The sequence below is a fragment of the Hemitrygon akajei genome, chromosome 16, assembly GCF_048418815.1.
Source record: "Hemitrygon akajei chromosome 16, sHemAka1.3, whole genome shotgun sequence".
NCBI lineage: Eukaryota > Metazoa > Chordata > Chondrichthyes > Myliobatiformes > Dasyatidae > Hemitrygon > Hemitrygon akajei.
Window position 1 is genome coordinate 54,910,888 of NC_133139.1, and position 72,089 is coordinate 54,982,976.

Here is a 72,089-nt window from a genome sequence, read left to right on the forward strand (position 1 = left end):
GATACCGATGTGTTGCCCCGATGTGCACATCAAGGGCTGAACAGGGACAGAGAGTGGGAGAGTGTTCCTGCCTTTGGAGTGAAAGCCATATGCCAGTTTTCCACCATGGTGAAGGCAGAGGCAGGGCAAGGGTAGGATCAAGTGGTAGATCATTTGGGAGCTACTGATTGTGCTTTTGCAAAACCTGACTGCTCTGTAGACAATCCAGTTGCCAGAATTGAGTCCTGGGGAGTGGTAGATGCTTAGTGAGATGACCCATGCATTGGTACTGTTTGGTCAATGGTTGCAAAAGGGGATGTGGCCAAAGTGGACAGGTTGAAACCCTCTGTGGTATCTCAATTACTGAGAGAATGGCCAAGTTTGGAGTTGAAGAAACATATCTTATATCGGGTCATATCCCCTCTGGACCAGCCTCGGTGTTCTCAGCTGGTTCTGCCTGAGAAGTATCAGAGGATTGTGTTGAAGTCACTTCATGATGATTCTGGACATTTGGGGGTTCTACCAGCCCCAGATGAAGCCAGAGGTCGAAGAGTACTGCAAGTCATGCATTCAATGTATTTGGAGAAAGACGCTGCCTTCTTTGTCCCACTTGCAGAGTGCAGGGCCTCTTGACCTGGTGTGTATGGATTTCCTGTCCATAGAACCAGATGCCTGCAACTTGATGAATGTCTTGGTTATTACAGATCACTACACCAGGTATGCGCAAGCTTTCCCTACCAAGGATCAGAGGGCGTCCACTGTAGCCAAAGTGTTATGGGAAAAGTATTTCATTTATTATGGCTTACCCAGGCACATGCATAGCGATCAGGAATGGGATATCAACCATAGGCTCATACTTGAGTTACTGAACATGCTTGGAGTTGAGATGTTGAGGACTATGCCTTATCACCCACAGGGTGATTCCCAGCCCAAGAGATTCAATCTTGGAGGATGAGGAAATGGGGGTGTGGTATATGTTGCCTTTCGCTAACTCCCCACTAATTGAGGAAGAGGATCCCAACCTTTCTCACTCTGAGGCAGGTGGAATGGGGGGGGGGGGGCTAGCATAGATAGGCAGATTTAAAGCTGGACAGTGCAGGGGTGTTGGGCTCTAAAGTAACTGGGAATGAGCTCAGCCAAATGGCCGAGGAGTTAGAGCAGGGGTCCACAACCTTTTTTTCACCACGGACTGATTCAATATTGACAATATTCTTGTGGACTGGTCGATGGGGGAGGTGGTGGTGTTCAAGTAGGGCTGCCAACTTTCTCACTCCCAAATAAGGGACAAAAGTAGCAGTCAAATACGGGACACTTGTGTTTACCCCGAGAAAGACTACCATGACCATGAAGCCATGCACGGGCACCTGCGTGCGCATGCGTGACATGTACATACACAGCGTGCGCATGTGTGTACATGCCGATTTTTTTTCTCTACAAAAGAAAGGTGCAGCTGACTCATATCGTTTCATATCACCAAACCATATCCTTTTGTCGCGGCTCAGTAGCACATGCTTTGCAGCCCAATACCGGTCTGTGGCCCGGTGGTTGGGGACCACTGAGTTAGAGATGCCGGAAGGCACAAGTAATAACTCGGGGGAAGTTTTGCCATGTAGACCAGTAGTAGTCCAAGGACTGTCCAAAACTGAAGAGGTAGATCATGGGATAAGGATATCTCAAAGAGTCAGGAAACCCCCAGATAGGCTGGCTAATGTAGCACCAGCGGAACAGACTGTTACGACTATCCCCCAAATGGATCGGAGGTTTTGACATCACAAAATTCATTTGAAAACGGTGTTATTAATGATGGGATGACAAATTATCTTAAAGTCATGAGGACATGACTATTTTTGTGGGGGGAGAGTGTAATGCCCTGGTTCATATTTTTAACGTTATGCTGTAGATATTTCATTTAGCAGTTACCATATAACCATATAACAATCACAGCACGGAAACAGGCCATTCCGGCCCTCCTAGTCCGTGCCGAACTCTTAATCTCACCTAGTCCCACCTACCCGCACTCAGCCCATAACCCTCCACTCCTTTCCTGTCCATATACCTATCCAATTTTACCTTAAATGACACAACTGAACTGGCCTCTACTACTTCTACAGGAAGCTCATTCCACACAGCTATCACTCTCTGAGTAAAGAAATACCCCCTCATGTTTCCCTTAAACTTTTGCCCCCTAACTCTCAAATCATGTCCTCTCGTTTGAATCTCCCCTACTCTCAATGGAAACAGCCTATTCACGTCAACTCTATCTATCCCTCTCAAAATTTTAAATACCTCGATCAAATCCCCCCCAAACCTTCTACACTCCAATGAATAGAGACCTAACTTGTTCAACCTTTCTCTGTAACTTAAGTTGTGTAAGAACAGGCTGTTCTGCTTTCAGTCTGTTTGGATTATTGTTGTAGATAAGGGATGATGAGGAATGTTTGCCATCCAATTAGAATGATAGAACTGAGGGGAGGTTTTTCTGGTGAGGGACACTAAGATTGGACGTGGGGCTTTTGTTTGGCGGGAGATGAAGGGAGAAGATGCTGGAGAGAACAGGTAGTAGGGTTCGACTCAGAGCAGGACAGTGATTTGATGAAGCCAGGATTCAGGATCAATTGAGGATTGGTGAATATGGTGAAATGTTGAGCTTGTAGCGGTGTGCAACACGCAGTGCTGCAATAAACGACACGGAGTCGGTGAGCTGCAGTTGCAAAAGAGATTTATTCAAACTTCGCGGCCTCGCTTTAAAGCCTTCCTGATACTGTAGTAATACTGCGTATTCAAAGTCCCGTCCCGCGCGTGGGCTTTTCCCCTTGCTGGTGAAGCAGACTTGGCGCCCTCTTTGGGACCGGCCTCTATGCCGGCGCGCACCACTTTGTGAGCTGGTTCGAGTGCGCTGGGAAGTGGGTCACCACAAGCTCCAACATTTGACTGTTTAATTAAAATAGGCCCTTTTCTTTTTGTTTTTCTTTACTAGCCCTTAAGTTAAAATTCATAAATAAAATTCCTTTACTGTCCCATTTTGTGACACTAATTTGTAACAGGAAGGCAAATTACATAGCATCCACATAAATCGCGGTTTGGGGTGGGAGAGGTGTCTGAATCTCACAAGTTTGGTGGGATGGGAGAGTGTCTTCCCGTGACTTACGAAGTCAAGGAAACTAGGGGGTTTCATGTAAAACTCAAATTCAACAGATTGCAAAATAACACCTCCTAACCAAAAACATACAATTCTACTTTGCTCAACAATGCTATGTGCTAACTTGTAGTGAACATCTTTACTGTTAGTATCCTATGGTGTAAAGTGTTCTAGATAGATGATAGATAGATAGATACTTTATTCATCCCCATGGGGAAATTCAACTTTTTTTCCAATGTCCCATACACTTGTTGTAGCAAAACTAATAACATACAATACTTAACTCAGTAAAAAAAAATATGATATGCATCTAAATCACTATCTCAAAAAGCATTAATAATAGCTTTTAAAAAGTTCTTAAGTCCTGGCGGTTGAATTGTAAAGCCTAATGGCATTGGGGACCTCTTCATCCTGTCTGAGGAGCATTGCATCGATAGTAACCTGTCGCTGAAACTGCTTCTCTGTCTCTGGATGGTGCTATGTAGAGGATGTTCAGAGTTTTCCATAATTGACCGTAGCCTACTCAGCGCCCTTCGCTCAGCTACCGATGTTAAACTCTCCTGTACTTTGCCCACGACAGAGCCCGCCTTCCTTACCAGCTTATTAAGATGTGAGGCGTCCCTCTTCTTAATGCTTCCTCCCCAACACGCCACCACAAAGAAGAGGGCGCTCTCCACAACTGACCTATAGAACATCTTCAGCATCTCACTACAGACATTCAATGACGCCAACCTTCTAAGGAAGTACAGTCGACTCTGTGCCTTCCTGCACAAGGCATCTGTGTTGGCAGTCCAGTCTAGCTTCTCGTCTAACTCTACTCCCAGATACTTGTAGGTCTTAACCTGCTCCACACATTCTCCATTAATGATCACTGGCTCCATATGAGGCCTAGATCTCCTAAAGTCCACCACCATCTCCTTGGTCTTGGTGATATTGAGACGCAGGTAGTTTGAGTTGCACCATATCTCAAAGTCCTGTATCAGTTTCCTATACTCCTCCTCCTGTCCATTCCTGACACACCCCACTATGGCCGTGTCATCAGCGAACTTCTGCACATGGCAGGACTCCGAGTTATATTGGAAGTCTGATGTGTACAGGGTGAACAGGACCGGAGAGAGTACGGTTCCCTGCGGCGCTCCTGTGCTGCTGACCACCGTGTCAGACCTACAGTCTCCCAACCGCACATACTGAGGTCTATCTGTCAAGTAGTCCACTATCCAATCCACCATGTGAGAGTCTACTCCCATCTCCGTTAGTTTATGCCTTATGATCTTGGGCTGGATGGTGTTAAAGGCACTAGAGAAGTCAAGGAATGTAATCCTCACAGCACAACTGGCCCCATCTAGGTGAGAGAGTGATTTGTGCAGCAAATACATGATAGCATCCTCCACTCCCACTTTCTCCTTATACGCAAACTGAAGAGGATCCTGGGCGTGCCTGGTTTGTGGCCTCAGATTCTGTATTATCAGCCGCTCCATGGTCTTCATCACGTGCGACGTGAAGGCAACAGGTCTGAAGTCATTCAACTCCTTTGGTTGTGGTTTCTTCGGTACCGGGACAATACAGGATGTTTTCCACTATCTGGGTACTCTTCTCTGCTCCAGGCTCATGTTGAAAATGCGCTGTAGTGGTTCTCCCAGCTCAGTCGCACAGGCCCTCAGTAATCGTGGGGAAACTCCATCCGGTCCAGCCGCCTTGCTGGTACAGATCTTCCTCAGTTGACCTTCCACCTGTGCAGCCGTAATCCTGGGCATGGGCAAGGTCTCCTGTGAGTGGCTATTTTCCTGTGAGGGAAGTAAGCCTGGTGTGGATTTCTGCGGTGAGGATGAGATTGAGCTGTCGAACCTGTTGAAGAAGTTGTTCAGCTGGTTCGCTTTCTCCACATCTCCACTTATGTTCGCCCCCCGCTTTGCACCGCATCCGGTGATGATCTTCATCCCATCCCACACCTCCTTCATGCTTTTTTTCTGCAGCATTTGTTCTAGCTTCCTCCTATACTGCTCCTTTGCCCCCCTTATCTGTACTCTGAGTTCCTTCTGAACTCTTTTAAGCTCCAACCGATCACCATCTTTAAAGGCCCTCTTCTTCTGGTTTAGGAGGCCTTTGATGTGACTAGTGATCCAGGGCTTATTATTGGGATAGCAGCGAACAGTTCTAACAGGGACAACGGCATCCACACAAAAGTTAATATAGTCCGTTGTGCATTCAGTGACCTCCTCAATGCCCCCACAGAGCCCCCCTTGCAGTACATCCCAGTTAGTAGTACCGAACCAGTACTATCTATACTCAGTATATTCTATATTCAGTAGAACCAGTTATATCTATGAGCCCTCAAAAGATGAGAATTTACATGGAGTTTCCTTTCAAATAATTCTGTATCTATATGAGCATTACAAGAGCAAATTGCCATTTTCCTGAAAAAATGCTAGTTGATAATTTGTTGCAAACAACTTTACATTGTGTATTCTATGGTCCTGAGAAGTTTTCCTGCATTGGCACCTTGAGCCTATGAAGTTAACTGCACTTAAAAAACTCGAATTCTACAGAATGCAAAGTAACGCTTCAGACTAAGAAGCATACCATATAACCATATAACAATTACAGCACAGAAACAGGCCATCTTGGCCCTTCTAGTTCATGCCGAACACTTACAATCAGCTAGTCCCACTGGCCCGCACTCAGTCCATAACCCTCCAATCCTATCCTGTCCATATACCTATCCAATTTTACTTTAAATGACAATACTGAACTTGCCTCAACCACTTCTGCTGGAAGCTCGTTCCACACAGCTACCACTCTCTGAGTAAAGAAATTCCCCTCATGTTACCCTTAAACTTTTGCCCCCTAACTCTCTACTCATGTCTTCTTGTTTGAATCTCCCCTACTCTCAATGGAAAAAGCCTATCCACGTCAACTCTATCTATCCCCCTCATAATTTTAAATACCTCTACCAAGTCCCTCCTCAACCTTCTACACTCCAAAGAATAAAGACCTAACTTGTTCAACCTTTCCCTGTAACTTAGGTGCTGAAACCCAGGTAACATTCTAGTAAGTCTTCTCTGTACTCTCTCTATTTTGTTGATATCTTTCCTATAATTTAGTGACCAGAACTGTACGCAATACTCCAAATTTGGCCTTACCAATGCCTTGTACAATTTTAACATTACATCCCAACTCCTATACTCAATGCTCTGATTTATAAAGGCCAGCATACCAAAAGCTTTCTTCACCACCTTATCCACATGAGATTCCACCTTCGGGGAACTATGCACCATTATTCCTAGATCACTCTGTTCTACTGCATTATTCAATGCCCTACCATTTACCATGTATGTCCTTTATGGATTATTCTTACCAAAATGTAGCACCTCACATTTATCAGCATTAAACTCCATCTGCCATTGTTCAGCCCACTCTTCTAACTGGCCTAGATCTCTCTGCAAGCTTTGAAAACCTACTTCATTATCCACAACACCACCTATCTTAGTATCATCTGCATACTTACTAATCCAATTTACCACCCCATCATCCAGATCATTAATGTATATGACAAACAACATTGGACCCAGTACAGATCACTGAGGCACACCACTAGTCACCGGCCTCCAACCTGACAAACAGTTATTCACCACTACTCTCTGGCATCTCCCATCCAGCTACTGTTGAATCCATTTTACTACTTCAATATTAATACCTAACTATTCCTTCCTAACCTTCTTAACTAACCTTCCGTGTGGAACCTTGTCAAAGGCCTTACTGAAGTCCATATAGACAACATCCGCTGCTTTACCCTCAACAACTTTCCTCATAACCTCTTCAAAACATTCAATAAGATTTGTCAAACATGACCTTCCACACACAAATCCATTTTGACTGTTCCTAATCAGACCCTACCTATCCAGATAATTATATATACCATCTCTAAGAATACTTTCCATTAATTTACCCACCACTGACATCAAACTGACAGGCCTATAATTGCTAGGTTTACTCTTAGAACCCTTTTTTAAACAACGGAACCACATGAGCAATACGCCAATCCACCGGCACCATCCCCATTTCTAATGACATTTGAAATATTTCTGTCAGAGCCCCTGCTATTTCTACACTAACTTCCCTCAAGGTCCTAGGGAAAATCCTGTCAGGACACAGAGATTTATCCACTTTTATATTCCTTAAAAGCGCCAGTACTTCCTCTTCTTTAATCGCCATAGTTTCCATAACTTCCCTACTTGTTTCCCTTACCATACTCAATTCAATATCCTTCTCCTTAGTGAATACCGAAGAAAAGAAATTGTTCAAAATCTCCCCCATCTCTTTCGGCTCCACACATAGTTGTCCACTTTGATTCTCTAAGGGGCCAATTTTATCCCTCCCTATCCTTTTGCTATTAACATAAGTGTAGAACCCCTTCAGATTTATTTTCACCTTACTTGCCAAAGCAATCTCGTATCTTCTTTTGGCTTTTCTAATTTCTTTCTTAAGATTCTTTTTACATTCTTTATATTCCTCGAGCACCTCATTTACTCCATGCTGCCTATATTTATTGTAGATATCTCTCTTTTTTCTAACCAAATTTCCAATATCCCTTGAAAACCATGGCTCTCTCAAACTTTTAACCTTTCCTTTCAACCTAACAGGAACATAAAGATTCTGTACCCTCAAAATTTCACCTTTAAATGACCTCCATTTCTCTATTACATCCTTCCTATAAAACAAATTGTCCCAATCCATTCCTTCTAAATCTTTTCACATCTCCTCAAAGATTGAGATAAATATTTTGTATTTTGCTCAAGAATGCTATATGGTAACTTGTGTAAACATTTTTATTGTTAGTAACCTATGCTGTAAAGTGGTTTTGAATCTGTTATATCTAAGAGCTATCAAAAATAAGAAGTTACATACAGTTTCCTCAAAAATTGCTCTGAATGTATATACTCAGAACCAAATATATATATGAACCTTCAAAAAGATGAGAAGTTACATAGAGTTTTATTTCAAATTGTTCTGAATCTATATGAGCATTACAAGAGCAAAGTGCATACATCGCCACTTTCCTGTAAAATGGTAGTTAGTAAACTTTTGAAAAAAACTTCATTATGCAGTCTCTGGTCCTGAGCAGTATTCTTACATTGGTAGTATCGTACTACTTGAGGCTGAGAATTTAAGTGCACTTGTATAACTCAAATTCCACAGAATGGAAAGAAACGCTTCAAAACAAAAATGCTCAAAAATGCTTTCTGCTAACTTTTTGTAAACATCTTTACTGTTAGAATCCAATGGGGCAAAATGGTTCAGAGCCTTGAAAATATATCATAAAAGATGAGAAGTTACAAAGTGGTTTATTTCAAATTGTGTTGAATCTATATCAGCGTTACAAGAGCAAAGTGCATACATTGCCACTTTCCTGAAAAAATGCTAGGCGCTAAGTTGTTGAGAACATATTTACTTAATATATGCTATGGTCCTGAGCAGTAATCTTGCACTGGCAGTACCGTGCTAACTCGAGACTGAGAAGTTAAGTGCACTTTGTTACGAACTCCGTAACTGAGTCACTTACCAGCAAAGATAGATATGTCTGCTGAAGTCTGATGGTACTATTTTTAAACGTTATTATTTATAAAGGGGCACAAAAGTAAGGTTAATACAAACATTCAGCTAATATAAGTCGTCACTACTCAATCTACAGCACAGGTATAGTAATAATCAGAAATAAGCTCTATCGTTGTCTAGGGGATAATACTGAGTCCAATTGAAATATAAAGAGTCACTCAGAAGTCTGCAGGCTTTTCCCTTTTGGGAACCGCTGGGGTTTCACATTGTGGAGAGAGAGAGATGGTTGAGAAAAGATAAACACTTGCCCGTTGTCTTTACAGAGCAAATCCTTGGAATCAGGGGAGCAGGCTTCCCCGTTGTTAGTTAAAAGCAGTCTTCCAAGGTTCTAGCCACAGATTCAAAATTCGGAATCTAACGCACGTGGCTTCCTTCAAAATGGCTTCCCGCTCCCACGGGAATCGGTATCGTGCTTCCTTGGTGTCTCCTTGGTGCGTCTGAGGGTTGTCCCCCCCTCAGACCCTCCTTTATACTTCTTCACGGGATCGCAGGTGTCAATCAGGTTGCAGGTGATGCGATCTCTCTCTCAACCAGCCCACTTTGCCCGAGGGCTTTTCACGTGGTCTCCATGAGACATTAGTCAATATCGCCTTTTTTTTTCATCCCTATGGAAACGCGAACTTCCGCACGTCTCTCTCTTGGGTCATTGACCCCCCCCCCCTTCACTAGGGCTCTTGCGATTCTCACAAGGGAGGGGGCTGGGATCATAACACCTCCCCTCTTAAACGTTTTTTTTACCAGCGGTTAAAAACAGGTTGGTACAGGATTTTTTCTTTTTTTTTCTGGACTCTAACATACTACACAAGCTTTTCTCTTCACAGAGTACTACCGTTATACATTCCAGTCAGTATCTAAACAGGTAACAATTACAGTGCCCCTTTCTTCAATATCTTAACATCACGTACCGTACTCAAGTCAGGTAGCATCAAACTTCAGTTCAATAACCACCTATTTATTTATTTTCTTCAGCAACAAAACGTAAAGAGGTGTGATCTTAGCTTAGGTGCATCTACAAAAGTTTATGCGAATACTAATCGTTTCAGTCGTTTTCACTTCACCGGCAGGTCTCCAAAGTGGCTGCCTTTATCATTCACAGGCCTTGGCGCAACCCCGTACAACCGGCTTTTCTGTTTAAAAATGGCATCCCCATTAACCGTTGCCTCTTTTCCGGTGAGTCCCCCCGTGGGGAACTTGAGTAATTTGGTGAGGTACTCTCCCACCTTTCTTTTCCATAAGGGTTATTCTCTTAACTCCGTGTCCCAAACCTAGACCATCGTGGGAATTTCCACCCAATTCTTTAATGTTACACAAGTAGCTAACCCTTTTGTCCAGACCATGCAGGCTGATGGGTTTCAGTTCGAACCTTTCCCTCCGGCCGCATTTAAATTTCGGCTTCCTCACAGCGCTTTCTTGAATAACAATAGCGTGTGGTGCACCTTTACATTCCAAATCAACCTGTAATCGATGCGCCGGCACCAATCTACACTTTAAATTTTCTTCCTTCGATTTGGGAATTACAGATTTTCCGTCTCCCTCCACAACAACAGTTATCTCCCCATTCGTAAACTCCACCTTAACTCTGAACACCCCCTTCAGCACAACCATCTGGGAACTCACACTTCCCAAGGTTAACCCTTTTTTTTCCGAACCAAGTCTATCTGCTCCAAAAGGACGACCGTCTCGTTCAGCTGAGTCAAATACTTCAGCTTTTTTCTGAGCTCCGTGACTAGGTTCAGCACCACGTGCATCCCCATCTTGGACACACTCAAACGGGACATTGGCCTCTTCCAGGCTTTCAACACCCGTACCTTTTTCAAATTCTAACGTCCCCTGATCCTTCCAGTTACTCTCTAGGCAGCCCCCCGTTGGGGAAGGCGCAACCCTGCGAGCTGAAACAACCTCCTCGGCCATTTCAGCTGACTTCTCCACAGCAAGGATACCCTTCCTCTCTAAGACTGCCCTCATTTCACTCTCGGGACCATCGGGAACACCTTTAGAACTCTCAACTTCTCCAAACAATTCTGCCAAACCAGACAGATCAACCATGTCCAACTCTGGACCTTTTAACAGCTTTATCCGTTTCTCATCTTTATTTCCTACCTCTAGGACCTTTCTCTTCACTAAGGGGAGGGCTATCTCCACGCCCTTACCCCCTTTCACTTTACTACTTTCTGTTTTACCACCCTCGGAACCCTCGTGGTATAGGGTCGGTAAAAACGTCTTGGCCAAATCACTACTGGCCCGATTTAAACTGCTCTGGTTCTCAGCTGCTTTTCTCGACAGGCTGCGAGTGGCCGCGCATGCGCGATAGCTTTGGGACTCTAGGGGCGGGGGGACCGTACTCGCCGGTCGGCGGGTCGGCATCATGGCTGCCCAAATCCTACCTCCGGCTAAATTGTCCCCCTCCCCTCTCTCTACCCCTTGAGCTCTTCGCTCTTGCCTTCGCCTGTCCAGCTCCAATTCATGGATCCTTTGTTTCTCTGTCTCTGCTCGTTCCTTTTCTCTCTCAGCCACTTCTAGCTCTTTTGACTTAATTTCATGTTCCCACCGTAATCTCTCTATCTCTAACTGATCCGTCGTACTAGCGGGTACTTTTTCAGGGATGTTTTCCAACTCCTCTGCTTCAAACACATTCTCCCCAATGTAATACTGAGTTATGGCCCTTCGCACCTCCCGCTTTTTCATGGACGACTTCACCTCTGCGAGGTTTAACCCCTTCCCCAAATTTAACAAGTCTGATTTGGTGGCCATCCCTAGCGCCTCCATAGTCGGGTTTTTCATAAATTCACCCACGTCCATCTTTGCTGGTTTCCCGTCTGGCTACCTGCGTACCAGATCCCAATTTTTTTTTTGACTTACAATCCCGATTGACTGGCCCTTCCAATTTGGTGTCAAATCACGAGACGAGGCCCCAATTGTTACGAACTCCATAACTGAGTCACTTACCAGCAAAGATAGATATGTCTGCTGAAGTCTGATGGTACTATTTTTAAACGTTTTTATTTATAAAGGGGCACAAAAGTAAGGTTAATACAAACATTCAGCTAATATAAGTCGTCACTACTCAATCTACAGCACAGGTATAGTAATAATCAGAAATAAGCTCTATCGTTGTCTAGGGGATAATACTGAGTCCAATTGAAATATAAAGAGTCACTCAGAAGTCTGCAGGCTTTTCCCTCTTGGGAACCGCTGGGGTTTCACGTTGTGGAGAGAGAGAGATGGTTGAGAAAGGATAAACACTTGCCCGTTGTCTTTACGGAGCAAATCCTTGGAATCAGGGGAGCGGGCTTCCCCGTTGTTAGTTAAAAGCGGTCTTCCGTTGGTTCCAGCCACAGATTCAAAATTCGGAATCTAACGCACGTGGCTTCCTTCAAAATGGCTTCCCGCTCCCACGGGAATCGGTATCGTGCTTCCTTGGTGTCTCCTTGGTGCGTCTGAGGGTTGTCCCCCCTCAGACCCTCCTTTATACTTCTTCACGGGATCGCAGGTGTCAATAAGGTTGCAGGTGATGCGATCTCTCTCTCAACCAGCCCACTTTGCCCGAGGGCTTTTCACGTGGTCTCCATGAGACATTAGTCAATATCGCCTTTTTTTTTCATCCCTATGGAAATGCGAACTTCCGCACGTCTCTCTCTTGGGTAATTGACCCTCCCCCTTCACTAGGGCTCTTGCGATTCTCACAAGGGAGGGGGCTGGGATCATAACAACTTGTAGAACTCAAAATCCACAGATTGCAAAATAACAGTTCCTAAACCAAATTCTATTTGCTCAACAATGCCATGTGCGAGCTTGTAATAAAAATCTTTACTGTTAGTATCTTACGATGTAAAATGGTTTAGAATCAATTATATCTATGAGCTTTCAGAAGATGCGAAGTTACATAGAGTTTTATTACAAATTGCTCTGGCTCTATAATCGTGTTCCAAGTGCAAAGTGCGTACATTGCCACATTCCTAAAAAAGTGCTAGGTTGAAAACAACCTTACATTATGTACTCTATGGTCCTGAGCATTGGCAGCACCGTGCAACTTGAGCCTGAGAAGTTAATGCACCTTTATAACACAAATTCCACGGATCGCAAAGTAATGCTTCCAAACCAGCTGTTCAAAAGAACTTTTCATTATGTATTCTATGGTCCAGAGCAATATTCTTACATAGGCAGCACCATGCTACTTTAGGCTGCACTTACTTGTATTCCTCAGACAGCAATGTAATGCTTCCAAACCAAAAAAAAAAACACTTCCATATGCCAAGTGCTAACCTGTGGTGAACATCTTTACTGTTAGTATCCTATAGGATAAAATGGTTTAGAATCAGTTATATCTCTGAGACTTCAAAAGATTAGAAGTTACATGGAGTTTTATTTCAAATTGTTCTGAATCTACATGAGCGTTACCAAATCAATATGCATACGCTGAGACTTTTCTGAAAAATGCTTGATGCTAAGATTTTGAAAACAACTGCACTCTATGTTTTTGAGCACAATTCATAAATTAGCGTCACAGCGCTACTTGAGGCTGAAAAATTAATGTCACAACCATGGATTCAGCAGCGCAGCAGATACAGCAATTGGATTCGTGAATATGCATGTGTCAGCTAATTATTATTCCATTCTATTTAACTCCATTCATTCCGTCGTAGTATTTGTCGAGACTACACTTCGCTGCCTACTTGCGTTCTGCCTGCCTGAGAAATTGGACTGAAGAGTCAACTGACTGAAGACTAGTGGTATTTGTTTTATTCTTAGTTGTTCTTTTCAGCTGCAGTGTAGGCTTCGTTTACCATTTGAGAGTTTTACCTAATAGCCCTGTTTGGCCTAGCGTTGATTGTTTTCTTTTCCCTTTAACACTGTTCGCATTAAACTCTGTGAACTATCGACTTGCTTCAGTGTCTCTCACTCCACAATTGGACCATATCCGAACCTGGTGACTGCAAGTCTCGACTACACACACACAGGGGGGGGGGGGGTGAGAGAGGGTGGGGTGGGGGAGGGGAGATTCCTTCTATAGGTTTCAAGTTTCATTTTTAAAAAAGTTTTCCAAGGACTTTTTTTTATGTTCCCGAAGTTTTTATTTTTCTGATTGTTTCCAAGGCTTATTCAATGTGTTTAGGATTTTTCAATGTCCTCTCCATCTGGAGGACTCCCAAGACTCCCTCTTAGCCCTGCCTGAGGTTTCTTGATGTCAGTCTGTTATAGTTCCCAGGTCCCTCAGACTGTTGGGGTTCCTAGGTCTCCCAGGATTCCCCAGTCTCTCATTTTGTTGGGATTCTCATGTCTCTCAGTCTCTCTGGATCATGAATCTCCCTCCCCCTCGAGGTCCCCACATCTCTTGAGTCATCCCTGGATCTCGAGTTTTCAGGTTTTTCTGGGCCATCAGGTGCCAGCTATAGACAGCAGGGGTGGGGTGGGGGGAGAGTCATGTAGTGACCTCTTCAGGCCTGCGAAGGGCATCAGAGAGCATTGGGCTCTAAAGTTTAATTGTTACTTAACCACAGTTATTAATGGTTTAGGAGTTCCTTGTGTTTTTCCCGAGCGAGGGGAGCCCTGTCACAACCATGGATTTGGCAGTGCAGCAGATACAGCAATTGCGTTCATGAATATGCATGTGTCAGCTAATAATTATTTCATTGTAGTAGTATTTAATATTCATTCTGTCATAGTAGTTTTCAGGACTTAAACACAGCTATGCTTCGCTGCCTGCTTGCATTCCACCTTGCCTGAGAAATTGGACTGTCGAGTCAACTGACTCTCAAGACTAGTGGGGTTCGTTTTATTCTTAGTTGTGCTTTCCAGCTGTAGTGTAGGCTTTGTTTATTATTTGAGAGTTTAGCTAACGGCTCTGCTTGGCTTAGCATTATTGTTTTATGTTCTTTCCCTGTTTATCACTGTTCGCATTTGTTACGTACCCCGTAACTGGGTGTCTTACCAGCAAATATAGAAGTATCTGTTGGAGTCTGGTAGTACTATTTTCAACAGTGTTTATTAGTAAAATATACAAATCAATATCAATGCAAATATACAGATAATACACGTTAGCAATACTAAACCTAAAGGTGTGGGTATAATAATAATTAATAATAAACAAGCTCTATCGTTATCTAGGGGATAATGAATTGTCACATGGAAATATAAAGTTCAATTCAGTTCATGCAGACTGAGGTAGTTGTTGGTCGATGTGTTGTAATTGTTGGAGAGAGAGAGAGGGCGATCAAATCATGACAGCTATTGTCTTTCAAACCTTCCTTTACGATCTTGATCCGTCGATGTTGTTATGGCTGTGGCCATTCAAGCATGACCCCTCTGTCCTTTAGCTAGACCGTTCTTCCGTGGTGGACTCGTCACCCAGGCAAGGGTGGACACACACACAAGCCCCCACCGGCCTTGCTATAACCACTGTGAGTGAAATTGACCGATCCTTCGCTCGGTCTCCGATGCCCCACACTTTCTCGTGGGTTTCTGATGCTCACTAGTGTGTCTCCTGGTGTGTCTGAGGGGTGTCACCCCAGACCTCACTTTTATCCCCACTCACGGGGTCTCAGGTGTCAATCAGGTTTGAATGACTTAACCCATCAAACCAGCCCACTCTGGCTGTCCACTGAGGAATTTTAATGAGCAGGATGGTACCACGTAAACAGCTCTCTCCGCAGCCATAAGTCTTTCGGGAGTCATAACATAACTCTCTCTCAGGCTGTTATCAGTAACAGATGTCCTGGCCTGTTTTCTTTTGTCTCTCTTACTCTCGTTAGCAGCATCGAAATAGTAACAGTTTGCGATTCTCCAAAAGGGGGGGGGGCATGGGCAACTCTGCACCCTTCTGCCCATCAGAGTTGTTCATCCTTCGCATTAAAGTCTGTGAACTATCGACCTGTTTCAGTGTCTCTCACTCTGCACTTGGGCCATATCAGCATAGGAGACAGTTAACTGCAGTTGTATTACTCAATTTCCACATTTCCAAACCAAAAAAAACATACAATTCTATTTTGCTCAACAATGCCATCTGCTAACTTGTAGGAACATCTTTACTGTTAGTATCCTATGGTGCAAGGTGCTCTGAATCAGCATTACAAGAACCAAGTGCTTACATTGTCACTTAAGGTCCTGGGCACTGACATCATAATGCTACTTGAGTCTGAGAAGTTAAAGAGCACTTGTAAAGCTCAAATTCCAGAGACTGTAAAGTAACATTTCCAAACCAAAAAAATACAGTTCTATTTTGCTCAGCAAAGCCATGTGCTAACTTATAGTCAACATCATTCTTGTTAGTACCCTGTAATGTAAAGTGGTTTAGAACAAGCTATATCTATGAGCCATGAAAAGATGCGAAGTTACATCAAGTCTTATTTAAAACTGTTCTGAATCTATATGAGCATTACAATTGCCACTTTCTTGAAAAATACACAAGATTAAGTTTTTGAAAACAAATTTACTCTGTTTTCTATGATCCTGAGCACTGTTCATGCATTGACATCACAGTGCTACTTGAAGCTGAAATGTTAAGTACACTTGTAGAACTCAATTTCCACAGAATGCAAAGTAACTCTTCCAGACTAAAAAGGAAATAGAATTCTATTTTGCTCAACAATACCATGGATTAGAACCAGTTATATCTATGATCCTTGAAAAGATCAGAAGTTTCATGGAGTTTCATTTCAAATTCTTCTGAATCTATATGAGCACTACAAGAGCAAAGTGTGTACTCAAATTCCACAGAATTGAAAGTAACACTTAAAAAGCAAAAACCATAGATTTCTATTTTCTGTGTAGCCTCCGTGCCCCCAGTTGACTTCTGTTCGCCTAGGGTAAACCGCCGTCGCCCCACCAGTAGTGCAACACTTCTGTGCAAATATGGTGTAATGCCCTCCCCAGTACACGCTCACAAGACAAATATCAGACAATACCCAAAAGCGAGTAAATAATTGCAACTTTATAGTGATTTCTTAGTGATGGGTTAGTAGAAACAGATAACCTAAAGGCGCCAAAGTAATAATCAGTTTGTGCACATATTTTAATCCATTGGAGCTCACGCTTCCGGTTCCCTTCCACAACGACCTTCCAAGCCTTCGGCCACCGTCCGAACAGCCGACGTTCAGTATCGGTTGCTCTGGAACCGCTGCATGCTCCACATACGTCCATCTTCCTCACTTTTCTCCCGAAAAAGACCACAAACTCCCGCTCAGTTTACACAGACAAGATAGTATAACAATTGTCCATTGGTTAATTGTCCTCTTATCAATACCCATAACCCAAACATATGAGACACAGGATCCCATTACAGTATTACAGAGAAGCCAGTTCATTATAAAATACAGAGAAGCCATTTTTTTCAGCCTGAACAGTTAACACCACTGTTACTGGTACTGAGAACCCTACATCTGCAACGATGCCATGTGCGATCTTGTAGTAAACATCTTTACTGTTAATATCCTATGGTGTAAAATGGTTCAGAACCAGTTACATCAATGAACCTTCAAAAGAGCCCATGGAATTACGGGAAAGTTACATACATGGATAGAGCATTAGTTGATTGGCAGGAAACAGAGAGTGGGAATATAGGGATCCCATTCTGGCTGACTGCCGGTTACCAGTGGTGTTCCACAGGGGTCCGTGTTGGGGCCGCTTCTTTTCACGTTGTATATCAACGATTTGGATTATGGAATAGATGGCTTTGTGGCTAAGTTTGCTGATGATACAAAGATAGGTGGAGGGGCCGGTAGTGCTGAGGAAACAGAGAGACTTGGATAGATTTGTGGAATGGGCAAAGAAGTGGCAAATGAATTACAATGTCGGAAAGTGTACGGTCATGCACTTTGGTAGAAGAAATAAACAGGCAGACTATTATTTAAATGGGGAGAGAATTCAAAGTTCTGAGATGCAACGGGACTTGGGAGTCCTCGTCCTTGGGAGCCCTTAAGGTTAACCTCCAGGTTGAGTCGGTGGTGAAGAAGGCGAATACAATGTTGGCATTCATTTCTAGAGGAATAGAGTATAGGAGCAGGGATGTGATGTTGAGGCTCTATAAGGCACTGGTAAGACCTCACTTGGAACATTGTGTGCAGTTTTGGGCTCCTTATTTAAGAAAGGATGTGCTGACATTGGAGAGGGTTCAGAGAAGATTTACTAGAATGATTCCAGGAATGAAAGGGTTAACATATGAGGAATGTTTGACTGCTCTTGGACTGTACTCCTTGAAGTTTAGAAGAATGAGGAGGGACCTCATAAAAACATTTCGAAGGTTGAAAGGCATGGACAGAGTGGATGTGGCAAAGTTGCTTCCCATGGTGGGGGAGTCTAATATGAGAGGACATGACTTGAAGATTGCAGGACGCCCATTCAGAACAGAGATACGAAAAGATGAGAAGTTGTATTCTGTTCTACTGCAAATCTTTCTGAATCTATATGCGTGTTAGAACAAAGTGCATACATTGCCACTTTCCTGAATAATGCTAGGCGCTAAGGTGTTGAAGGGAATTTTACTAAATACATTCTATCATCCTGAGCACGATTCATGCATTAGAATCACAGTGCTACTTGAGGCTGAGAAGTTAACTTCTCACAGAATGGAAATTAATAACGCTTAAAAACCAAAAACATACAATTCTATTTTCCTCGACAATGTCATTTGCTAACTTGTAGTAAACATCATGCATTACTGTTAGTATCCTATGGGGTAAAGTGGTTTAGAATCAGTTATATCTATGAGACTTCAAAAGATTAGAAGTTACATCAAGCTTTATTTCAAATTGTTTTGAATCTACATGAACGTTACAAGAGCAAAGTGCATACACTAAGACTTTTCTGAAAAATGCTTGAGATTAAGTTTTTGAAAACAACTTTGTTCTGTGTTCCTGAGCACTATTCATGCATTAGTGTCACAGTGCTACTTGAGTCTGAAGAGATAAGTTCACTTGTAAAACTCAAACTCCAGAGAATGGAAAGTAATGCTTCCAGACCAAAAAAGCACACAATCTTATTACTGTAAACATTTTAATTGTTACTATCCTGTGGTGTTAAGTGGTTTGAAACCACTTATATCTATGAGTCATCGGAAAGTAGGAAGTCATATACAGTTTTCTCAAAAATTGCTCTGAATGTATATTAGAGTTATAAGAGCAAATTGCATATACTCCCTCTTTCCTGAAAAACTCTAAGTGGTCAGTTGTTGAAAAGTTACTTCATTACTTCATGTATTCTATGTTCCTGAGCACTGTTCATGCACTGGCATTACAGCTGAAAAGTTATGTGCACTTGTGAAGTTCAAATTCTGCAGAATGCAAAGTAACATTTCCAAACCAAAAAATTTCATTTTGCTCAACAAAGCCATGTCCCATGTACTAACTTGTAGTAAGCATCTTTGCTGTTAGTATCCTCTGTGGTAAAGTGGTTTACAATCAGTTATATCGATGAGCCTTCAACAGTTGAGAAGTCACATCGAGTTTTATTTCAAATTGTTCTGAATCTATGAGTGTTACAAGAGTAAAGTGCATACATTGCCACTTTTCTGAAAAATGCTAGACACCAAGTTGTTGAAAATAACTTTACTACATGTATTCTATGGTCCTGGGCATGACTTATGCATTAACATCACAGCTCTACTTGAGGCTGAAAAGTAATATACACTAATATAACTCTAATTCCACAGAATGGAAAGTAACGCCTCAAAAACAAAAAACATACAATTCCGTTTTTCTCAGCAATACCATGTATTAACTTGTAGTCAACATCTGTTAGTATCCTATGGTGCAAAGTGGTTTAAAACCAGTTAAACCTAAGATCCCTCAAAAAATAAGAAGTTATATACATTTTTCTCAAAAATACTTGGAATGTATATTGGCAATGTAAGAGTAAAGTGCCAATTTGCCACTTTTCTGAAAAATGCTCAAAGCTAAGTTGTTGAAAACAACTGTAAAGGGGATTTCTTCTTTTTCTTTGTTACTGTATATGTAATCAAAATGGCTTCTTTGTTTTGTTAAAAGTAGGAATGCTTCTTTGTTGTGAGAGAGTGCTGGAAGCTTGTTTGGGTTAAAATTTACTGATAACAAGAATTTATTCCTTTGTAAGCCAATTGGGATTAATGTTGTTCTTTCTTCTGAGTCTGTAAGCTATTGTTGGCGGGCTTTTGGGCAGATCGGCACGAGGGGTTGAGAGAGAGAGGACGCGATGCTGTAAACTGGGCGAGGAACGGACCCCAAGCAGGGGTCCAAGGCCAGGAGGTACCCCGAGGAGAGGAGATGTGCTTGGTTGACCACTTCGGATGGTCCTAAGCTGCGAGTCAAGGAGTTCGGAGGAGATCGAATGGTGGCCAGAAGACTTCAGTAATTGAGCTCCAACGGTTGTGCATGAAGTGGTTTGGACTTTGATAAGTTTGGCGCCTTTTCTTTATTTTTTTTCCTTCATATATACTGTATCATTATTAATCACTTAGTTATAGTAACCTTTATAAATTGTACTCATTTAATCACATATGGTGTACTGTCTGTTTTTGGGCGAGGCGGGGACATCACACAACATCCACACCAGCTGATTACCCAGTTTGGCGGGGCCGAAGGTTGCTCCCCCTAGACGAGAATGAGCTGAGCTAGCCTGAGGCGACCCAGGGGGTTACATTGGGGGGCTCGTCCGGGATTGATTTCTGCAGAAGCTGTGTGATCGCCCTCTTTAAATTATGTCTGCGATGAAGAGCTGGTGTGCCTTTGTGGGTGTGCGATTGCTGGTTATCACTGCATGTGTGTTGGGTGGGGTGGCTGCTGTTGGTAGCCCGGAGGTCATTGTTCGAGTTCAGACTAGTGCTGACGAAATGGTGGTGGGACCATGGGTTGTCCGTACTGTTTGGAGAGTGAGGAGTTACAGGTTGGGATGTTTCAGCAGTGGTAGGCTCCGCCCGGTTGTTGGAATAATGTCCAGCCCTAAAGGGGTGGAGGCGTGGGTGGAGCGGACCTCTCAGTTGTTGGGTGAGTGGCAGTGCTTGACTGAGGGAAAGCGACAGGAATTGGTTGGAAGTTTGAGTAGGCGGGCTGGTGGCGATGTTAGAACTGTCGGATACAATTACCTCGGGGTGACAGATGTCAGTTATGTGAAAGTGTGGGAAAATGCGTGTGGTTCGACTGGAAGTCAAATGCCGCAGCTGGGGGGCTTATCATATCCGTGGCAGGAGATTGGTGGGAAGTTTTTAGGGTATCCCTTTTGGCTAGGGGGGCAGATAAATTGCTTGCGGTACCAAGGAGATCTGTCAAGGGGATCAGCTCCTCCCTCAGTTGTTCAGTTGATCCGAGAGGTGTCGGGAAACTTAGAGGAGGCCCAGTGGGGGGACGGCTTGGGGTCTCTGGGGGAGCACGTTCCCAGCAATGTACCAAGGAACTCCTGAAAGGAACAGACCCTATTCCAGAAGGCTTAGAGGGACCATGCGCACAGGTGTTGTTACGGATGGATGGAAGTCAAGTTAAAGCCATCCTCGGCACCGGGGCGCCGGTTAAGTTGCTGTACAGTTTGTTTTATAACTGTTATTGGAAGCACTTACCCTTGACGACATTGAGGGCACTGGAGATTTGGGGTACCAGTGCCGGTGATTATCCAGACGACAGTTGTTGGTCAGTGAAAATGGAGTTCTTAGAGGCAAATGTGGAGGTGACTGAGGTTCGTGAATCGTTAATGCTGATGTGTCTGGACACTGTTGAGACAGGCAGCGTTTCGGTTCTGGAGAGAACCAATATCCTGCTGGTGTGCTTGGGGGCCTGCCCGGAGGAGGTGGGTGAGAGCTGTTTGGAGGCATTGTCGATGCACCCAGAGTTTCGAGCTGCTTGTGCAGACGTGTGTAGCAGCATTGGGCCGATACCGAATTCAAACAAGAGCCGGTGGTGGTACGGCCTGGGGGAAGTATCTGAGGGTGAGACCCTCTTAGTGGACACTGCGAAATACCACGAGGGAGGGGAGTTGACCGCTGAAGACACCTTGGTGAGAGAGAGGTTGCGGCAACTGGCCCCTGAAGCCATGGAAGACGTAGGCAGTGTGTGTGTAGATTATATTCCGCTGAAGAGGCGCACTGTTAGTGACCAGAATATGGCCCTGAGGGCCGAAGAGGCGATGGCCTATCTGAATGGTGTGAAGTGGTTTAAGGTGCTGGATCTGAGGAGTGGATGTTGCCAGATCCCGATGAGTGGGGCCGACAAGGAGAAGACGGCCGTTATAAGTTCCCTAGGAGTCTTCAGGTCTGAAAAGATGCCACAGGGCATATCCGGAGCCCTTGCAACCTTGCATGTGGAAGACCATGGGGGATGTGGGGGCGTTTGGAGTTTTGGCGTATGTGGATGATCTCTTGGTATTTGGATTTGCCTCAGGAGAATATGAAGTGAGGTCGTTGCAGGAGCGGCTGAGAACTACAGTGTTAAAGCGTTTTCTGGACACGTGCCAGGGCTGGCGAAGGTCGCAGCTCATGAGTGACTGTCTCTACGGAATCAAGTTTGAAATGAAGACGGAGAGACTGGAGAAAGTTGATCTGGAAGAAGTCATGAGGAAGAAAAAGCTGGAGAGAAGTGCAGTGAATACTGAACTGGAGGCTGACCAATCTTTAACTGCTGCTTTTCAGGTCGGGGTGGAAGAAGCTGTTGGAGTAACTGCGTCCCAGATTGAGATGGCCGGGATGTGTGAGTCAGAACTGCTGAGCCTGTGGCGAGAGTTGCAGGGGCCAGAGAAGAAGCTGATATCTCAATTGCAGGAGGCTGAAGAGACTGCAGGAGCAGTACAGGCCACGTGTTTCCGTTTGGAAATGATCAAACAGCAGCTACCGATCGCAAAAATGAGGAAGAATACAGATTCGATGGATGATGTGCTGGATGTGTGGTACATGCTGCCTTTTGCTGACTTTCCCTCGACTGAGGAAGAGACCTTTGGCCCTTCTCCTGCTGAGTCAGGTGTAGTGGGCAGGGTTAGCTGTATGCAGTGGGGGGCATGAGTGAGAGGTTGAGAGAGGAGTTGGTAGCGGGCCCGAGGTATCCCCAGTTGTGTCTGAGCCTGAAGGGTTTAGGTGAGGGGGTACGGAGGTCTCAGAAGGGTTAGGGAACTCCCAGATAGTTGGCCTATGTAGCGCCTGAGGAACAGGGTGTGAGGTTTACTGTGTTTACATGGAGATGTCACTGTTTGTGCTTGGGTTAGGGTGTGTTGGCAGGAAAGGTGGCAAGTTATTTAATAGTCATGAGGACATGACTTTTATTTGGTGGGGGGAGAGTGTAAAGGGGATTTCTTTTTCTTTGTTACTGTGCATGTAATCAAAATGGCTTCTTTGTTTTGTTAAAAGTAGGAATGCTTCTTTGTTGCGAGAAAGTGCTGGAAGCTTGCTTGGGTTAAAATTTACTGATAACGAGAATTGTATTCCTTTGTAAACCAATTGGGATTAATGTTGTTCTTTCTTCTGAGTCTGTAAGCTATTGTTGGCGGGCTTTTGGGCAGATCGGCGCGAGGGGGTGAGAGAGAGAGGACACGATGCTGTAAACTGGACGAGGAATGGACCCCAAGCAGGGGGCCAAGGCCAGGAGGTACCCCGAGGAGAGGAGATGAAGCTAGATGTGCTTGGTTGACCACTTCGGATGGTCCTAAGCTGCGAGTCGAGGAGTTCGGAGGGGATCGAATAGTGGCCAGAAGACTTCGGTAATTGAGCTCCAACGGTTGTGCACGAAGTGGTTTGGACTTTGATAAGTTTGGCGCCTTTATTTTTTTTGCTTCATATATACTGTATCGTTATTAACCACTTAGTTATAGTAACCTTTATAAATTGTACTCATTTAATCGCATATGGTGTACTGTATGTTTTTGGGTGAGGCGGGGACATCACACAGCATCCACACCAGCTGATTACCCAGTTTGGCGGGGCCGAAGGTTGCTCCCCCTAGACGAGAACGAGCTGAGCGAGCATGAGGTGACCCAGGGGGTTACACAACTTTTCTCTATGTACCCTATGGTCCTGAGTACTATTCATTCATCAGCATCAGAGTGTTACTTGAATCTGAGAAGTTAAGTGCAGTTGTAAAACTCACATTCTGAAAATGCAAAGTAACACTTCCAGACCAAAAAACACACAATGCTATTTTGCTCAAGAATGCATGGGGTATCTTGCTGTAAACATTTTTATTGTTAGTATCCTATGGTGTAAAGTGGTTTAGAGCCAGTTATATCTGAGCCGTAAAAAAATAAGAAGTTAGATACAGTTTTCTCAAAAATTGCTCTGAATGCATATTAGCATTATGAGTGCAAAGTGTATTTTCTGCCACTTTGCTGAAAAATGCTAGGCAGTTAATTTTTAAGTTGCTTCATTACTTCATGTATTCTATGTTCCTGAGCACTATCCATGCACTGGCATTGCAGTGCTACTTGATGCTGAAAGGTTACGTGGACTGGTAAAGCTCAAGTTCAACAGAATGCAAATTTACTCTCTCAAACTAAAATAAATATAATTTGAATTTGCTCAACAGTGCCATGTAGTAACGTCTTGTAAACATCTTTATTGTTAGTATCCTATGGTGTAAAGTGGTTTAGAAGCAGTTATATCTATGAGCCACCCTAAGATGAGAGCTGCATATAGTTTTCTTACAACTTCTTCGCAATCTGTCTGAGCATTACCAAGAGCCAAGTGCATACATTGCCATTTCTCTGAAAATGCTCGATGCTACGTTGTTCAAAACAACTTTCCATTATGTATTCTATGCTCCTGTTCAGTATTCTTAGATTGGCAGCATCTTGCTACTTGAGGCTGAGAAGTTAAGTGTACTTGTATAAGTCAAATTCCACAGTTTGCAAAGTAACGCTTCCAAACCAATGAACATACAATTCTATTTGCTCAACAATGCTATCTGCTAGTTTGAAGTAAACATCTTTGCTGTTAGTATCCTATGGTGTAAAATGGTTTATAATCAGTTCAATGTATAAACATTCAGAAGATGAGAATTTGCACAGAACTTTATTACAAATAGCTCTGAATAGTGTTACAAGAGCAAATTGTGCACATTGCAACTTTCCTAAAAAATGCTCAAGGTTAAGTTGTTGAATTATGTATTCTATGTGCCCGAGCACTGGCAGCACCATGGTACTTGAGCCTGAGAAGTTAATTGATGTTAAACTCAAATTGCAAAATAATACTTCCAAACAAAAAAAAAGTTCTATTTTGCTGAACAATGCCATGTGCTAACTTGTATTCAACAACTTTATTACATGTATTCTATCATCGTGAGGACAATTCATGCATTAGCATCATAGCGCTACTTGGGGTTGAAATGTTAACTGCACGTCTATAACTCAAATTCCACAGAATGGAAAGCAAAGCTTCAAAACCAAAAGACATAGTATTCTATTTTCCTGAACTATGCCATGTGCTAACTTGTAGTAAGTATCTTTCCTGTTACACCTGGCACTTATCCTTGCAAGCGGAATAAGTGCTACACTTGCCCCTACACCTCTTCCCTCACTACTATTCAGGGCCCCAGAGATGACACTTCATCGGAGATCTGGCACTGACTGGAACACCACCTCACTGAGCTCCATGCACCAGAACAAGCCGTATCTCAGTGGCTACCCATTTTAATTCCACTTCCCATTCCCATTCTGATATGTCAGTCCATGGCCTCCTCTACTGTCACAATGAGGCCACGCTCAGGTTGGAGGAAAAACACCTTATCTTCTTTCTGGGTAGCCTCCAACCTGATGGCATGAACATCAATTTCTGGAACTTTCGGTAATGCCCCCCACCTCCTCTTCAGCATTCCCCATTCGCATTTCCCTTTCTCACCTTGTTTCCTTATCTGCCCATCACCTCCCTCTGGAACTCCTCCCCCTCTTCTTTCTCCCATGGCCTTCTGTCCTCTCCCATCAGATTCCCCCTTCTCCAGTCCTGTATCTCTTTTACCAATCAGCTTCCGAGCCCATTACTTCATCCCCCCCTCAGTTTCACTTATCACTTCATGTTTCTTCCTCCCCTCCCTTCTTACTCTGACTCCTCATCTTTTTTCCCAGTCCTGTAGGGTCTTGGCCCGAAACATTGACTGTACTTGTTTACGTAGATGCTGCTTGGCCTGCCGAGTTCCTCCAGCACTTCGTGTGGGTTGCTTGGATTTCCAGCATTTGCAGATTTTCTCTTGCTTGACATCTACTACCACTGTTTGTCTTCTCCTGCTAAGTGAATGTTGAATCCAATTTACTGCCTCATCCTGAATGCCAAGTGACTGGAAGTTTTGAACCAGCCACCTGTGTAGGAGTTTGTTAAAGGCCTCTTTAAAGTCCATGTAGACAATGCCCACTGCGGCAGATCCAGGGCGACACACAAAATGCTGGAGGATCTCAACAGATCAGATAGCATTTATTGAGCGGAATAAACAATTGGTGTTTTGAGCTGAGACCCTTCATCAGAACTGGAAAGGAAGGGGGAAGAAGCCAGTATAAGAAGGCGGGGAGAGGTGAAACCAGGTGAGGGGAAGCTAAGTTGTTGGGGGAGAAATGTATTCAAGCTTTACCAATGTTACCTAAATTATTTACATTGATATATGTGTAAGCTACACATGACAAACACAATACTAATCAATACTTAAGTTACCCATCTGCCTACAAAGAGGTTTGAGCATCTTGTTCAGAACACTTTCTTTTCAACATCTTCATGGTTTCCTTGGCAGATCCTACTCCCAATTTACAGCCAACAACAGTCTTTTGAGATGACATCTCCTGAAGTAAAAAGCACTTCTTGACGAAGTCCGTGTTTCATTACATAGTTTAAGGAAAATGTTTTCATTTAATTGTATTAAGATAGATAAAGGTTAATAGACAATAGACAATAGGCAATAGACAATAGGTGCAGAAGAAGACCATTCGGCCCTTCGAGCCTGCACCGCCATTTTGAGATCATGGCTGATCAATTCCTATCAATACCCGGTTCCTGCCTTGTCCCCATATCCCTTGATTCCCCTATCCATAAGATACCTATCTAGCTCCTTCTTGAAAGCATCCAGAGAATTGGCCTCCACTACCTTCTGAGGCAGTGCATTCCAGACCCCCACAACTCTCTGGGAGAAGAAGTTTTTCCTTAACTCTGTCCTAAATGACCTACCCCTTATTCTCAAACCATGCCCTCTGGTACTGGACTCTCCCAGCATCTGGAACATATTTCCTACCTCTATCTTGTCCAATCCCTTAATAATCTTATATGTTTCAATCAGATCCCCTCTCAATCTCCTTAATTCCAGCGTGTACAAGCCCAGTCTCTCTAACCTCTCTGCGTAAGACAGTCCAGACATCCCAGGAATTAACCTCGTGTATCTATGCTGCACTTCCTCTACAGCCAGGATGTCCTTCCTTAACCCTGGAGACCAAAACTGTACACAATACTCCAGGTGTGGTCTCACCAGGGCTCTGTACAAATGCAAGAGGATTTCCTTGCTCTTGTACTCAATTCCCTTTGTAATAAAGGCCAACATTCCATTAGCCTTCTTCACTGCCTGCTGCACTTGCTCATTCACCTTCAGTGACTGATGAACAAGGACTCCGAGATCTCTTTGTATTTCTCCCTTACCCAACTCTACACCGTTCAGATAATAATCTGCCTTCCTGTTCTTACTCCCAAAGTGGATAACCTCACACTTATTCACATTAAACGCCATCTGCCAAGTATCTGCTCACTCACCCAGCCTATCCAAGTCACCCTGAATTCTCCTAACATCCTCATCACATGTCACACTGCCACCCAGCTTAGTATCATCAGCAAATTTGCTGATGTTATTTTCTATGCCTTCATCCAAATTGTTAACGTAAATGGTAAACAGCCGTGGTCCCAATACCGAGCCCTGTGGCACCCCACTAGTCATCACCTGCCATTCCGAGAAACACCCATTCACCGCTACCCTTTGCTTTCTATCTGCCAACCAGTTTTCTATCCATGTCAATGCCTTCCCCCCGATGCCCTGAGCTTTGATTTTATCCACCAATCTTCTATGTGGGACCTTATCAAATGCCTTCTGAAAATCGAGGTACACTACATCCACTGGATCTCCCTGGTTACTTCCTGGTTACATCCTCGAAAAACTCCAACAGATTAGTCAAGCATGATTTACCCTTGGTAAATCCATGCTGGCTCGGCCCAATCCTATCACTGCTAACTAGATATGCCACTATTTCATCCTTAATAATGAACTCTAGCATCTTTTCCACCACCGATGTCAGGCTGATAGGTCGATAGTTCTCTGTTTTCTCCCTCACTCCTTTCTTAAAAAGTGGGATAACATTAGCCATTCTCCAATCCTCAGGAACTGATCCTGAATCTAAGGAACATTGGAAAATGATTACCAATGCATCCGCAATTTCCAGGGTCACCTCCTTTAGTACCCTAGGGTGCAGACCATCTGGACCTGGAGATTTGTCAGCCTTCAGTCCCATCAGTCTTCTCATCACCGTTTCCTTCTGAATGTCAATCTGTTTCATTTCCTCTGTTACCCTATGCCCTTGGCCCATCCATACATCTGGGAGATTGCTTGTGTCTTCCTTAGTGAAAACAGATCTAAAGTACTCATTAAATTCTTCTGCCATTTCTCTGTTTCCCCTAACAATTTCACCCAATTCATTCTTCAAGGGTCCAACATTGTTCTTAACTATCTTCTTTCTCTTCACATACCTAAAAAAGCTTTTGCTATCTTCTTTTATATTCCTGGCTAGCTTGCGTTCGTACCTCATTTTTTCTCCCTGTATTGTCTTTTTAGTTAAGTTCTGTTGTTCCTTAAAAACTTCCCAATCATCTGTCCTCCTACTCACCTTAGCTCTGTCATATTTCCTTTTTTTAAAATTGAAAACAGACAGTATGTTTGTGAACTTGATTAAAATTCATAGGAAATCAAGGTCAAACTGATATGCATCCACTTGCTATTCTCTCAGACACCTCAACTGGATTTCCAGTGCCCATAATTTTTTGTATAATTGATCCACAATGTTGTGAAGACCATGAATGAGCAGTGTGCTCCACGATCCCACATTGCAGGAGCTTTCCCAGTTTTCTTTAGCTCTTTGTGCAATGAAGAAGTGTAAAATAGGGTGATTACAATTTCAAAATCTTTTGAAGGTTGTTAAAAGGTATAGTGAAAATTGATTCCCTATATTAACATAATAAATTAAAATGCAAAATGAGAAAAAAATTATGTGGAAATATTTAAGCAGTAGATGATATTTACTTATTAGACACTTATAACTGGTTAATTTTGGTGTCCTTTTTAAAACCAGGGAGGAAGTTATGAATCTGAACTCATATGTAATTAAAGAGTGTGATGATCTTCAAGCCATGGTAAGCAAATATGAAAGGTATTTTGCAGAGCTACTAACAAATAACTAGAGATGATGTTGATGGAAAGCATCAGTTCTCATTGTACTTTTTGTCCATTCAATGCAAATATCTGTGTTAATTCAGGCTATTTCTGTTACTCCTATTCATTGCCTGCAGCATTTTTGAAAGATCTGATTCCATTGTCCATTTGTCCCTCTGTCCCTCCTGGCGCATATCCCTACAAGCGACAGAAATGCTACATCTGCCAATACACTTCCTCCCTCACCTCCATTCAGGGTCTCAAACAGTCTTTCAAATGTGACAACATTTCACCTGTGAATTTGTTGGGGTCATCTTTTGTAGTTGGCACTCCCAATGCAGCCTACTCTACATCGATGAGACTTGACGTAAATTGGGGGACCACTTTGTTGAGCACCTTCTGCTAGAAACGGTATTTCCCAGTGGCCAACCATTTTAATTGCTGTCCCCATTTCCATTCTGACATGTTGGACCATGGCCTCCTCACTTTGCCATGAGGAAACCACTCTCGGTGGAGAAGCAGCACTTCATATTCTGTCTAGGTAGCCTCCAAACATTGATTTCTCATTCTGGTAATTTGTTTCCCTCTCCCTTCTCTCTTCACCTGTTCCCTACTCTGGCCTCTTAACTCGTCTCCTCACCTGCTTATCACCACCACTCTTGCCCCTCCTCCTTCCCTTTCTCTCATGGTCTGTTCTCCTCTCCTCTCCAATCAGATTCCTTCTTCTCCAGCCCTTTAACATTCCCACTCACGTGGCTTCCCCTTCCAGCTAGTCCTCCTTCCTCCTCTCTCCATCTTTTTATTCTGGCATCTTCCCCCTTTCTTTTCGGTCTTAGGGTCTCAGCCTGAAATGTTGACTATTTATTCCTTTCTGTAGATAATTGATGGCTGGGATAGACATAGTGGGCTTAAGGGCCTGTTTTGTGCAGTTGGAAATTATGACAATGGGATTGATTTGTCCTTAGTTAATAACCAATTTGTATTTTTCCCATTTAGTGCAGGTTTGCCAGTTTTATTATGCACATAAAAGAGTAAACCTTGGACATAGCAAAGATATCCCCATCCATGGTTTTAACAATAAGGCAGTGTTAGAGAGCTAAAAGAAGTTGTAACAATGATGTGGAGTTAGGGAGTGAAATCACTACTTGGGTATTGTTAACCGGATATTGAGAGCATTGTGAACTGTGATAATTGCTCTGTTGTTCCAGTTGTTTCTTGCATTATATAATTCAATTCAATGAGAGAAGCAAGGCGATATAATCTAGAAATGCAGCACTGCCATTCAGGGTCTTCGTTTGCCACATTAGGGGATAATTGGCCTTTGAAGTATCTGTCGCCTCAGGTTCTCAGAGTGCGAGATCAAGAGAAATTTAAGCTTACAATCATTGACAATACCTCAAGAAGAAGAGAAAGATTTTGTTCTCATGCCTTGTGAGAGATGTGAATGAGCACATCCTCTTCCAGAAGAACTGTATCTCATCCATGCTAAAGATTGGTAGGGGACAGACCACTTTCACTGATTTGTTTTAGCTCTTTGAGAACTATCTGCACATGCTGGTGTTCTCTGCAAGAGCCATGGCTGGCCTTCCATGCTTAAGCTGTTCTATGTCTTGCCATAGTCTATTATTTATTTATTTGCATTTTTAGAGCTTGTCTTCTTTTGCACAAGACTGATTGTTCGTCAGTGTTTGTTTTGTGTACTTCATTGATTTTCGTTGTATTTATTTGTTATACTGTGACTGCCTCAAGAGAATGAATCTTACGGTTGTATATGATGACTTTAATAATAAATTTATCTTGAACTTTTAACCTTGAACTTCTTGAACTTTGATAGTGATCTCACTTATTCTTGAATCGTTATCAAACTCCAGAATGCTAATGTATTCAGATTTCCAATGTTTGCGGGTCCAGTCCTGCTGGTGGCCTGTCCTGGTTATGGAGGTGTGTGTGTGTGTGTGTGTGTGTGTGTGTGTGTGTGTGTGTGTGTGTGTGTGTGTGTGTGTGTGTGTGTGTGTGTGTGTGTGTGTGTGTGTGTGTGTGTGTGTGTGTGTGTGAGAGAGAGAGAGAGAGAGAGAGAGAGAGAGTGGATGGGAGTAAGGAATAAGGGATTGTTTTGCTGCTGTTCTGCTGAACGTTATGGGTATGCCATGTTGGCACCCTAACATGTGATGACCTTGCAGGCTAGTCCCAGCACATCGTTAAGTTTTGGTGTTTGTTAGTGAAAATGCGGATTCACTTTATGTTTCGCTATACATGTCATAAATAAATGAATATCAATCTGCACCAATGATTCTGGTCATCTAACCTTTTTTCTATTCTCTCATTTCTGCCCTTCATAAGATAAAAAAGTACAACACAGAAACAGGCCCTTCAGCCCATCTAGTCCATGCCAAACCATTCAAACAGCCCAGTCCCATTAGCCTGCACCAGGAGCATAGCCCTCCATACCCCTTCCATCCAAGTATCACAGAACATAGAACGTAGAATAGTACAGCACATTACAGGCCCTTCAACCCACAATGTTGTGCCCACCCTCAAACCCTGCCTCCCATATAACCCCCCACCTTAAATTCCTCCATATACCTGTCTAGTAGTCTCTTAAACTTCACTAGTGTATCTGCCTCCACCACTGACTCAGGCAGTGCATTCCACGCACCAACCACTCTCTGAGTAAAAAACCTTTCTCTAATATCCCCCTTGAACTTCCCTCCCCTTACCTTAAAGCCATGTCCTCTTGTACTGAGCAGTGGTGCCCTGGGGAAGAGGCACTGGCTATCCACTCTATCTATTCCTCTTAATATCTTGTACACCTTTATCATGTCTCCTCTCATCCTCCTTCTCTCCAAAGAGTAAAGCCCTAGCTCCCTTAATCTCTGATCATAATCCATACTCTCTAAGCCAGGCAGCATCCTGGTAAATCTCCTCTGTACCCTTCCCAATGCTTCCACATCCTTCCTAAGGTGAGGTGACCAGAACTAGACACAGTACTCCAATTGTGGCCTAACCAGAGTTTTATAGAGCTTCATCATTACATCGTGACTCTTAAACTCTATCCCTCGACTTACAAAAGCTAACACCCCATAATCTTTCTTAACTACCCTATCTACCTGTGAGGCAACTTTCAGGGATCTGTGGACATGTACCCCCAGATCCCTCTGCTCCTCCACACTACCAAGTATCCTGCCATTTACTTTGTACTCTGCCTTGGAGTTTGTCCTTCCAAAGTGTACCACCTCACACTTCGCTGGGTTGAACACCATCTGCCACTTCTCAGCCCACTTCTGCATCCTATCAATGTCTCTCTGCAATCTTTGACAATCCTCTACACTATCTACAACACCACCAATCTCTGTGTCGTCTGTAAACTTGCCAACCCATCCTTCTACCCTCACATCCAGATCATTCATAAAAATCACGAAAAGTAGAGGTCCCAGAACAGATCCTTGTGGGACACCACTAGTCACAACCGTCCAATCTGAATGTACTCCCTCCACCACGACCCTCTGCCTTTCTGCAGTCAAGCCAATTCTGAATCCACCTGGTCAAACTTCCCTGGATCCCATGCCTTCTGACTTTCTGAATAAGCCTACCATGTGGAACCTTGTCAAATGCCTTACTAAAATCCATGTAGATCACATCCACTGCACTACCCTAATCTATATGCCTGGTCACCTCTTCAAAGAACTCTATCAGGCTTGTTAGACATGATCTGTCCTTCACAAAGCCATGCTGACTGTCCCTGATCAGACCATTCTCTAAATGCCCATAGATCCTATCTCTAAGAATCTTTTCCAACAGCTTTCCCACCACAGACGTAAGGCTCACTGGTCTATAATTACGCGGACTATCCCTACTACCTTTTTTGAACAAGGGGACAACACTCGCCTCCCTCTAATCCTCCGGTACCATTCCTGTGGACAACGAGGACATAAAGATCCTCGTGGAGCAGCCCCAGGGACTTAGCCATCCTAATGTATTTTAACAACTCCGACACCTCCTCTCCCTTAATATCAACATGCTCCAGAACGTCAACCTCACTCATATTGTCCTCACCTTCATCAAGTTCCCTCTTATTGGTGAATACCAAAGAGAAGTATTCATTGAGGACCTCGCTCACTTCCACAGCCTCCAGGCACATCTTTCCACCTTTATCTCTAATCGGTCCTACCTTCACTCCTGTCATCCTTTTGTTCTTCACATAATTGAAGAATGCCTTGGGGTTTTCCTTTACCCTACTCGCCAAGGCCTTCTCATGCCCCCTTCTTGCTCTTCTCAGCCCCTTCTTAAGCTCCTTTCTTGATACCCTATATTCCTCAATAGACCCATCTGATCCTTGCTTCCTAAACCTCATGTATGCTGCCTTCTTCCACCTGACTAGATTTTCCACCTCACTTGTCACCCATGGTTCATTCACCCTACCATTCTTTATCTTCCTCACCGGGACAAATTTATCCCTAACATCCTGCAAGAGATCCTTAAACATCAACTACATGTCCATAGTACATTTCCCTGCAAAAACATCATCCCAATTCACACCCACAGGTTCTCGCCTTATAGCCTCATAATTTGCCCTTCACCAATTAAAAATTTTCCTGTCCTCTCTGATTCTATCCTTTTCTATGATAATGCTAAAGGCCAGGGAGTGGTGATCACTGTCCCCCAGGTGCTCACTCACTGAGAGATCTGTGACCTGACCCAGTTCTTTACCTAATACTAGATCTAGTATGGCATTCCCCCAATTGGCCTGTCAACATACTGTGACAGGAATCCGTCCTGGTCACAGTTAACAAACTCTTCCCGAGCTAAACCCTTGGAACTAATCAGGTGCCAATCAATATTAGGGAAGTTAAAGTCACCCATGATAACAACCCTGTTATTTTTGCACCTTTCCAAAATCTGCCTCCCTATCTGCTCCTCGGTATCTCTGCTGCTACCAGGGGGCCTATAGAATACCCCTAATAGAGTAACTTCTCCCTTCCTGTTCCTGACTTCCACCCATACTGACTCAAAAGCGGATCCTGCTACATTACCCACCCTTTCTGTAGCTGTAATAGTATCCCTGACCAGTAATGCCACCCCTCTTCCCCTTTCTCCACCATCTCTATCCCTTTTAAAGCATTGAAATCCAGGAATGTTGAGAATCCATTCCTGCCCTGGTGCCAGCCAAGTCTCTGTTATGGCCACTACATCATAATTCCATGTATGTATCCAAGCTCTCAGTTCATCACCTTTGTTCCTAATGTTTCTTGCATTGAAGTACACCCACTTTAGCCCTTCTACCTTACTACCTTTACACCCTTTATTCTGCTTCTCTTTCCTCAAAGCCTCTCTATATGTTAGATCTAGCTTTACTCCATGCACTTCTTTCACTGCTCTATCGCTCCGGGTCCCATCCCCATTGCAAATTAGTTTAATCGATTCAAACTTCTCAAGTGTTGAAATTGACCTTGCATGCACTTCTTGCATTGGCAGCTCGTTCTACAGTCTCACCGCCCTTAAGCATTTCACCTTTCACCCTTAACCCATGACCTCTAGTTGTAGTCCCACCCAATCTCAGTGGAAAAAGCCTGCTTGCACTTACCCTCCCTATACCACTCATAATTTTGTAAAGCTCTATCAAATCTCCTCTGAATCTTCTACTTTCCAAGGAGTATAGTCCTAACCTATTCAATCTTTCCTTGTAACTCAGGTGCTGTAGTCCCAGTGACATCTTTGTAAAGTTTCGCTGTTCTCTTTCAACTTCATTTATATCATTCCTGTGGGTAGGTGACTAAAACCACACACAGTACTCCAAATTAGGCCTCACTAATGTCGTATACACCTTCAACTTAACATTTCATCTACTGTACTCAATACTTTGATTTATGTGGCCAATGAGCCAAGAGCTTTCTTTATATTCCTATCTAACCTGTGCCACCACTTTCAATGAATTATGTACCTGTATTTCTAGATTACTTTGTTCTACCACACTCTTCAGTGCCCTACCATTCACTGTGTAAGACCTACTCTGGTTTGTCCTACCGAAGTGCAACACCTTATGTCTGCATTAAATTCCATCTGCCATTTTTCAGCCTATTTTTCCATCTGATCTAAATCCCACTGCAAGCTCTGATAGTCCTACTTTGCTGTCCAGTACACCTCCAAACTTAGTGCCATTCATAAATTTGCTGATCCAGTTAACCACATTATCATCCAGAGAATTGATATAGATGACAAACACGAACAGACCCTGTACTGATCCTTGTGGCACTCCACTAGTCACAGGCCTCTAATCAGAGAGGCAACCATCTACTAGCATTCTCTTACATCTCCAACAAAGCCAATGTCCAATTCAATTTACTACCTTATCTTGAATGTCAAGCAAATGAACCTTCATGACCAACCTCCCATGCAGGACCTTGTCAAATGTCCATGTAGATAACATGCTCAAAATGGCGCCGCAGATAGCGGCCTCGGTGCCGAGCTCTCTGGCTTTTTGTGTGTTTTGGTGTCTTTTTATTGTTTTTGTTCAAGCGGATCCAGTCATATTCAGCAGGGATGAGCTCCTGAACACCAGGCAGATCATTAACAACTACCTTCCAACTTTCCACTCTGACCCGAATATTTTTTCTGAGATCTTGGTCGGCGGAGCAGCGGTTCTGTATGGATTATGGAAGAGTCGTAAACGAGGGAAGTGAGCCGGTGTGCTTGTTAAACTGAGACTGCGGGGATTCCGCTCCGCGCTCTCAGCGATACACCTCGCTAGCGTTCGCTCTCTTCCTAATAAGATGGACGAGCTGCTGCTTCTGACCAGAACCAGCAGAGACTTTGCGAATTCTGCAGCTAACTTTGTTTCACTGAAACGTGGCTCGGTGATTCCATTCCGGGCGGAGGATTGCACGTCCCCGGCTACCAGCTGCTGCGAGCGGACCGCGTCACGGAGTTATCGGGGAAATCAAGGGGTGGTGGAATCTGTTTTTACATCCATGAAGGCTGGTGCACTGACGTTAAGGTTCTTCACAGACACTGCGACCCGAACCTGGAGTTTCTCGTTCTGAACTGTAAGCCTTTCTATTCTCCGCGAGAGTTTTCCTCACTTATCCTTGTCGGTGTTTATGTTCCACCTCAGGCCAACGTGAGCGAGGCCGTTCGGCGGCTGGCTGATCATATTATGCGTTTAGAACGGGAACACACAGATTCGCTGTTGATCATCCTAGGAGATTTCAACAGAGCTAAACTGAGTTACGAACTCCCGAAATACAGACGACATGTTAACTGCCCCACCAGGGACAGTAACACTCTGGACCACTGTTATACTATCCAAAAGGTAATGTTACTGAAAGTAATCTCTCGAGGTTTGGTAGCACACTCATAAAATCCGTTGCAGACCACTGTATATCATATGGGGAGTAAAATAATAAGGTTTGCATTAATTTATCACATGGCAGTTCTCAGCAAAATTCAACTCTACACTCTATTGAGCTGAATGCATTTCTTTCTATTCTATGCATTCAGAGTTAAGGATGTGTACATAACTACTCAGGGTGGGTTGGAACTATATAGCTTTTGCCTGCATGGTACTTAGAGCCATTGAATACTCGAATTTAAGCTGAATTCAGGAACCTAAAGCATACAATTTACAGTGGAACAGCCAATATCTTTCTTTAGTTCTGTAAACGCTAATGTCCCATTGTGTACAATAGGTGATGTTACTGATAGTAACTTATCGAACATTTGTAGCACACATAAAATTGGTTGCAGACTACTCTAAATGATATGGTAAGTAACATTAGAATGTTTACATCTAGTTACCACATAGTAGTTTTGAGCAAAATTCAACTCTACACTCTATTGAGATGAATGCATTACTTTCTATTCTATGCATTCTGAGTTAAGGATGTGTACATAACTACTGAGGGTTAGTTGTAACAATATAGATATTGCACGCATACTACTCAGAGCCAAGCAATACTCAAATGCAAGGGGAATTCAGGAACCTACCTCTTAGCATTTAGAGTGGAACCGTCAATGACTTGGTTTAGTTCTGTAAACGCTAATATTCAACTGTGTACAAAAGGTAATGTTACTGAAAGTAACCTCTCGAACATTGGTAGCACACTCATAAAATTGGTTGCAGACTACTCTGCATCATATGGTAAGTAACATTAGAATGTTTACATCTAGTTACCACATAGTAGTTTTCAGCAAAATTCAACTCTACAGTCTATTGAGCTGAAAACATTACTTTCTATTCCATGGATTTTCAGTTAAGGATGTGTACTTAACTACTCAGGGTGAGTTGGAACTGTATTGATATTGCTTGTATACTACTGAAAGCCATGGAATCCTCGAATGGAAGCTGAATTTAGGAACCTACCTGATAACATTTAGAGTGGAACAGCCAATATCTTTCTTTAGTTTTGTAAACGCTAATGTCCCATTCTGTACAAAAGGTAATGTTACTGAAAGTAACTTCTCGAAGATTGGTAGCACACTGATAAAACTGGTTGCAGACAACTCTGAATCATATGGTAAGTAAAATAATAATGTTTACATCAAGTTATCACATAGCAGTTCTCAGCAAACTTCAACTCTACACTCTATTGTGCTGAATGCATTTCTTTCTATTCTATGCATTCTGAGATAAGGATGTGTACATAACTACTCAGGGTAAGGTGGAACTGTACAGATATTGCTTGTATACTACTGAAAGCCATGGAATCTTCGAATGGAAGCTGAATTCAGGAACCTACCTGATAACATTTAGAGTGGAACAGCCAATATCTTTCTTTAGTTTTGTAAACGCTAATGTCCCATTGTGTACAAAAGGTAATGTTACTGAAAGTAATTTCTCAAAGTTTGGTAGCACACTCATAACATTGGTTGCAGACTACTCCAAATCATATAGTAAGTAAAATAATAAGGTTTACATCAAGTTAGCACATAGTAGATTTCAGCAAAATTCAACACTATACTGCATTGAGAGGAATGTATTACTTTCTATTCTATGCATTCTGAGTTAAGGATGTGTACATAACTACTCAGGGTGAGTTGGAACTATATAGATATTGCCTGTATAGTATTCAGAGCCAAGGAATACTCGAATTTAAGCTGAATTCAGGAACCTACAACATAAAAGTTAGAGTTGGACAGCCAATATCTTTCTTTAGTTTTGTAAACGCTAATGTCCCATTGTGTACAAAAGGTGATGTTACTGATAGTAACTTCTCGAACATTGGTAGCACACTCATAAAATTGGTTGCAGACTATTCTATGTAATGTGGTAAGTATCATAATAATGTTTACATCTAGTTACCACATAGCAGTTTTGAGCAAAATTCAACTCTACACTCTATTGAGATGAATGCATTACTTTCTATTCTATGCATTCTGAGTTAAGGATGTGTACATAACTACTGAGGGTTAGTTGTAACAATATAGATATTGCACGCATACTACTCAGAGCCATGCAATACTCAAATGCAAGGGGAATTCAGGAACCTACCTCTTAGCATTTAGAGTGGAACCGTCAATGACTTGGTTTAGTTCTGTAAATGCTAATATTCAACTGTGTACAAAAGGTAATGTTACTGAAAGTAACTTCTCGAACATTGGTAGCACACTCATATAATTGGTTGCAAACTACTCTAAATGATATGCTAAGTAACATTAGAATGTTTACATCTAGTTACCACATAGTAGTTTTCAGCAAAATTCAACTCTAATCTCCATTGAGCTGAAAACATTACTTTCTATTCCATGGATTTGGAGTTAAGGATGTGTACATAACTACTCAGGGTGAGTTGGAACTGTTTAGATATTGCTTGTACAGTACTCAGAGCCATGGAATACACAAATGCAAGCTGAATTCAGGAACCTACCTCATAGCATTTAGAGTGGAACCGTCAATGTCTTGGTTTAGCTATGGAAGTGCTATTATTCTATAATGTACCATAGGTGATACTACTGAAAGAAACTTCTGTCACTTTAGTAGCACACTCAAAAAATTGGTTGTCGGCATCTCTAAATCATATGCAAACATAGAATTAAATGGTTTGCATCAATTTAGCACATAGTAGTTTTCAGCAAAATTCAGCACTACAGTGCTTTGAGCTGAATGCATTACTTTCTATACTATCCGTTTTGAGTGAAGGATGTCTATATAACTACTCAGGGTGAGGTGGAACTGTACAGATATTGCTTGTATACTACTGAAAGCCATGGAATCCTCGAATGGAAGCTGAATTCAGGAACCTACCTGATAACATTTAGAGCGGAACAGCCAATATCTTTCTTTAGTTTTGTAAACGCTAATGTCCCATTGTGTACAAAAGGTGATGTTACTAATAGTAACTTCTCGAAGATTGGTAGCACACTGATAAAACTGGTTGCAGACAACTCTGAATCATATGGTAAGTAAAATAATAATGTTTACATCAAGTTATGACATAGCAGTTTTCAACAAAATTCAACTCTACACTCTGTTGAGCTGAATGCATTTCTTTCTATTCTATGCATTCTGAGATAAGAATATGTACATAACTACTCGGGTTTAGTTCTAACACTATAGATATTGCATGTATACTACACAGAGCAATGAAATACTCAAATGCAAGCTGAATTCAGGAACCTACCTGATATCATTGTGGAGAAAGCGAACCAGCTGAACAACTTCTTCAACAGGTTCGACAGCACAATCTCATCCTCACCGCAGAAATCCACACCAGGCTTACTTCCCTCACAGGAAAATAGCCACTCACAGGAGACCTTGCCCACGCCCAGGATTACGGCTGAACAGGTGGAAGGTCAACTGAGGAAGATCTGTACCAGCAAGGCGGATGGACCGGATGGAGTTTCCCCACGAGTACTGAGGGCCTGTGCGGCTGACAGAGAAGAGTACCCAGACAGTGGAAAACATCCTGCATTGTCCCGGTTCCGAAGAAACCACAACCAAAGGAGTTGAATGACTTCAGACCTGTTGCCTTGACATCGCACGTGATGAAGACCATGGAGCGGCTGATAATACAGAATCTGAGGCCACAAACCAGGCACGCCCAGGATCCTCTTCAGTTTGCGTATAAGGAGAAGGTGGGAGTTGAGGATGCTATCACGTATTTGCTGCACAAATCACTCTCTCACCTAGATGGGGTCAGTTGTGCTGTGAGGATTACATTCCTTGACTTCTCTAGTGCCTTTAACACCATCCAGCCCAAGATCGTAAGGCACAAACTAACGGAGATGGGAGTTGACTCTCACATGGTGGATTGGATAGTGGACTACTTGACAGATAGACCTCAGTATGTGCGGTTGGGAGACTGTAGGTCTGACACGGTGGTCAGCAGCACAGGAGCGCCGCAGGGAACCGTACTCTCTCCGGTCCTGTTCACCCTGTACACATCAGACTTCCAATATAACTCGGAGTCCTGCCATGTGCAGAAGTTCGCTGATGACACGGCCATAGTGGGGTGTGTCAGGAATGGACAGGAGGAGGAGTATAGGAAACTGATACAGGACTTTGTGATATGGTGCAACTCAAACTACCTGCGTCTCAATATCACCAAGACCAAGGAGATGGTGGTGGACTTTAGGAGATCTAGGCCTCATATGGAGCCAGTGATCATTAATGGAGAATGTGTGGAGCAGGTTAAGACCTACAAGTATCTGGGAGTAGAGTTAGACGAGAAGCTAGACTGGACTGCCAACACAGATGCCTTGTGCAGGAAGGCACAGAGTCGACTGTACTTCCTTAGAAGGTTGGCGTCATTGAATGTCTGTAGTGAGATGCTGAAGATGTTCTATAGGTCAGTTGTGGAGAGCGCCCTCTTCTTTGTGGTGGCGTGTTGGGGAGGAAGCATTAAGAAGAGGGACGCCTCACGTCTTAATAAGCTGGTAAGGAAGGCGGGCTCTGTCGTGGGCAAAGTACTGGAGAGTTTAACATCGGTAGCTGAGCGAAGGGCGCTGAGTAGGCTACGGTCAATTATGGAAAACTCTGAACATCCTCTACATAGCACCATCCAGCGACAGAGAAGCAGTTTCAGCGACAGGTTACTATCGATGCAATGCTCCTCAGACAGGATGAAGAGGTCAATACACCCCAATGCCATTAGGTTTTACAATTCAACCGCCAGGACTTAAGAACTTTTTAAAAGCTATTATTAATGCTTTTTGAGATAGTGATTTAGATGCATATCATATTTTCTACTGAGTTAAGTATTGTATGTAATTAGTTTTGATACAACAAGTGTATGGGACATTGGAAAAAAAAGTTGAATTTCCCCATGGGGATTAAAAAAGTATCTATCTATCTATCTATCTATCTATCTATCTATCTATCTATCTATCTATCTATCTATCTATCTATCTATCATTTAGAGTGGATCCGATAATGACTTGGCTTAGTTCTGTAAACGCTAATGTTCAATTCTGTACAAAAGGTAATTTTACTGAAAGTAATTTCTCGAGGTTTGGTAGCACACTCATAAACTCGGTTGCAGAGCACTGTAAATCATATGGGGAGTAAAATAATAAGTTTTGCAATAATTTATCACATAGCAGTTCTCAGCAAAATTCAACTCTACACTCTATTGAGCTGAATGCATTTCTTTCTATTCTATGCATTCTAAGTTAAGGATGTGTACATAACTACTCAGGGTGAGTTGGAACTATATAGATATTGCCTGTATAGCATTCAGAGCCAAGAAATACTCGAATTTAAGCTGAATTCAGGAACCTACAGCATAAAAGTTAGAGTGGAACAGCCAATATCTTTCTTTAGTTCTGTAAACGCTAATGTCCTATTGTGTACAAAAGGTGATGTTACTGATAGTAACTTCTCGAACATCGGTAGCACACTCATAAAATTGGTTGCAGACTACTCTATGTCATGTGGTAAGTATCAGAATAATGTTTACATCTAGTTACCACATAGTAGTTTTGAGCAAAATTCAACTCTACACTCTATTGAGATGAATGCATTACTTTCTATTCTATGCATTCTGAGTTAAGGATGTGTACATAACTACTGAGGGTTAGTTGTAACAATATAGATATTGCACGCATACTACTCAGAGCCATGCAATACTCAAATGCAAGGGGAATTCAGGAACCTACCTCTTAGCATTTAGAGTGGAACCGTCAATGACTTGGTTTAGTTCTGTAAATGCTAATATTCAACTGTGTACAAAAGGTAATGTTACTGAAAGTAACTTCTCGAACATTGGTAGCACACTCATATAATTGGTTGCAAACTACTCTAAATGATATGCTAAGTAACATTAGAATGTTTACATCTAGTTACCACATAGTAGTTTTCAGCAAAATTCAACTCTAATCTCCATTGAGCTGAAAACATTACTTTCTATTCCATGGATTTGGAGTTAAGGATGTGTACATAACTACTCAGGGTGAGTTGGAACTGTTTAGATATTGCTTGTACAGTACTCAGAGCCATGGAATACACAAATGCAAGCTGAATTCAGGAACCTACCTCATAGCATTTAGAGTGGAACCGTCAATGTCTTGGTTTAGCTATGGAAGTGCTATTATTCTATAATGTACCATAGGTGATACTACTGAAAGAAACTTCTGTCACTTTAGTAGCACACTCAAAAAATTGGTTGTCGGCATCTCTAAATCATATGCAAACATAGAATTAAATGGTTTGCATCAATTTAGCACATAGTAGTTTTCAGCAAAATTCAGCACTACAGTGCTTTGAGCTGAATGCATTACTTTCTATACTATCCGTTTTGAGTGAAGGATGTCTATATAACTACTCAGGGTGAGGTGGAACTGTACAGATATTGCTTGTATACTACTGAAAGCCATGGAATCCTCGAATGGAAGCTGAATTCAGGAACCTACCTGATAACATTTAGAGCGGAACAGCCAATATCTTTCTTTAGTTTTGTAAACGCTAATGTCCCATTGTGTACAAAAGGTGATGTTACTAATAGTAACTTCTCGAAGATTGGTAGCACACTGATAAAACTGGTTGCAGACAACTCTGAATCATATGGTAAGTAAAATAATAATGTTTACATCAAGTTATGACATAGCAGTTTTCAACAAAATTCAACTCTACACTCTGTTGAGCTGAATGCATTTCTTTCTATTCTATGCATTCTGAGATAAGAATATGTACATAACTACTCGGGTTTAGTTCTAACACTATAGATATTGCATGTATACTACACAGAGCAATGAAATACTCAAATGCAAGCTGAATTCAGGAACCTACCTGATATCATTGTGGAGAAAGCGAACCAGCTGAACAACTTCTTCAACAGGTTCGACAGCACAATCTCATCCTCACCGCAGAAATCCACACCAGGCTTACTTCCCTCACAGGAAAATAGCCACTCACAGGAGACCTTGCCCACGCCCAGGATTACGGCTGAACAGGTGGAAGGTCAACTGAGGAAGATCTGTACCAGCAAGGCGGATGGACCGGATGGAGTTTCCCCACGAGTACTGAGGGCCTGTGCGGCTGACAGAGAAGAGTACCCAGACAGTGGAAAACATCCTGCATTGTCCCGGTTCCGAAGAAACCACAACCAAAGGAGTTGAATGACTTCAGACCTGTTGCCTTGACATCGCACGTGATGAAGACCATGGAGCGGCTGATAATACAGAATCTGAGGCCACAAACCAGGCACGCCCAGGATCCTCTTCAGTTTGCGTATAAGGAGAAGGTGGGAGTTGAGGATGCTATCACGTATTTGCTGCACAAATCACTCTCTCACCTAGATGGGGTCAGTTGTGCTGTGAGGATTACATTCCTTGACTTCTCTAGTGCCTTTAACACCATCCAGCCCAAGATCGTAAGGCACAAACTAACGGAGATGGGAGTTGACTCTCACATGGTGGATTGGATAGTGGACTACTTGACAGATAGACCTCAGTATGTGCGGTTGGGAGACTGTAGGTCTGACACGGTGGTCAGCAGCACAGGAGCGCCGCAGGGAACCGTACTCTCTCCGGTCCTGTTCACCCTGTACACATCAGACTTCCAATATAACTCGGAGTCCTGCCATGTGCAGAAGTTCGCTGATGACACGGCCATAGTGGGGTGTGTCAGGAATGGACAGGAGGAGGAGTATAGGAAACTGATACAGGACTTTGTGATATGGTGCAACTCAAACTACCTGCGTCTCAATATCACCAAGACCAAGGAGATGGTGGTGGACTTTAGGAGATCTAGGCCTCATATGGAGCCAGTGATCATTAATGGAGAATGTGTGGAGCAGGTTAAGACCTACAAGTATCTGGGAGTAGAGTTAGACGAGAAGCTAGACTGGACTGCCAACACAGATGCCTTGTGCAGGAAGGCACAGAGTCGACTGTACTTCCTTAGAAGGTTGGCGTCATTGAATGTCTGTAGTGAGATGCTGAAGATGTTCTATAGGTCAGTTGTGGAGAGCGCCCTCTTCTTTGTGGTGGCGTGTTGGGGAGGAAGCATTAAGAAGAGGGACGCCTCACGTCTTAATAAGCTGGTAAGGAAGGCGGGCTCTGTCGTGGGCAAAGTACTGGAGAGTTTAACATCGGTAGCTGAGCGAAGGGCGCTGAGTAGGCTACGGTCAATTATGGAAAACTCTGAACATCCTCTACATAGCACCATCCAGCGACAGAGAAGCAGTTTCAGCGACAGGTTACTATCGATGCAATGCTCCTCAGACAGGATGAAGAGGTCAATACACCCCAATGCCATTAGGTTTTACAATTCAACCGCCAGGACTTAAGAACTTTTTAAAAGCTATTATTAATGCTTTTTGAGATAGTGATTTAGATGCATATCATATTTTCTACTGAGTTAAGTATTGTATGTAATTAGTTTTGATACAACAAGTGTATGGGACATTGGAAAAAAAAGTTGAATTTCCCCATGGGGATTAAAAAAGTATCTATCTATCTATCTATCTATCTATCTATCTATCTATCTATCTATCTATCTATCTATCTATCATTTAGAGTGGATCCGATAATGACTTGGCTTAGTTCTGTAAACGCTAATTTTCAATTCTGTACAAAAGGTAATTTTACTGAAAGTAATTTCTCGAGGTTTGGTAGCACACTCATAAACTCGGTTGCAGAGCACTGTAAATCATATGGGGAGTAAAATAATAAGTTTTGCAATAATTTATCACATAGCAGTTCTCAGCAAAATTCAACTCTACACTCTATTGAGCTGAATGCATTTCTTTCTATTCTATGCATTCTAAGTTAAGGATGTGTACATAACTACTCAGGGTGAGTTGGAACTATATAGATATTGCCTGTATAGCATTCAGAGCCAAGAAATACTCGAATTTAAGCTGAATTCAGGAACCTACAGCATAAAAGTTAGAGTGGAACAGCCAATATCTTTCTTTAGTTCTGTAAACGCTAATGTCCTATTGTGTACAAAAGGTGATGTTACTGATAGTAACTTCTCGAACATCGGTAGCACACTCATAAAATTGGTTGCAGACTACTCTATGTCATGTGGTAAGTATCAGAATAATGTTTACATCTAGTTACCACATAGTAGTTTTGAGCAAAATTCAACTCTACACTCTATTGAGATGAATGCATTACTTTCTATTCTATGCATTCTGAGTTAAGGATGTGTACATAACTACTGAGGGTTAGTTGTAACAATATAGATATTGCACGCATACTACTCAGAGCCATGCAATACTCAAATGCAAGGGGAATTCAGGAACCTACCTCTTAGCATTTAGAGTGGAACCGTCAATGACTTGGTTTAGTTCTGTAAATGCTAATATTCAACTGTGTACAAAAGGTAATGTTACTGAAAGTAACTTCTCGAACATTGGTAGCACACTCATATAATTGGTTGCAAACTACTCTAAATGATATGCTAAGTAACATTAGAATGTTTACATCTAGTTACCACATAGTAGTTTTCAGCAAAATTCAACTCTAATCTCCATTGAGCTGAAAACATTACTTTCTATTCCATGGATTTGGAGTTAAGGATGTGTACATAACTACTCAGGGTGAGTTGGAACTGTTTAGATATTGCTTGTACAGTACTCAGAGCCATGGAATACACAAATGCAAGCTGAATTCAGGAACCTACCTCATAGCATTTAGAGTGGAACCGTCAATGTCTTGGTTTAGCTATGGAAGTGCTATTATTCTATAATGTACCATAGGTGATACTACTGAAAGAAACTTCTGTCACTTTAGTAGCACACTCAAAAAATTGGTTGTCGGCATCTCTAAATCATATGCAAACATAGAATTAAATGGTTTGCATCAATTTAGCACATAGTAGTTTTCAGCAAAATTCAGCACTACAGTGCTTTGAGCTGAATGCATTACTTTCTATACTATCCGTTTTGAGTGAAGGATGTCTATATAACTACTCAGGGTGAGGTGGAACTGTTACAGATATTGCTTGTATACTACTGAAAGCCATGGAATCCTCGAATGGAAGCTGAATTCAGGAACCTACCTGATAACATTTAGAGCGGAACAGCCAATATCTTTCTTTAGTTTTGTAAACGCTAATGTCCCATTGTGTACAAAAGGTGATGTTACTAATAGTAACTTCTCGAAGATTGGTAGCACACTGATAAAACTGGTTGCAGACAACTCTGAATCATATGGTAAGTAAAATAATAATGTTTACATCAAGTTATCACATAGCAGTTTTCAACAAAATTCAACTCTACACTCTGTTGAGCTGATTGCATTTCTTTCTATTCTATGCATTCTGAGATAAGAATATGTACATAACTACTCGGGTTTAGTTCTAACATTATAGATATTGCATGTATACTACACAGAGCAATGAAATACTCAAATGCAAGCTGAATTCAGGAACCTACCTGATATCATTTAGAGTGGATCCGTCAATGACTTGGTTTAGTTTTTGTAAACGCTAATGTTCAATTCTGTACAAAAGGTATTTTTACTGAAAGTAATTTCTCGAGGTTTGGTAGCACACTCATAAACTCGGTTGCAGAGCAATGTAAATCATATGGGGAGTAACATAATAAGTTTTGCAATAATTTATCACATAGCAGTTCTCAGCAAAATTCAACTCTACACTCTATTGTGCTGAATGCATTTCTTTCAATTCTATGCATTCTGAGTTAAGGATGTGTACATAACTCCTGAGGGTTAGTTGTAACAATATAGATATTGCACTCATACTACTCAGAGCCATGCAATACTCAAATGCAAGGGGAATTCAGGAACCTACCTCTTAGCATTTAGAGTGGAACCGTCAATGACTTGGTTTAGTTCTGTAAATGCTAATATTCAACTGTGTACAAAAGGTAATGTTACTGAAAGTAACTTCTCGAACATTGGTAGCACACTCATAAAATTGGTTGCAAACTACTCTAAATGATATGCTAAGTAACATTAGAATGTTTACATCTAGTTACCACATAGTAGTTTTCAGCAAAATTCAACTCTAATCTCCATTGAGCTGAAAACATTACTTTCTATTCCATGGATTTGGAGTTAAGGATGTGTACATAACTACTCAGGGTGAGTTGGAACTGTTTAGATATTGCTTGTACAGTACTCAGAGCCATCCAAGCCATACTCAAATGCAAGCTGTATTCAGGAACCTACCTCATAGCATTTAGAGTGGAACCGTCAATGTCTTGGTTTAGCTATGGAAGTGCTATTATTCTATAATGTACCATAGGTGATACTACTGAAAGAAACTTCTGTCACTTTAGTAGCACACTCAAAAAATTGGTTGTCGGCATCTCTAAATCATATGCAAACATAGAATTAAATGGTTTGCATCAATTTAGCACATAGTAGTTTTCAGCAAAATTCAGCACTACAGTGCTTTGAGCTGAATGCATTACTTTCTATACTATCCGTTTTGAGTGAAGGATGTCTATATAACTACTCAGGGTGAGGTGGAACTGTACAGATATTGCTTGTATACTACTGAAAGCCATGGAATCCTCGAATGGAAGCTGAATTCAGGAACCTACCTGATAACATTTAGAGCGGAACAGCCAATATCTTTCTTTAGTTTTGTAAACGCTAATGTCCCATTGTGTACAAAAGGTGATGTTACTAATAGTAACTTCTCGAAGATTGGTAGCACACTGATAAAACTGGTTGCAGACAACTCTGAATCATATGGTAAGTAAAATAATAATGTTTACATCAAGTTATGACATAGCAGTTTTCAACAAAATTCAACTCTACACTCTGTTGAGCTGAATGCATTTCTTTCTATTCTATGCATTCTGAGATAAGAATATGTACATAACTACTCGGGTTTAGTTCTAACACTATAGATATTGCATGTATACTACACAGAGCAATGAAATACTCAAATGCAAGCTGAATTCAGGAACCTACCTGATATCATTGTGGAGAAAGCGAACCAGCTGAACAACTTCTTCAACAGGTTCGACAGCACAATCTCATCCTCACCGCAGAAATCCACACCAGGCTTACTTCCCTCACAGGAAAATAGCCACTCACAGGAGACCTTGCCCACGCCCAGGATTACGGCTGAACAGGTGGAAGGTCAACTGAGGAAGATCTGTACCAGCAAGGCGGATGGACCGGATGGAGTTTCCCCACGAGTACTGAGGGCCTGTGCGGCTGACAGAGAAGAGTACCCAGACAGTGGAAAACATCCTGCATTGTCCCGGTTCCGAAGAAACCACAACCAAAGGAGTTGAATGACTTCAGACCTGTTGCCTTGACATCGCACGTGATGAAGACCATGGAGCGGCTGATAATACAGAATCTGAGGCCACAAACCAGGCACGCCCAGGATCCTCTTCAGTTTGCGTATAAGGAGAAGGTGGGAGTTGAGGATGCTATCACGTATTTGCTGCACAAATCACTCTCTCACCTAGATGGGGTCAGTTGTTCTGTGAGGATTACATTCCTTGACTTCTCTAGTGCCTTTAACACCATTCAGCCCAAGATCGTAAGGCACAAACTAACGGAGATGGGAGTTGACTCTCACATGGTGGATTGGATAGTGGACTACTTGACAGATAGACCTCAGTATGTGCGGTTGGGAGACTGTAGGTCTGACACGGTGGTCAGCAGCACAGGAGCGCCGCAGGGAACCGTACTCTCTCCGGTCCTGTTCACCCTGTACACATCAGACTTCCAATATAACTCGGAGTCCTGCCATGTGCAGAAGTTCGCTGATGACACGGCCATAGTGGGGTGTGTCAGGAATGGACAGGAGGAGGAGTATAGGAAACTGATACAGGACTTTGTGATATGGTGCAACTCAAACTACCTGCGTCTCAATATCACCAAGACCAAGGAGATGGTGGTGGACTTTAGGAGATCTAGGCCTCATATGGAGCCAGTGATCATTAATGGAGAATGTGTGGAGCAGGTTAAGACCTACAAGTATCTGGGAGTAGAGTTAGACGAGAAGCTAGACTGGACTGCCAACACAGATGCCTTGTGCAGGAAGGCACAGAGTCGACTGTACTTCCTTAGAAGGTTGGCGTCATTGAATGTCTGTAGTGAGATGCTGAAGATGTTCTATAGGTCAGTTGTGGAGAGCGCCCTCTTCTTTGTGGTGGCGTGTTGGGGAGGAAGCATTAAGAAGAGGGACGCCTCACGTCTTAATAAGCTGGTAAGGAAGGCGGGCTCTGTCGTGGGCAAAGTACTGGAGAGTTTAACATCGGTAGCTGAGCGAAGGGCGCTGAGTAGGCTACGGTCAATTATGGAAAACTCTGAACATCCTCTACATAGCACCATCCAGCGACAGAGAAGCAGTTTCAGCGACAGGTTACTATCGATGCAATGCTCCTCAGACAGGATGAAGAGGTCAATACACCCCAATGCCATTAGGTTTTACAATTCAACCGCCAGGACTTAAGAACTTTTTAAAAGCTATTATTAATGCTTTTTGAGATAGTGATTTAGATGCATATCATATTTTCTACTGAGTTAAGTATTGTATGTAATTAGTTTTGATACAACAAGTGTATGGGACATTGGAAAAAAAAGTTGAATTTCCCCATGGGGATTAAAAAAGTATCTATCTATCTATCTATCTATCTATCTATCTATCTATCTATCTATCTATCTATCTATCTATCTATCTATCTATCTATCTATCATTTAGAGTGGATCCGATAATGACTTGGCTTAGTTCTGTAAACGCTAATGTTCAATTCTGTACAAAAGGTAATTTTACTGAAAGTAATTTCTCGAGGTTTGGTAGCACACTCATAAACTCGGTTGCAGAGCACTGTAAATCATATGGGGAGTAAAATAATAAGTTTTGCAATAATTTATCACATAGCAGTTCTCAGCAAAATTCAACTCTACACTCTATTGAGCTGAATGCATTTCTTTCTATTCTATGCATTCTAAGTTAAGGATGTGTACATAACTACTCAGGGTGAGTTGGAACTATATAGATATTGCCTGTATAGCATTCAGAGCCAAGAAATACTCGAATTTAAGCTGAATTCAGGAACCTACAGCATAAAAGTTAGAGTGGAACAGCCAATATCTTTCTTTAGTTCTGTAAACGCTAATGTCCTATTGTGTACAAAAGGTGATGTTACTGATAGTAACTTCTCGAACATCGGTAGCACACTCATAAAATTGGTTGCAGACTACTCTATGTCATGTGGTAAGTATCAGAATAATGTTTACATCTAGTTACCACATAGTAGTTTTGAGCAAAATTCAACTCTACACTCTATTGAGATGAATGCATTACTTTCTATTCTATGCATTCTGAGTTAAGGATGTGTACATAACTACTGAGGGTTAGTTGTAACAATATAGATATTGCACGCATACTACTCAGAGCCATGCAATACTCAAATGCAAGGGGAATTCAGGAACCTACCTCTTAGCATTTAGAGTGGAACCGTCAATGACTTGGTTTAGTTCTGTAAATGCTAATATTCAACTGTGTACAAAAGGTAATGTTACTGAAAGTAACTTCTCGAACATTGGTAGCACACTCATATAATTGGTTGCAAACTACTCTAAATGATATGCTAAGTAACATTAGAATGTTTACATCTAGTTACCACATAGTAGTTTTCAGCAAAATTCAACTCTAATCTCCATTGAGCTGAAAACATTACTTTCTATTCCATGGATTTGGAGTTAAGGATGTGTACATAACTACTCAGGGTGAGTTGGAACTGTTTAGATATTGCTTGTACAGTACTCAGAGCCATGGAATACACAAATGCAAGCTGAATTCAGGAACCTACCTCATAGCATTTAGAGTGGAACCGTCAATGTCTTGGTTTAGCTATGGAAGTGCTATTATTCTATAATGTACCATAGGTGATACTACTGAAAGAAACTTCTGTCACTTTAGTAGCACACTCAAAAAATTGGTTGTCGGCATCTCTAAATCATATGCAAACATAGAATTAAATGGTTTGCATCAATTTAGCACATAGTAGTTTTCAGCAAAATTCAGCACTACAGTGCTTTGAGCTGAATGCATTACTTTCTATACTATCCGTTTTGAGTGAAGGATGTCTATATAACTACTCAGGGTGAGGTGGAACTGTTACAGATATTGCTTGTATACTACTGAAAGCCATGGAATCCTCGAATGGAAGCTGAATTCAGGAACCTACCTGATAACATTTAGAGTGGAACAGCCAATATCTTTCTTTAGTTTTGTAAACGCTAATGTCCCATTGTGTACAAAAGGTGATGTTACTAATAGTAACTTCTCGAAGATTGGTAGCACACTGATAAAACTGGTTGCAGACAACTCTGAATCATATGGTAAGTAAAATAATAATGTTTACATCAAGTTATCACATAGCAGTTTTCAACAAAATTCAACTCTACACTCTGTTGAGCTGATTGCATTTCTTTCTATTCTATGCATTCTGAGATAAGAATATGTACATAACTACTCGGGTTTAGTTCTAACATTATAGATATTGCATGTATACTACACAGAGCAATGAAATACTCAAATGCAAGCTGAATTCAGGAACCTACCTGATATCATTTAGAGTGGATCCGTCAATGACTTGGTTTAGTTTTTGTAAACGCTAATGTTCAATTCTGTACAAAAGGTATTTTTACTGAAAGTAATTTCTCGAGGTTTGGTAGCACACTCATAAACTCGGTTGCAGAGCAATGTAAATCATATGGGGAGTAACATAATAAGTTTTGCAATAATTTATCACATAGCAGTTCTCAGCAAAATTCAACTCTACACTCTATTGTGCTGAATGCATTTCTTTCAATTCTATGCATTCTGAGTTAAGGATGTGTACATAACTCCTGAGGGTTAGTTGGAACTGTTTAGATATTGCTTGTACAGTACTCAGAGCCATCCAAGCCATACTCAAATGCAAGCTGAATTCAGGAACCTACCTCATAGCATTTAGAGTGGAACCGTCAATGTCTTGGTTTAGCTATGGAAGTGCTATTATTCTATTATGTACCAAAGGTGATACTACTGAAAGAAACTTCTGTCACTTTAGTAGCACACTCAAAAAATTGGTTGTCGGCATCTCTAAATCATATGCAAACATAGAATTAAATGGTTTGCATCAATTTAGCACATAGTAGTTTTCAGCAAAATTCAGCACTACAGTGCTTTGAGCTGAATGCATTACTTTCTATACTATCCGTTTTGAGTGAAGGATGTCTATATAACTACTCAGGGTGAGGTGGAACTGTACAGATATTGCTTGTATACTACTGAAAGCCATGGAATCCTCGAATGGAAGCTGAATTCAGGAACCTACCTGATAACATTTAGAGTGGAACAGCCAATATCTTTCTTTAGTTTTGTAAACGCTAATGTCCCATTGTGTACAAAAGGTGATGTTACTGATAGTAACTTCTCGAAGATTGGTAGCACACTGATAAAACTGGTTGCAGACAACTCTGAATCATATGGTAAGTAAAATAATAATGTTTACATCAAGTTATGACATAGCAGTTTTCAACAAAATTCAACTCTACACTCTGTTGAGCTGATTGCATTTCTTTCTATTCTATGCATTCTGAGATAAGAATATGTACATAACTACTCGGGTTTAGTTCTAACATTATAGATATTGCATGTATACTACACAGAGCAATGAAATACTCAAATGCAAGCTGAATTCAGGAACCTACCTGATATCATTGTGGAGAAAGCGAACCAGCTGAACAACTTCTTCAACAGGTTCGACAGCACAATCTCATCCTCACCGCAGAAATCCACACCAGGCTTACTTCCCTCACAGGAAAATAGCCACTCACAGGAGACCTTGCCCACGCCCAGGATTACGGCTGAACAGGTGGAAGGTCAACTGAGGAAGATCTGTACCAGCAAGGCGGATGGACCGGATGGAGTTTCCCCACGAGTACTGAGGGCCTGTGCGACTGACAGAGAAGAGTACCCAGACAGTGGAAAACATCCTGCATTGTCCCGGTTCCGAAGAAACCACAACCAAAGGAGTTGAATGACTTCAGACCTGTTGCCTTGACATCGCACGTGATGAAGACCATGGAGCGGCTGATAATACAGAATCTGAGGCCACAAACCAGGCACGCCCAGGATCCTCTTCAGTTTGCGTATAAGGAGAAAGTGGGAGTGGAGGATGCTATCACGTATTTGCTGCACAAATCACTGTCTCACCTAGATGGGGTCAGTTGTGCTGTGAGGATTACATTCCTTGACTTCTCTAGTGCCTTTAACACCATCCAGCCCAAGATCTTAAGGCACAAACTAACGGAGATGGGAGTTGACTCTCACATGGTGGATTGGATAGTGGACTACTTGACAGATAGACAGTATGTGCGGTTGGGAGACTGTAGGTCTGACACGGTGGTCAGCAGCACAGGAGCGCCGCAGGGAACCGTACTCTCTCCGGTCCTGTTCACCCTGTACACATCAGACTTCCAATATAACTCGGAGTCCTGCCATGTGCAGAAGTTCGCTGATGACACGGCCATAGTGGGGTGTGTCAGGAATGGACAGGAGGAGGAGTATAGGAAACTGATACAGGACTTTGTGATATGGTGCAACTCAAACTACCTGCGTCTCAATATCACCAAGACCAAGGAGATGGTGGTGGACTTTAGGAGATCTAGGCCTCATATGGAGCCAGTGATCATTAATGGAGAATGTGTGGAGCAGGTTAAGACCTACAAGTATCTGGGAGTAGAGTTAGACGAGAAGCTAGACTGGACTGCCAACACAGATGCCTTGTGCAGGAAGGCACAGAGTCGACTGTACTTCCTTAGAAGGTTGGCGTCATTGAATGTCTGTAGTGAGATGCTGAAGATGTTCTATAGGTCAGTTGTGGAGAGCGCCCTCTTCTTTGTGGTGGCGTGTTGGGGAGGAAGCATTAAGAAGAGGGACGCCTCACGTCTTAATAAGCTGGTAAGGAAGGCGGGCTCTGTCGTGGGCAAAGTACTGGAGAGTTTAACATCGGTAGCTGAGCGAAGGGCGCTGAGTAGGCTACGGTCAATTATGGAAAACTCTGAACATCCTCTACATAGCACCATCCAGCGACAGAGAAGCAGTTTCAGCGACAGGTTACTATCGATGCAATGCTCCTCAGACAGGATGAAGAGGTCAATACACCCAAATGCCATTAGGTTTTACAATTCAACCGCCAGGACTTAAGAACTTTTTAAAAGCTATTATTAATGCTTTTTGAGATAGTGATTTAGATGCATATCATATTTTCTACTGAGTTAAGTATTGTATGTAATTAGTTTTGATACAACAAGTGTATGGGACATTGGAAAAAAAAGTTGAATTTCCCCATGGGGATGAATAAAGTATCTATCTATCTATCTATCTATCTATCTATCTATCTATCTATCTATCTATCTATCTATCTATCTATCATTTAGAGTGGATCCGATAATGACTTGGCTTAGTTCTGTAAACGCTAATGTCCCATTGTGTACAAAAGGTGATGTTACTAATAGTAACTTCTCGAAGATTGGTAGCACACTGATAAAACTGGTTGCAGACAACTCTGAATCATATGGTAAGTAAAATAATAATGTTTACATCAAGTTATCACATAGCAGTTTTCAACAAAATTCAACTCTACACTCTGTTGAGCTGATTGCATTTCTTTCTATTCTATGCATTCTGAGATAAGAATATGTACATAACTACTCGGGTTTAGTTCTAACATTATAGATATTGCATGTATACTACACAGAGCAATGAAATACTCAAATGCAAGCTGAATTCAGGAACCTACCTGATATCATTTAGAGTGGATCCGTCAATGACTTGGTTTAGTTTTTGTAAACGCTAATGTTCAATTCTGTACAAAAGGTATTTTTACTGAAAGTAATTTCTCGAGGTTTGGTAGCACACTCATAAACTCGGTTGCAGAGCAATGTAAATCATATGGGGAGTAACATAATAAGTTTTGCAATAATTTATCACATAGCAGTTCTCAGCAAAATTCAACTCTACACTCTATTGTGCTGAATGCATTTCTTTCAATTCTATGCATTCTGAGTTAAGGATGTGTACATAACTCCTGAGGGTTAGTTGTAACAATATAGATATTGCACTCATACTACTCAGAGCCATGCAATACTCAAATGCAAGGGGAATTCAGGAACCTACCTCTTAGCATTCAGAGTGGAACCGTCAATGACTTGGTTTAGTTCTGTAAATGCTAATATTCAACTGTGTACAAAAGGTAATGTTACTGAAAGTAACTTCTCGAACATTGGTAGCACACTCATAAAATTGGTTGCAAACTACTCTAAATGATATGCTAAGTAACATTAGAATGTTTACATCTAGTTACCACATAGTAGTTTTCAGCAAAATTCAACTCTAATCTCCATTGAGCTGAAAACATTACTTTCTATTCCATGGATTTGGAGTTAAGGATGTGTACATAACTACTCAGGGTGAGTTGGAACTGTTTAGATATTGCTTGTACAGTACTCAGAGCCATCCAAGCCATACTCAAATGCAAGCTGAATTCAGGAACCTACCTCATAGCATTTAGAGTGGAACCGTCAATGTCTTGGTTTAGCTATGGAAGTGCTATTATTCTATTATGTACCAAAGGTGATACTACTGAAAGAAACTTCTGTCACTTTAGTAGCACACTCAAAAAATTGGTTGTCGGCATCTCTAAATCATATGCAAACATAGAATTAAATGGTTTGCATCAATTTAGCACATAGTAGTTTTCAGCAAAATTCAGCACTACAGTGCTTTGAGCTGAATGCATTACTTTCTATACTATCCGTTTTGAGTGAAGGATGTCTATATAACTACTCAGGGTGAGGTGGAACTGTACAGATATTGCTTGTATACTACTGAAAGCCATGGAATCCTCGAATGGAAGCTGAATTCAGGAACCTACCTGATAACATTTAGAGTGGAACAGCCAATATCTTTCTTTAGTTTTGTAAACGCTAATGTCCCATTGTGTACAAAAGGTGATGTTACTGATAGTAACTTCTCGAAGATTGGTAGCACACTGATAAAACTGGTTGCAGACAACTCTGAATCATATGGTAAGTAAAATAATAATGTTTACATCAAGTTATGACATAGCAGTTTTCAACAAAATTCAACTCTACACTCTGTTGAGCTGATTGCATTTCTTTCTATTCTATGCATTCTGAGATAAGAATATGTACATAACTACTCGGGTTTAGTTCTAACATTATAGATATTGCATGTATACTACACAGAGCAATGAAATACTCAAATGCAAGCTGAATTCAGGAACCTACCTGATATCATTGTGGAGAAAGCGAACCAGCTGAACAACTTCTTCAACAGGTTCGACAGCACAATCTCATCCTCACCGCAGAAATCCACACCAGGCTTACTTCCCTCACAGGAAAATAGCCACTCACAGGAGACCTTGCCCACGCCCAGGATTACGGCTGAACAGGTGGAAGGTCAACTGAGGAAGATCTGTACCAGCAAGGCGGATGGACCGGATGGAGTTTCCCCACGAGTACTGAGGGCCTGTGCGACTGACAGAGAAGAGTACCCAGACAGTGGAAAACATCCTGCATTGTCCCGGTTCCGAAGAAACCACAACCAAAGGAGTTGAATGACTTCAGACCTGTTGCCTTGACATCGCACGTGATGAAGACCATGGAGCGGCTGATAATACAGAATCTGAGGCCACAAACCAGGCACGCCCAGGATCCTCTTCAGTTTGCGTATAAGGAGAAAGTGGGAGTGGAGGATGCTATCACGTATTTGCTGCACAAATCACTGTCTCACCTAGATGGGGTCAGTTGTGCTGTGAGGATTACATTCCTTGACTTCTCTAGTGCCTTTAACACCATCCAGCCCAAGATCTTAAGGCACAAACTAACGGAGATGGGAGTTGACTCTCACATGGTGGATTGGATAGTGGACTACTTGACAGATAGACAGTATGTGCGGTTGGGAGACTGTAGGTCTGACACGGTGGTCAGCAGCACAGGAGCGCCGCAGGGAACCGTACTCTCTCCGGTCCTGTTCACCCTGTACACATCAGACTTCCAATATAACTCGGAGTCCTGCCATGTGCAGAAGTTCGCTGATGACACGGCCATAGTGGGGTGTGTCAGGAATGGACAGGAGGAGGAGTATAGGAAACTGATACAGGACTTTGTGATATGGTGCAACTCAAACTACCTGCGTCTCAATATCACCAAGACCAAGGAGATGGTGGTGGACTTTAGGAGATCTAGGCCTCATATGGAGCCAGTGATCATTAATGGAGAATGTGTGGAGCAGGTTAAGACCTACAAGTATCTGGGAGTAGAGTTAGACGAGAAGCTAGACTGGACTGCCAACACAGATGCCTTGTGCAGGAAGGCACAGAGTCGACTGTACTTCCTTAGAAGGTTGGCGTCATTGAATGTCTGTAGTGAGATGCTGAAGATGTTCTATAGGTCAGTTGTGGAGAGCGCCCTCTTCTTTGTGGTGGCGTGTTGGGGAGGAAGCATTAAGAAGAGGGACGCCTCACGTCTTAATAAGCTGGTAAGGAAGGCGGGCTCTGTCGTGGGCAAAGTACTGGAGAGTTTAACATCGGTAGCTGAGCGAAGGGCGCTGAGTAGGCTACGGTCAATTATGGAAAACTCTGAACATCCTCTACATAGCACCATCCAGCGACAGAGAAGCAGTTTCAGCGACAGGTTACTATCGATGCAATGCTCCTCAGACAGGATGAAGAGGTCAATACACCCAAATGCCATTAGGTTTTACAATTCAACCGCCAGGACTTAAGAACTTTTTAAAAGCTATTATTAATGCTTTTTGAGATAGTGATTTAGATGCATATCATATTTTCTACTGAGTTAAGTATTGTATGTAATTAGTTTTGATACAACAAGTGTATGGGACATTGGAAAAAAAAGTTGAATTTCCCCATGGGGATGAATAAAGTATCTATCTATCTATCTATCTATCTATCTATCTATCTATCTATCTATCTATCTATCTATCTATCTATCTATCATTTAGAGTGGATCCGATAATGACTTGGCTTAGTTCTGTAAACGCTAATGTCCCATTGTGTACAAAAGGTGATGTTACTAATAGTAACTTCTCGAAGATTGGTAGCACACTGATAAAACTGGTTGCAGACAACTCTGAATCATATGGTAAGTAAAATAATAATGTTTACATCAAGTTATCACATAGCAGTTTTCAACAAAATTCAACTCTACACTCTGTTGAGCTGATTGCATTTCTTTCTATTCTATGCATTCTGAGATAAGAATATGTACATAACTACTCGGGTTTAGTTCTAACATTATAGATATTGCATGTATACTACACAGAGCAATGAAATACTCAAATGCAAGCTGAATTCAGGAACCTACCTGATATCATTTAGAGTGGATCCGTCAATGACTTGGTTTAGTTTTTGTAAACGCTAATGTTCAATTCTGTACAAAAGGTATTTTTACTGAAAGTAATTTCTCGAGGTTTGGTAGCACACTCATAAACTCGGTTGCAGAGCAATGTAAATCATATGGGGAGTAACATAATAAGTTTTGCAATAATTTATCACATAGCAGTTCTCAGCAAAATTCAACTCTACACTCTATTGTGCTGAATGCATTTCTTTCAATTCTATGCATTCTGAGTTAAGGATGTGTACATAACTCCTGAGGGTTAGTTGTAACAATATAGATATTGCACTCATACTACTCAGAGCCATGCAATACTCAAATGCAAGGGGAATTCAGGAACCTACCTCTTAGCATTCAGAGTGGAACCGTCAATGACTTGGTTTAGTTCTGTAAATGCTAATATTCAACTGTGTACAAAAGGTAATGTTACTGAAAGTAACTTCTCGAACATTGGTAGCACACTCATAAAATTGGTTGCAAACTACTCTAAATGATATGCTAAGTAACATTAGAATGTTTACATCTAGTTACCACATAGTAGTTTTCAGCAAAATTCAACTCTAATCTCCATTGAGCTGAAAACATTACTTTCTATTCCATGGATTTGGAGTTAAGGATGTGTACATAACTACTCAGGGTGAGTTGGAACTGTTTAGATATTGCTTGTACAGTACTCAGAGCCATCCAAGCCATACTCAAATGCAAGCTGAATTCAGGAACCTACCTCATAGCATTTAGAGTGGAACCGTCAATGTCTTGGTTTAGCTATGGAAGTGCTATTATTCTATTATGTACCAAAGGTGATACTACTGAAAGAAACTTCTGTCACTTTAGTAGCACACTCAAAAAATTGGTTGTCGGCATCTCTAAATCATATGCAAACATAGAATTAAATGGTTTGCATCAATTTAGCACATAGTAGTTTTCAGCAAAATTCAGCACTACAGTGCTTTGAGCTGAATGCATTACTTTCTATACTATCCGTTTTGAGTGAAGGATGTCTATATAACTACTCAGGGTGAGGTGGAACTGTACAGATATTGCTTGTATACTACTGAAAGCCATGGAATCCTCGAATGGAAGCTGAATTCAGGAACCTACCTGATAACATTTAGAGTGGAACAGCCAATATCTTTCTTTAGTTTTGTAAACGCTAATGTCCCATTGTGTACAAAAGGTGATGTTACTGATAGTAACTTCTCGAAGATTGGTAGCACACTGATAAAACTGGTTGCAGACAACTCTGAATCATATGGTAAGTAAAATAATAATGTTTACATCAAGTTATGACATAGCAGTTTTCAACAAAATTCAACTCTACACTCTGTTGAGCTGATTGCATTTCTTTCTATTCTATGCATTCTGAGATAAGAATATGTACATAACTACTCGGGTTTAGTTCTAACATTATAGATATTGCATGTATACTACACAGAGCAATGAAATACTCAAATGCAAGCTGAATTCAGGAACCTACCTGATATCATTGTGGAGAAAGCGAACCAGCTGAACAACTTCTTCAACAGGTTCGACAGCACAATCTCATCCTCACCGCAGAAATCCACACCAGGCTTACTTCCCTCACAGGAAAATAGCCACTCACAGGAGACCTTGCCCACGCCCAGGATTACGGCTGAACAGGTGGAAGGTCAACTGAGGAAGATCTGTACCAGCAAGGCGGATGGACCGGATGGAGTTTCCCCACGAGTACTGAGGGCCTGTGCGACTGACAGAGAAGAGTACCCAGACAGTGGAAAACATCCTGCATTGTCCCGGTTCCGAAGAAACCACAACCAAAGGAGTTGAATGACTTCAGACCTGTTGCCTTGACATCGCACGTGATGAAGACCATGGAGCGGCTGATAATACAGAATCTGAGGCCACAAACCAGGCACGCCCAGGATCCTCTTCAGTTTGCGTATAAGGAGAAAGTGGGAGTGGAGGATGCTATCACGTATTTGCTGCACAAATCACTCTCTCACCTAGATGGGGTCAGTTGTGCTGTGAGGATTACATTCCTTGACTTCTCTAGTGCCTTTAACACCATCCAGCCCAAGATCTTAAGGCACAAACTAACGGAGATGGGAGTTGACTCTCACATGGTGGATTGGATAGTGGACTACTTGACAGATAGACAGTATGTGCGGTTGGGAGACTGTAGGTCTGACACGGTGGTCAGCAGCACAGGAGCGCCGCAGGGAACCGTACTCTCTCCGGTCCTGTTCACCCTGTACACATCAGACTTCCAATATAACTCGGAGTCCTGCCATGTGCAGAAGTTCGCTGATGACACGGCCATAGTGGGGTGTGTCAGGAATGGACAGGAGGAGGAGTATAGGAAACTGATACAGGACTTTGTGATATGGTGCAACTCAAACTACCTGCGTCTCAATATCACCAAGACCAAGGAGATGGTGGTGGACTTTAGGAGATCTAGGCCTCATATGGAGCCAGTGATCATTAATGGAGAATGTGTGGAGCAGGTTAAGACCTACAAGTATCTGGGAGTAGAGTTAGACGAGAAGCTAGACTGGACTGCCAACACAGATGCCTTGTGCAGGAAGGCACAGAGTCGACTGTACTTCCTTAGAAGGTTGGCGTCATTGAATGTCTGTAGTGAGATGCTGAAGATGTTCTATAGGTCAGTTGTGGAGAGCGCCCTCTTCTTTGTGGTGGCGTGTTGGGGAGGAAGCATTAAGAAGAGGGACGCCTCACGTCTTAATAAGCTGGTAAGGAAGGCGGGCTCTGTCGTGGGCAAAGTACTGGAGAGTTTAACATCGGTAGCTGAGCGAAGGGCGCTGAGTAGGCTACGGTCAATTATGGAAAACTCTGAACATCCTCTACATAGCACCATCCAGCGACAGAGAAGCAGTTTCAGCGACAGGTTACTATCGATGCAATGCTCCTCAGACAGGATGAAGAGGTCAATACACCCAAATGCCATTAGGTTTTACAATTCAACCGCCAGGACTTAAGAACTTTTTAAAAGCTATTATTAATGCTTTTTGAGATAGTGATTTAGATGCATATCATATTTTCTACTGAGTTAAGTATTGTATGTAATTAGTTTTGATACAACAAGTGTATGGGACATTGGAAAAAAAAGTTGAATTTCCCCATGGGGATGAATAAAGTATCTATCTATCTATCTATCTATCTATCTATCTATCTATCTATCTATCTATCTATCTATCTATCTATCTATCTATCTATCTATCTATCATTTAGAGTGGATCCGATAATGACTTGGCTTAGTTCTGTAAACGCTAATGTCCCATTGTGTACAAAAGGTGATGTTACTAATAGTAACTTCTCGAAGATTGGTAGCACACTGATAAAACTGGTTGCAGACAACTCTGAATCATATGGTAAGTAAAATAATAATGTTTACATCAAGTTATCACATAGCAGTTTTCAACAAAATTCAACTCTACACTCTGTTGAGCTGATTGCATTTCTTTCTATTCTATGCATTCTGAGATAAGAATATGTACATAACTACTCGGGTTTAGTTCTAACATTATAGATATTGCATGTATACTACACAGAGCAATGAAATACTCAAATGCAAGCTGAATTCAGGAACCTACCTGATATCATTTAGAGTGGATCCGTCAATGACTTGGTTTAGTTTTTGTAAACGCTAATGTTCAATTCTGTACAAAAGGTATTTTTACTGAAAGTAATTTCTCGAGGTTTGGTAGCACACTCATAAACTCGGTTGCAGAGCAATGTAAATCATATGGGGAGTAACATAATAAGTTTTGCAATAATTTATCACATAGCAGTTCTCAGCAAAATTCAACTCTACACTCTATTGTGCTGAATGCATTTCTTTCTATTCTATGCATTCTGAGTTAAGGATGTGTACATAACTACTGAGGGTTAGTTGTAACAATATAGATATTGCACTCATACTACTCAGAGCCATGCAATACTCAAATGCAAGGGGAATTCAGGAACCTACCTCTTAGCATTTAGAGTGGAACCGTCAATGACTTGGTTTAGTTCTGTAAATGCTAATATTCAACTGTGTACAAAAGGTAATGTTACTGAAAGTAACTTCTCGAACATTGGTAGCACACTCATAAAATTGGTTGCAAACTACTCTAAATGATATGCTAAGTAACATTAGAATGTTTACATCTAGTTACCACATAGTAGTTTTCAGCAAAATTCAACTCTAATCTCCATTGAGCTGAAAACATTACTTTCTATTCCATGGATTTGGAGTTAAGGATGTGTACATAACTACTCAGGGTGAGTTGGAACTGTTTAGATATTGCTTGTACAGTACTCAGAGCCATCCAAGCCATACTCAAATGCAAGCTGAATTCAGGAACCTACCTCATAGCATTTAGAGTGGAACCGTCAATTTAGAGTGGAACCGTCAACCGCTAATTGGTTTAGCTATGGAAGTGCTATTATTCTATTATGTACCAAAGGTGATACTACTGAAAGAAACTTCTGTCACTTTAGTAGCACACTCAAAAAATTGGTTGTCGGCATCTCTAAATCGTATGCAAACATAGAATTAAATGGTTTGCATCAATTTAGCACATAGTAGTTTTCAGCAAAATTCAGCACTACAGTGCTTTGAGCTGAATGCATTACTTTCTATACTATCCGTTTTGAGTGAAGGATGTCTATATAACTACTCAGGGTGAGGTGGAACTGTACAGATATTGCTTGTATACTACTGAAAGCCATGGAATCCTCGAATGGAAGCTGAATTCAGGAACCTACCTGATAACATTTAGAGCGGAACAGCCAATATCTTTCTTTAGTTTTGTAAACGCTAATGTCCCATTGTGTACAAAAGGTGATGTTACTAATAGTAACTTCTCGAAGATTGGTAGCACACTGATAAAACTGGTTGCAGACAACTCTGAATCATATGGTAAGTAAAATAATAATGTTTACATCAAGTTATCACATAGCAGTTTTCAACAAAATTCAACTCTACACTCTGTTGAGCTGAATGCATTTCTTTCTATTCTATGCATTCTGAGATAAGAATATGTACATAACTACTCGGGTTTAGTTCTAACACTATAGATATTGCATGTATACTACACAGAGCAATGAAATACTCAAATGCAAGCTGAATTCAGGAACCTACCTGATATCATTGTGGAGAAAGCGAACCAGCTGAACAACTTCTTCAACAGGTTCGACAGCACAATCTCATCCTCACCGCAGAAATCCACACCAGGCTTACTTCCCTCACAGGAAAATAGCCACTCACAGGAGACCTTGCCCACGCCCAGGATTACGGCTGAACAGGTGGAAGGTCAACTGAGGAAGATCTGTACCAGCAAGGCGGATGGACCGGATGGAGTTTCCCCACGAGTACTGAGGGCCTGTGCGGCTGACAGAGAAGAGTACCCAGACAGTGGAAAACATCCTGCATTGTCCCGGTTCCGAAGAAACCACAACCAAAGGAGTTGAATGACTTCAGACCTGTTGCCTTGACATCGCACGTGATGAAGACCATGGAGCGGCTGATAATACAGAATCTGAGGCCACAAACCAGGCACGCCCAGGATCCTCTTCAGTTTGCGTATAAGGAGAAGGTGGGAGTGGAGGATGCTATCACGTATTTGCTGCACAAATCACTCTCTCACCTAGATGGGGTCAGTTGTGCTGTGAGGATTACATTCCTTGACTTCTCTAGTGCCTTTAACACCATCCAGCCCAAGATCGTAAGGCACAAACTAACGGAGATGGGAGTTGACTCTCACATGGTGGATTGGATAGTGGACTACTTGACAGATAGACCTCAGTATGTGCGGTTGGGAGACTGTAGGTCTGACACGGTGGTCAGCAGCACAGGAGCGCCGCAGGGAACCGTACTCTCTCCGGTCCTGTTCACCCTGTACACATCAGACTTCCAATATAACTCGGAGTCCTGCCATGTGCAGAAGTTCGCTGATGACACGGCCATAGTGGGGTGTGTCAGGAATGGACAGGAGGAGGAGTATAGGAAACTGATACAGGACTTTGTGATATGGTGCAACTCAAACTACCTGCGTCTCAATATCACCAAGACCAAGGAGATGGTGGTGGACTTTAGGAGATCTAGGCCTCATATGGAGCCAGTGATCATTAATGGAGAATGTGTGGAGCAGGTTAAGACCTACAAGTATATGGGAGTAGAGTTAGACGAGAAGCAAGACTGGACTGCCAACACAGATGCCTTGTGCAGGAAGGCACAGAGTCGACTGTACTTCCTTAGAAGGTTGGCGTCATTGAATGTCTGTAGTGAGATGCTGAAGATGTTCTATAGGTCAGTTGTGGAGAGCGCCCTCTTCTTTGTGGTGGCGTGTTGGGGAGGAAGCATTAAGAAGAGGGACGCCTCACGTCTTAATAAGCTGGTAAGGAAGGCGGGCTCTGTCGTGGGCAAAGTACTGGAGAGTTTAACATCGGTAGCTGAGCGAAGGGCGCTGAGTAGGCTACGGTCAATTATGGAAAACTCTGAACATCCTCTACATAGCACCATCCAGCGACAGAGAAGCAGTTTCAGCGACAGGTTACTATCGATGCAATGCTCCTCAGACAGGATGAAGAGGTCAATACACCCCAATGCCATTAGGTTTTACAATTCAACCGCCAGGACTTAAGAACTTTTTAAAAGCTATTATTAATGCTTTTTGAGATAGTGATTTAGATGCATATCATATTTTCTACTGAGTTAAGTATTGTATGTAATTAGTTTTGATACAACAAGTGTATGGGACATTGGAAAAAAAAGTTGAATTTCCCCATGGGGATTAAAAAAGTATCTATCTATCTATCTATCTATCTATCTATCTATCTATCTATCTATCTATCTATCTATCTATCTATCTATCTATCTATCTATCTATCTATCTATCTATCTATCATTTAGAGTGGATCCGATAATGACTTGGCTTAGTTCTGTAAACGCTAATGTTCAATTCTGTACAAAAGGTAATTTTACTGAAAGTAATTTCTCGAGGTTTGGTAGCACACTCATAAACTCGGTTGCAGAGCACTGTAAATCATATGGGGAGTAAAATAATAAGTTTTGCAATAATTTATCACATAGCAGTTCTCAGCAAAATTCAACTCTACACTCTATTGAGCTGAATGCATTTCTTTCTATTCTATGCATTCTAAGTTAAGGATGTGTACATAACTACTCAGGGTGAGTTGGAACTATATAGATATTGCCTGTATAGCATTCAGAGCCAAGAAATACTCGAATTTAAGCTGAATTCAGGAACCTACAGCATAAAAGGTAGAGTGGAACAGCCAATATCTTTCTTTAGTTCTGTAAACGCTAATGTCCTATTGTGTACAAAAGGTGATGTTACTGATAGTAACTTCTCGAACATCGGTAGCACACTCATAAAATTGGTTGCAGACTACTCTATGTCATGTGGTAAGTATCAGAATAATGTTTACATCTAGTTACCACATAGTAGTTTTGAGCAAAATTCAACTCTACACTCTATTGAGATGAATGCATTACTTTCTATTCTATGCATTCTGAGTTAAGGATGTGTACATAACTACTGAGGGTTAGTTGTAACAATATAGATATTGCACGCATACTACTCAGAGCCATGCAATACTCAAATGCAAGGGGAATTCAGGAACCTACCTCTTAGCATTTAGAGTGGAACCGTCAATGACTTGGTTTAGTTCTGTAAATGCTAATATTCAACTGTGTACAAAAGGTAATGTTACTGAAAGTAACTTCTCGAACATTGGTAGCACACTCATATAATTGGTTGCAAACTACTCTAAATGATATGCTAAGTAACATTAGAATGTTTACATCTAGTTACCACATAGTAGTTTTCAGCAAAATTCAACTCTAATCTCCATTGAGCTGAAAACATTACTTTCTATTCCATGGATCTGGAGTTAAGGATGTGTACATAACTACTCAGGGTGAGTTGGAACTGTTTAGATATTGCTTGTACAGTACTCAGAGCCATGGAATACACAAATGCAAGCTGAATTCAGGAACCTACCTCATAGCATTTAGAGTGGAACCGTCAATGTCTTGGTTTAGCTATGGAAGTGCTATTATTCTATAATGTACCATAGGTGATACTACTGAAAGAAACTTCTGTCACTTTAGTAGCACACTCAAAAAATTGGTTGTCGGCATCTCTAAATCATATGCAAACATAGAATTAAATGGTTTGCATCAATTTAGCACATAGTAGTTTTCAGCAAAATTCAGCACTACAGTGCTTTGAGCTGAATGCATTACTTTCTATACTATCCGTTTTGAGTGAAGGATGTCTATATAACTACTCAGGGTGAGGTGGAACTGTTACAGATATTGCTTGTATACTACTGAAAGCCATGGAATCCTCGAATGGAAGCTGAATTCAGGAACCTACCTGATAACATTTAGAGTGGAACAGCCAATATCTTTCTTTAGTTTTGTAAACGCTAATGTCCCATTGTGTACAAAAGGTGATGTTACTAATAGTAACTTCTCGAAGATTGGTAGCACACTGATAAAACTGGTTGCAGACAACTCTGAATCATATGGTAAGTAAAATAATAATGTTTACATCAAGTTATCACATAGCAGTTTTCAACAAAATTCAACTCTACACTCTGTTGAGCTGATTGCATTTCTTTCTATTCTATGCATTCTGAGATAAGAATATGTACATAACTACTCGGGTTTAGTTCTAACATTATAGATATTGCATGTATACTACACAGAGCAATGAAATACTCAAATGCAAGCTGAATTCAGGAACCTACCTGATATCATTTAGAGTGGATCCGTCAATGACTTGGTTTAGTTTTTGTAAACGCTAATGTTCAATTCTGTACAAAAGGTATTTTTACTGAAAGTAATTTCTCGAGGTTTGGTAGCACACTCATAAACTTGGTTGCAGAGCAATGTAAATCATATGGGGAGTAACATAATAAGTTTTGCAATAATTTATCACATAGCAGTTCTCAGCAAAATTCAACTCTACACTCTATTGTGCTGAATGCATTTCTTTCTATTCTATGCATTCTGAGTTAAGGATGTGTACATAACTACTGAGGGTTAGTTGTAACAATATAGATATTGCACTCATACTACTCAGAGCCATGCAATACTCAAATGCAAGGGGAATTCAGGAACCTACCTCTTAGCATTTAGAGTGGAACCGTCAATGACTTGGTTTAGTTCTGTAAATGCTAATATTCAACTGTGTACAAAAGGTAATGTTACTGAAAGTAACTTCTCGAACATTGGTAGCACACTCATAAAATTGGTTGCAAACTACTCTAAATGATATGCTAAATAACATTAGAATGTTTACATCTAGTTACCACATAGTAGTTTTCAGCAAAATTCAACTCTAATCTCCATTGAGCTGAAAACATTACTTTCTATTCCATGGATTTGGAGTTAAGGATGTGTACATAACTACTCAGGGTGAGTTGGAACTGTTTAGATATTGCTTGTACAGTACTCAGAGCCATCCAAGCCATACTCAAATGCAAGCTGAATTCAGGAACCTACCTCATAGCATTTAGAGTGGAACCGTCAATTTAGAGTGGAACCGTCAACCGCTAATTGGTTTAGCTATGGAAGTGCTATTATTCTATTATGTACCAAAGGTGATACTACTGAAAGAAACTTCTGTCACTTTAGTAGCACACTCAAAAAATTGGTTGTCGGCATCTCTAAATCATATGCAAACATAGAATTAAATGGTTTGCATCAATTTAGCACATAGTAGTTTTCAGCAAAATTCAGCACTACAGTGCTTTGAGCTGAATGCATTACTTTCTATACTATCCGTTTTGAGTGAAGGATGTCTATATAACTACTCAGGGTGAGGTGGAACTGTTACAGATATTGCTTGTATACTACTGAAAGCCATGGAATCCTCGAATGGAAGCTGAATTCAGGAACCTACCTGATAACATTTAGAGTGGAACAGCCAATATCTTTCTTTAGTTTTGTAAACGCTAATGTCCCATTGTGTACAAAAGGTGATGTTACTGATAGTAACTTCTCGAAGATTGGTAGCACACTGATAAAACTGGTTGCAGACAACTCTGAATCATATGGTAAGTAAAATAATAATGTTTACATCAAGTTATGACATAGCAGTTTTCAACAAAATTCAACTCTACACTCTGTTGAGCTGATTGCATTTCTTTCTATTCTATGCATTCTGAGATAAGAATATGTACATAACTACTCGGGTTTAGTTCTAACATTATAGATATTGCATGTATACTACACAGAGCAATGAAATACTCAAATGCAAGCTGAATTCAGGAACCTACCTGATATCATTGTGGAGAAAGCGAACCAGCTGAACAACTTCTTCAACAGGTTCGACAGCACAATCTCATCCTCACCGCAGAAATCCACACCAGGCTTACTTCCCTCACAGGAAAATAGCCACTCACAGGAGACCTTGCCCACGCCCAGGATTACGGCTGAACAGGTGGAAGGTCAACTGAGGAAGATCTGTACCAGCAAGGCGGATGGACCGGATGGAGTTTCCCCACGAGTACTGAGGGCCTGTGCGGCTGACAGAGAAGAGTACCCAGACAGTGGAAAACATCCTGCATTGTCCCGGTTCCGAAGAAACCACAACCAAAGGAGTTGAATGACTTCAGACCTGTTGCCTTGACATCGCACGTGATGAAGACCATGGAGCGGCTGATAATACAGAATCTGAGGCCACAAACCAGGCACGCCCAGGATCCTCTTCAGTTTGCGTATAAGGAGAAGGTGGGAGTGGAGGATGCTATCACGTATTTGCTGCACAAATCACTCTCTCACCTAGATGGGGTCAGTTGTGCTGTGAGGATTACATTCCTTGACTTCTCTAGTGCCTTTAACACCATCCAGCCCAAGATCGTAAGGCACAAACTAACGGAGATGGGAGTTGACTCTCACATGGTGGATTGGATAGTGGACTACTTGACAGATAGACCTCAGTATGTGCGGTTGGGAGACTGTAGGTCTGACACGGTGGTCAGCAGCACAGGAGCGCCGCAGGGAACCGTACTCTCTCCGGTCCTGTTCACCCTGTACACATCAGACTTCCAATATAACTCGGAGTCCTGCCATGTGCAGAAGTTCGCTGATGACACGGCCATAGTGGGGTGTGTCAGGAATGGACAGGAGGAGGAGTATAGGAAACTGATACAGGACTTTGTGATATGGTGCAACTCAAACTACCTGCGTCTCAATATCACCAAGACCAAGGAGATGGTGGTGGACTTTAGGAGATCTAGGCCTCATATGGAGCCAGTGATCATTAATGGAGAATGTGTGGAGCAGGTTAAGACCTACAAGTATCTGGGAGTAGAGTTAGACGAGAAGCTAGACTGGACTGCCAACACAGATGCCTTGTGCAGGAAGGCACAGAGTCGACTGTACTTCCTTAGAAGGTTGGCGTCATTGAATGTCTGTAGTGAGATGCTGAAGATGTTCTATAGGTCAGTTGTGGAGAGCGCCCTCTTCTTTGTGGTGGCGTGTTGGGGAGGAAGCATTAAGAAGAGGGACGCCTCACGTCTTAATAAGCTGGTAAGGAAGGCGGGCTCTGTCGTGGGCAAAGTACTGGAGAGTTTAACATCGGTAGCTGAGCGAAGGGCGCTGAGTAGGCTACGGTCAATTATGGAAAACTCTGAACATCCTCTACATAGCACCATCCAGCGACAGAGAAGCAGTTTCAGCGACAGGTTACTATCGATGCAATGCTCCTCAGACAGGATGAAGAGGTCAATACACCCCAATGCCATTAGGTTTTACAATTCAACCGCCAGGACTTAAGAACTTTTTAAAAGCTATTATTAATGCTTTTTGAGATAGTGATTTAGATGCATATCATATTTTCTACTGAGTTAAGTATTGTATGTAATTAGTTTTGATACAACAAGTGTATGGGACATTGGAAAAAAAAGTTGAATTTCCCCATGGGGATTAAAAAAGTATCTATCTATCTATCTATCTATCTATCTATCTATCTATCTATCTATCTATCTATCTATCTATCTATCTATCTATCTATCTATCTATCTATCATTTAGAGTGGATCCGATAATGACTTGGCTTAGTTCTGTAAACGCTAATGTTCAATTCTGTACAAAAGGTAATTTTACTGAAAGTAATTTCTCGAGGTTTGGTAGCACACTCATAAACTCGGTTGCAGAGCAATGTAAATCATATGGGGAGTAACATAATAAGTTTTGCAATAATTTATCACATAGCAGTTCTCAGCAAAATTCAACTCTACACTCTATTGTGCTGAATGCATTTCTTTCTATTCTATGCATTCTGAGTTAAGGATGTGTACATAACTACTGAGGGTTAGTTGTAACAATATAGATATTGCACTCATACTACTCAGAGCCATGCAATACTCAAATGCAAGGGGAATTCAGGAACCTACCTCTTAGCATTTAGAGTGGAACCGTCAATGACTTGGTTTAGTTCTGTAAATGCTAATATTCAACTGTGTACAAAAGGTAATGTTACTGAAAGTAACTTCTCGAACATTGGTAGCACACTCATAAAATTGGTTGCAAACTACTCTAAATGATATGCTAAGTAACATTAGAATGTTTACATCTAGTTACCACATAGTAGTTTTCAGCAAAATTCAACTCTAATCTCCATTGAGCTGAAAACATTACTTTCTATTCCATGGATTTGGAGTTAAGGATGTGTACATAACTACTCAGGGTGAGTTGGAACTGTTTAGATATTGCTTGTACAGTACTCAGAGCCATCCAAGCCATACTCAAATGCAAGCTGAATTCAGGAACCTACCTCATAGCATTTAGAGTGGAACCGTCAATGTCTTGGTTTAGCTATGGAAGTGCTATTATTCTATTATGTACCAAAGGTGATACTACTGAAAGAAACTTCTGTCACTTTAGTAGCACACTCAAAAAATTGGTTGTCGGCATCTCTAAATCATATGCAAACATAGAATTAAATGGTTTGCATCAATTTAGCACATAGTAGTTTTCAGCAAAATTCAGCACTACAGTGCTTTGAGCTGAATGCATTACTTTCTATACTATCCGTTTTGAGTGAAGGATGTCTATATAACTACTCAGGGTGAGGTGGAACTGTACAGATATTGCTTGTATACTACTGAAAGCCATGGAATCCTCGAATGGAAGCTGAATTCAGGAACCTACCTGATAACATTTAGAGTGGAACAGCCAATATCTTTCTTTAGTTTTGTAAACGCTAATGTCCC